Here is a 60,948-nt window from a genome sequence, read left to right as displayed (position 1 = left end):
ACCAACTTTGAAAGGAATTCTCTTTGTGACTGGATAGATGCCACCAATTGTGAGACACAAAGAAACTTTTCCAAATCTTTTCATAAAGTTCAGAATCTGTAGAAAAATATTTAATAATAGATAATTAAATAACAGAAAAAAAAATCTGAAAATATCAGATTCGTATACTTACTTTTAACTTTTTTTCCACAGGTAAATTGCACACAACAAATTGTCGAATGTCTTGAAATGCATTTTGCATCTGAAAAATAGGTAATAATTTAACACAGGTAAATATTATGTTAACATTTATTAAATCGTTCAAATTAGTAACTTACATTAAAAGCGAAACTGCATAGCAAACAGGCGGCAATGACAAAAGTAAAAGAGAAGAAGATAAGCGCTATTAGCATTCCGATCTTAAACAGATAATTTACGTCTAAATATAATAATGCATAATAGACGAAACTTGTAGTAAATGTTATAACGAAGTATATAATGAGTACTAAATAGCTGAATTTCGTATTTAACTGATGGACGAAATTCCACAATTCTTCGTGTCGAGTCATCAGATTATGTAATTGTATATAAAAATTGCGATCGTTTCTTCTTATGGAAGAAAACTCTTGCAAAAGTTGTTTGAATTCCATTTGAATAAATATTAATAATAATACTATTATAACGAGACCATTGCCGACTAAACCGAAAGTCAAAGTGCAATTTACACCAAATTCAACGGTGCAGAACAATGCTTCTCCTCGGAACTTTTCTGATTTTTCTACTGCTTTATAGAGGGAGAATGCATTTAAAATTTGAAAGCAAATTATTGCGAAAATAATGCCAAAAGAAACAAGAAGAGAAAAGTAATTGATTACAGCATTCGATTGATTTATTTTCTCCACGAGGTATTCGTTTCTTAATTTTATATTTATGTTAATTTTCTTATTTTTCAAAAACGTGAAAATAAAAGCACAAGAATAGTGCATGAACATTACCGTTAAGTTGAGCATGAAATTTTTATTTTCGATTACAGTATACCATCCAATGCATAATGCATATTCGTCCCAAATTTGCCAAACTTGAAGAGCAGCGTGATTCCAATAAATAAACTCGACTAATTTAATATAATTCCTGGTATTACGTAAGAGTATCAAACTATTGTTTTGGCAATTACAAACTTGGAAAGGTTCGAAACCGTAGATTAGAGCAGATGTCCATAATGGTCTTATCAAACAACTCAGACATATTTCTTTTCTTTCGTAATTGTCCATGGTTGTAATCTTGTTCTTGTCCTTTACTTCTATAATAAAAATTCTTATTCTGTGGTATCTAATGCGGTTTAAATTATATGTAGGCCTATAATGCGTACAACACGGTTTAATTGAAAATCCATAATATCCTCTGTGTGTCGTTCTAATCTAATGTTCATTAGATTTTAAATGAACGGTGTAAATAAAGCAGTAATTAAAGTGCATTAGATTTTAATGCATATAATACGTGGCATTTCATTACTGTTTTATGTACATTCATTAATTAAAATCCGGAGATAAATTTTTCTTAAAACATTTTAGAAATAAAATATTAATAAATTCTTTAAATTTACTGCAAATCAATAAATTATATTGAAAAATTAATCTAAGTTCTTAACATTACAAACATTTTTGTTCGTTAATATTCATCAATATCGGAAAAGCAGTAAATATCCCAAGTTATAACTCTTTTCATAAAGAGCCTCAAGTGGATTATTTATCAGTGAAGATAAATGCATTTAAACCTTATCAGGAAGAGGGTATATTTATTTCAGAAGGCTTTATTAACTTTAAAACATTGAAAAGATTTCAAGCTCATGCTGCATTTTATTGTAAATTTTAATAACACAGTAAACTCTTGCTAATCGGTCCATTCCTTTCACAAAGCAATGCCGGATTAGTGAGAAATAAAAGACGTCATTTTAATTCTTTATTAAATTTCATGTTACATGTTTACTGTCTGCTTAAAATGCGAACAAGAGCCACGTATTTGTACACAATAAAAGAAATTTGAAATGTAATATCTTGTACAGCGCAATTGATATGTTACATCTTTTATTCAGTGTAGTCACTTCGAAAAATGTCACGGATTTTTATTTGCTTTAATGAAGAAACTCGTCGATGACACGCGTTTTCGCGCAATTACTTTAAGAGCATTACATGGGTACTGCATGTGTCTGGTTGTCGCATTATATACTGCAAGAAATGCCTGCAGCTTCAGCGCCGTATGATATGAGAAATGTTTGTTCTCTGTTTCTTAGCTAGCTAAGGTCCTCTTCCTCATTACTTTTAATCACTTGCTTTCAATTTACATTGAATTTCTTATTTTGATCTTTATGACAGGCATTTAACATGCACGATATCGTGACAAAATCAAGTTTTCATAACACACATATGTGCGTGTTTTAACATTTCAGCTCTGGAACGTTCGAAGTTCGAGGTACCACCAATGTGTCTCGCTGGTATAATCTGCACCTCTTGGTATAATCTGTAATAATAGGATAACCGTATGCTACAAAATTCAATGCAACGTAGTCATTACTTTAGTTTCGTTTCATTAAATCGTATAGTTTTTATTATTAGAAAAACCATCAATTTAAGTAGCAATAATTTTTATTAATGTGCTCAAACAGTGTTTACAGTATATCTCAAAAAGCATTTAATAATTTCAGACTGATGCTGCATTTAATTATAAATTTACTTTAGGTTATTAAAAAGTACCATTAAGTCATGAATCAATGAATTAGCGATACATGACACGTAAGCTTTCAAAATTCTTAAATTATTACTTTCATGGGAGTAGTAATTGCGGTAGTAATTGCTTGTAGTAGTAATTGCTTGTTATCCATTAGATGGATAATGTAATGGATAACAAGCAATTACTTATTGTGACACGGTCGCAATGCCTGGCTGTAATTTTTAATATTATTAATTTATTTCATTTTAAATATATGCTCTCCACCTCAAATTACAATGCCACAATTCATTACTACTGTAGAAGATAATAGGTATAAAAACAAATTATTTATGTGACATTCTAAGGGGGGTAATTAGGTAATTAAATTAAATAGTTAAAACTAAAGAGAAGTGGAAAAACACCACTTCCTTTTTCTCACCCACACGCGATATTACGATAGATAAAATCGATCAAATGTCCCTCTAAATCAACGATTATTACGATTATTTGGACTGATGTTATAAACTTAGTCAAAACAGTCAAATATTAATGATTGGAACTGTCAATTCAATAAAATTATGAGGCAAGGAGAGTCGTAACACCGAGTAAAAGTATCAACAATCCCACCAAACTGTCCGATTCGCGACCTCCCCACTCGACTTACAGCCCTCCTAGCCGTCCAGTGACAAAGTAAGCGAGTTTTTTTTAACAACTTTGTGGTTGACACGAATTGCCTTATTGCACACATATTGAGTGTGATATTAGATAAGAATTGTTTGTTCATATATTAATTTCGTCCTGCAGACTAATGGAAATTGAGTTAATAGGCAAAGAACAATTCAGTAATGGAATTGCTTGATATATGGAAGAAGACGATACAGTGTTATTTATGTTAATGCTCTGTGTTCTAGGTAGTTCACATATTCATAATGAATGAAATATGCATGAGTTGCCTGTTGAGACCTCTTTGGAAAACTGCTCTAATTTACGGTTTGGAACCATTTGTAACTTGTAAATGCCAAAATAGTAATTTTTTCAATTTATATGATACGAAATTCAAACTTTATTATATTCAATTTATTGAATTTATTTATTGGAATCATATTGGCATTCTCTTATGGCAGATTATACCGCGATGGAATAACAACGCAATTTGCATAGGATGGTACAATATAGTTAAACATAACCGTTTGTTGATAAAACTGATAGTACTGTGCTTAGAGGCTTTGTGCGCTTTCATTTTCAGTTTCTTAAAACGTAGAAAAGTCAGTCTCGTAATCGTGTTAAGAAACGAAAACATTGTGAAGAAAATAGATGTAGCAAATGCTATAATCAATAACATTTGCCTTTTCGTTTCTTTCGGTACCATTTTCGCATTGGTTTGTTTTCAGATCATAAATTTAACACTTTACTATCAGGAGGTGAAAAATGAAGAACGATTTCAAGGAGAGGCGTTGTTTTGTACGGTAGAACATGGCTTAATTTCTGCTTTTAATTATAGTTTAATTGGTTACGGCTTAATTACGCTGGCTTTATTATTAATTCTGGTTGAAATGGAATTCAAACAATTCTCGCATGAATTTTCTGTAGTAAAAAGAAATGATCGAAATGTATATTTGAAGTTGCAAAGTTTTCAGATTCGTCACGAAGAACTCTACATAATCGTCGATCAATTTAATACCAGACTCAGTTACCTCGGTTTGAGTATTTATTTTGCCATCACTTTTGCAACGAGTTGTATTTACTATGCATTCTTATTCCTTCGCGTAAACGATACATTTCGTTTTGCATTGCTGGCAGCACTCGTCTTATTCGTCTTCATTTGCATCATTACTTCTTGCTTATTGTGCAGTTTTGCATTCAATGTAAATATTTATTGTTTATAAATGATTGACGTACGGGATTGTCGGCATTAAATTGTTTTATTTTACAGATGCAAAATGCCTTTCAGGATATCCGACAATTTGCTATTTCCAGTTTAGGTCTGAAAGAAAAATTGAAAGTAAGTATTTTATATTTTTGATTACAGAAGATTGAAGTACATAAATAAAGATCTGTGTTATTTTTTCCTGCAGATTTTAAATTTTATGAAAAGATTTGGAAAAGTTTCTTTGTGCCTGAAGATTGGAGGAATTTACCTTGTCACCAAGAGAATCCCTTTCAAAGTTTGTATATTTTAATACTGATTTATACATATTACTGAACGTGGAAAGTCTATATTACTGTAAAACCTAATTCTAAACTACGTGTTAATCTTGTGGTAATTATTTATCAGCAACACTTATTGCATATTTTGAATGCTTTTAAGAATTAATGTGGGTTGTTACTTTTATTCTGTGAAAATATTCTTACACTTTGATAGAGTTTTTATTTTAATTCTGTTTTCACAGGTTGCAAGTAGTTTACATTCGTACTTTTCGACATTGATGAAACTCAGAGGTATCTCGAAACTAGAAGTCAACTGTTCCAATCGAACAAAATGGCATTAATCTTGTAAAAGTTGGAACTTTCCACATGAAGATAGAGAAACAGTTAGTACTATAAAGTAGATGATTGTTTGATTCTCCTTTGTGCTCTTAAAATCTGATTATTAGTATGAAAATCGTTGCATGTCCTAGCCGTCAGCGAATTACTTTTCATCCATGGGGTGTTGCAGTAAGCAGAAGAAATGGCAGTCAGATGGTATAATGTCTGGGTTATACGGGGGTAGGGAAAACCTCCCACTACAGAACAACCTCTACAGGGTCAACGGCGACCGTTGTGGTGTTTTTTGTCACGAAGAAAGCGCATAAAGGTCGTCTGTCGTCGTTTAGTGTGCATAGCATTAGCCAAGCATTGCAGCTGAGTCCACAACCTGTTCCAAATTACAGTGATATTTTATGGAAGCACCGTTCAATGGACTGGTCCGCGGACATTCCACCGGTACACAGCATAACTTGCGCCGGTGCATTTCTGGTTTTGCTACACACAATACCTTTTCACTTATGATTGTTCACTTCAACATCCTACATTTACATGTTGCACTAAAAACTTCTAGATACCATCTGTCGAAAAATAATTTCGAATATTCTAGAGGTCTAGAAATTTCTAGAAAAACTTTTGTATCAACACAATACTTTTACACATACAACGGCGCGGTTTTATAATAAAGCTCACTAACATTCAGCCACTTTGCAAAGAGCTAAACCAAATTCCGCTGGATTCAATGAGATTCCAGGCCAAACGGTTAGTTGCTTTAAATGATAAACCGTCAGATTGTCATATTTAATTCCGATTCTTACCATTTGAGGTGCCTAGAGACATTCACCAATATGGCGTCGTCTAGTATTGGGTACTGTTTATGCAATATAAAAAAATGCATCGTATCATTGAGTCATTGAGAAATTACCTTATTTTGTAATGAACCTAAAATTAGTTTACGAAGTTTTCATATCGTTGATAGTATTTTTTTATCTATTGAAACTGAGGAGGAGATAGAAAACCTGCCAACAATGATAAAAAAGTTGTAACGCATGCAGAAAACATTCAACATATTTCACAACGGACATCGCACAGTTCTGATAATTTGATAAACGAATAAACCTTTTCTGGCAGAAAATAATGAAAAGCTATCATATCCTCTTAAAAGTGAGGAACGTAAATAGTCGTCCACGGCGATCGAGTGGCAGTGGTGAGGGACAACTATAGTCGTTAAAAAATTCTTATGAAATACCTGGACCATTTCGTGAAGACGTAGAATTTTCACGAGTAGTTGGGTTCTCCAACTTTGTTTTGGAATATCCTTTAGTTCTCGAGAAATTACAAAAGAGAGAAAATTAAAATAAATATGAAATTTTAGACGGCATCTATCGACATAAATCGAATTTAAATTTCCCGCCGTCATCTGATTGGTTAAAAAAATTAATATTCCTAATTGGCTCGCGTCAGAAAAAAGCAAGTGTGACTTCTGTAAATGACGCTATCGGGACAGTACCGATGCAACCCGAAAAAGTAAACAGCCTACGTCATTAGTCTAACAGTCCTTGTCTGACCTACTTTTCGTATTATCAACATTGGAGTAAGCTGTAGTAAAACATAGTAGTTTATAGTAAAACGGTCTTCTCTAATATTCATAGTAATTTGTAATGCTCGGATTTCAATTTAATAAGTATTATTTAGTTCAGAAACATTATAAATACATCATTAAGTAGGAGAATAACGAAAAACTTTATTTTTTAGTATAATACAATTTACAAAATCGAAAGTTCGTATATCGTAATATTATAAAAAACTACATCGAAACATACAAAGTCACCTAATTTACTTAAATTCAGTTCATTATACAACTGTAGATACTCTTGCCTTTTTCAGTTTCCTCAAACAATATTCGAAAACTTCAATTAACCCTATAAATATTTAAGCGCCATTACTATTCCAATGATATATTATTATATCAAGCTGAATTTTACATAATTTGTAACTGTAATTACAAATATAACTAAAAATATTTTCGACATAAACCCTAGGCCATAATTATCAAAACAAAATTCTTCAAGTATAAATTTTTCTGATCGAATAATACGTAATAATAGTTTTATCTATTAATCTTGCCAAATTCTACTTTCTACGTTCACATCAATTTAGTTTCATCTAATTACACTTTAAATGTAAAAAAAATCTACCAACAAATTAGTTTGCTAATAAAGGGACTACTTGCTAATTAAAGTTTGTATTCTTCTTTGACATAGTTCTACGTTTTAGCACTAAATTGGTAGACATGTCTAAATAACACTCTTATAAACACTAAAAACCATAAATGTCTCGAAATTAGAACTAGATAATTATATGCAGAAATAAATTAGTAAACCTATAATACATGCCTTCATTTACATCCAAATAGAGATCAGTTCTCGCAAATTGTCGAAAATAAATTATTTTCAACTTTTCTTTCTGTAAAGTGGCATATTCTGAAAAGCAAGTTCTATATTCAGAGTAAAATTTCCACCTTTTATCCGTCAAAAACAATGCAAAATGTATGGATCCACGTAATAAAAAATTATCGCAGTGAACTTTGAAAAAACGAGAAACACAGAAACATTAAACCGCACTCTTCAAAATTCTGCCGCGAACTGATTCATATAGTATTGCTCCTGTGAAAAATTTCATCACATGATGAAAAGTTTTTGAATAAAAGCTAAAAGTTTTAAAAAATTCTTTCATGAAATCCGACGAATTTAATTAATACACAATAACTAAATCTGCTTAATAAAGATTAATAATTTTCCATTATAATTATGCAAATTAGATATAAAAAAGATCATTGCGCAAATTCTCCCGCGAACTATAGATGACTCTTACGTCATCTGGATTGAAGGTTTCCTGCAAAATACTAAAAATTTTATATAATTATTTTACTAATCCAGTCAAATTTAAATAATATAAAATGTCTAGATCTGTTTAATAAAGATTAGTAATGTAGGCCTACTATGACTAATATGCAAATTAGATATGACAAAGATCAATGTGGGAAAATTCCCGCCAAGATAAAAATAGCTTTTGGTCACGTGATCACCAAGAAATACGAAGAAATATGTCTAAAATTTAATGTTTCTGTAAAAATTAGTAAATTGTAACAAACTTCATCAAAGACAACAGAATAATTTTCAGCTTATAAAAACTCTACAATAAATGACTATTTCTTCGAAAGACGTCGATATGCACGAATAAATAATAAATATGTAATAATGCTTTTATCCATTTAAAGTGGATATTGTAAAAATTAAGCTATTTAATTTGTTTGGCTTTTATAATTTAGTTTCCGAATATTTTACTGTGAAATTCCATTCAGTAAACAGAAACAAAGTTCAGCTATTAATTATAAACAGGACAATAAAATAATTTTTACGTAAATTGAGTGTAAATACAGAAAAAAACGAATTATATCAAAGATGGAGACAAACAAGCTTACATCCCCAGAACAGAGCTTATAATTCGTTGTCATTTTTAGCCTGTTCCTACTTCAATGTTTTATGTTGGTAAAAAGTTAATGTTTTAAGATGTTCTTAGTGAAGAAACATAAAAGTATCGAAATATAATATTCACACACACAAAAATATTCATGTATATTGACATTAAAAATTTGAATGAATTATAGAATGTCCTGGATATACATATCGTGTGATTGTCTGTTTCTTCTGTCTTATTTTGTTTTCCTACGTGAAAATAAGATATCTTTTATAACTATTGATAATATAAACAGTTTGTTTCTTTATATATTACCTTCAATTACAGCTGCAAACTTTAACACATGGAGCATGTGAGAAAGTATTATTGTATAGATTATAATGGAATTTCACAGTAAAATATTTGGCAACTCAATTATAAAAGCCAAACAAATTAAATAGCTTAATTTTTACAATATTTACTTAAAATGGATAAAAGCATTATTACATATTTATTATTTATTCGTGCATATCGACTTCTTTCGAAGAAATAATCATTTATTGTAGAGTTTTTATAAGCTGAAAATTATTCTGTTGTCTTTGATAAAATTTGTTACAATTTACTAATTTTTACAGAAACATTAAATTTAAGACATATTTCTTCGTATTTCTTGGTGATCACGTGACCGAAAGCTATTTTTATCTTGGCGGGAATTTTTCCACATATATCTTTGTCATATCTAATTTGCATATTAGTCATAGTAGGCCTACATTACTAATCTTTATTAAACAGATCTAGACATTTTATATTATTTAAATTTGACTGGATTAGTAAAATAATTATATAAAATTTTTAGTATTTTGCAGGAAACCTTCAATCCAGATGACGTAAGAGTCATCTATAGTTCGCGGGAGAATTTGCGCAATGATCTTTTTTATATCTAATTTGCATAATTATAATGGAAAATCATTAATCTTTATTAAGCAGATTTAGTTATTGTGTATTAATTAAATTCGTCGGATTTCATGAAAGAATTTTTTAAAACTTTTAGCTTTTATTCAAAAACTTTTCATCATGTGATGAAATTTTTCACAGGAGCAATACTATATGAATCAGTTCGCGGCAGAATTTTGAAGAGTGCGGTTTAATGTTTCTGTGTTTCTCGTTTTTTCAAAGTTCACTGCGATAATTTTTTATTACGTGGATCCATACATTTTGCGTTGTTTTTGACGGATAAAAGGTGGAAATTTTACTCTGAATATAGAACTTGCTTTTCAGAATATGCCACTTTACAGAAAGAAAAGTTGAAAATAATTTATTTTCGACAATTTGCGAGAACTGATCTCTATTTGGATGTAAATGAAGGCATGTATTATAGGTTTACTAATTTATTTCTGCATATAATTATCTAGTTCTAATTTCGAGACATTTATGGTTTTTAGTGTTTATAAGAGTGTTATTTAGACATGTCTACCAATTTAGTGCTAAAACGTAGAACTATGTCAAAGAAGAATACAAACTTTAATTAGCAAGTAGTCCCTTTATTAGCAAACTAATTTGTTGGTAGATTTTTTTTACATTTAAAGTGTAATTAGATGAAACTAAATTGATGTGAACGTAGAAAGTAGAATTTGGCAAGATTAATAGATAAAACTATTATTACGTATTATTCGATCAGAAAAATTTATACTTGAAGAATTTTGTTTTGATAATTATGGCCTAGGGTTTATGTCGAAAATTTTTTTAGTTATATTTGTAATTACAGTTACAAATTATGTAAAATTCAGCTTGATATAATAATATATCATTGGAATAGTAATGGCGCTTAAATATTTATAGGATTAATTGAAGTTTTCGAATATTGTTTGAGGAAACTGAAAAAGGCAAGAGTATCTACAGTTGTATAATGAACTGAATTTAAGTAAATTAGGTGACTTTGTATGTTTCGATGTAGTTTTTTATAATATTACGATATACGAACTTTCGATTTTGTAAATTGTATTATACTAAAAAATAAAGTTTTTCGTTATTTTCCTACTTAATGATGTATTTATAATGTTTCTGAACGAAGTAATACTTATTAAATTGAAATCCAAGCTTTACAAAGTACTATGATTATTAGAGAAGACCGTTTTACTATAAACTACTACGTCTTACTACAGCTTACTCTAATGTTGATTTCACAAAAAGTAGGTCAGACAAGGACCGTTAGACTAATGACGTAGGCTGTTTACTTTTTCGGGTTGCATCGGTGCTCTCCCGATAGCGTCATTTACAGAAGTCACACCTACTTTTTTCTGACGCGAGCCAATTAGGAATATTAATTTTTTTAACCAATCAGATGACGGCGGGAAATTTAAATTCGATTTATGTCGATAGATGGCCGTCTAAAATTTCATATTTATTTTAATTTTCTTTCTTTTATTGTAATTTCTCGAGAACTAAAGGATATTCCAAAACAAAGTTGGAGAACCCAACTACTCGTGAAAATTTTACGTCTTCACGAAATGGTCCAGGTATTTCATAAGAATTTTTTAACGACTATAGTCGTCCTTCACCACTGCCACTCGATTGCCGTGGACGACTATTTACGTTCCTCACTTTTAAGAGGATATGATAGCTTTTCATTATTTTCTGCCAGAAAAGGTTTATTCGTTTATCAAATTATCAGAACTGTGCGATGTCCGTTGTGAAATATGTTAAATGTTTTCTGCATGTGTTACAACTTTTTTATCATTGTTGGCAGGTTTTCTATCTCCTCCTCAGTTTCAATAGATAAAAAAATACTATCAACGATATGAAAACTTCGTAAACTAATTTTAGGTTTATTACAAAATAAGGTAATCTATCAATGACTCAATGATACGATGCATTTTTTTATATTGCAAAAACAGTACCCAATACTAGACGACGCCATATTGGTGAATGTCTCTTGGCACCTCAAATGGTAAGAATCGGAATTAAATATGACAATCTGACGGTTTATCATTTAAAGCAACTAACCGTTTGGCCTGGAATCTGATTAAATCCAGCGGAATTTGGTTTAGCTCTTTGCAAAGTGGCTGAATGTTAGTGAGCTTTATTATAAAACCGCGCCGTTGAATCTGTAAAAGTATTGTGTTGATACAAAAGTTTTTCTAGAAATTTCTAGACCTCTAGAATATTCGAAATTATTTTTCGACAGATGGTATCTAGAAGTTTTTAGTGCAACATGTAAATGTAGGATGTTGAAGTGAACAATCATAAGTGAAAAGGTATTGTGTGTAGCAAAACCAGAAATGCACCGGCGCAAGTTATGCTGTGTACCGGTGGAATGTCCGCGGACCAGTCCATTGAAAGGTGCTTCCATAAAATATCACTGTAATTTGGAACAAGTTGTGCACTCAGCTGCAATGCTTGGCTAATGCTATGCACACTAAACGACGACAGACGACCTTTATGCGCTTTCTTCGTGACAAAAAACACCACAACGGTCGCCCTTGACCCTGTAGAGGTTGTTCTGTAGTGGGAGGTTTTCCCTACCCCCGTATAACCCAGACATTATACCATCTGACTGCCATTTTTTCTGCTTACTGCAACACCCCATGGATGAAAAGTAATTCGCTGACGGTCATGACATGCAACGATTTTCATACTAATAATCAGATTTTAAGAGCACAAAGGAGAATCAAACAATCATCTACTTTATAGTACTAACTGTTTCTCTATCTTCATGTGGAAAGTTCCAACTTTTACAAGACTAATGCCATTTTGTTCGATTGGAACAGTTGACTTCTAGTTTCGAGATACCTCTGAGTTTCATCAATGTCGAAAAGTACGAATGTAAACTACTTGCAACCTGTGAAAACAGAATTAAAATAAAAACTCTATCAAAGTGTAAGAATATTTTCACAGAATAAAAGTAACAACCCACATTAATTCTTAAAAGCATTCAAAATATGCAATAAGTGTTGCTGATAAATAATTACCACAAGATCAACACGTAGTTTAGAATCAGGTTTTACAGTAATATAGACTTTCCACGTTCAGTAATATGTATAAATCAGTATTAAAATATACAAACTTTGAAAGGGATTCTCTTGGTGACAAGGTAAATTCCTCCAATCTTCAGGCACAAAGAAACTTTTCCAAATCTTTTCATAAAATTTAAAATCTGCAGGAAAAAATAACACAGATCTTTATTTATGTACTTCAATCTTCTGTAATCAAAAATATAAAATACTTACTTTCAATTTTTCTTTCAGACCTAAACTGGAAATAGCAAATTGTCGGATATCCTGAAAGGCATTTTGCATCTGTAAAATAAAACAATTTAATGCCGACAATCCCGTACGTCAATCATTTATAAACAATAAATATTTACATTGAATGCAAAACTGCACAATAAGCAAGAAGTAATGATGCAAATGAAGACGAATAAGACGAGTGCTGCCAGCAATGCAAAACGAAATGTATCGTTTACGCGAAGGAATAAGAATGCATAGTAAATACAACTCGTTGCAAAAGTGATGGCAAAATAAATACTCAAACCGAGGTAACTGAGTCTGGTATTAAATTGATCGACGATTATGTAGAGTTCTTCGTGACGAATCTGAAAACTTTGCAACTTCAAATATACATTTCGATCATTTCTTTTTACTACAGAAAATTCATGCGAGAGTTGTTTGAATTCCATTTCAACCAGAATTAATAATAAAGCCAGCGTAATTAAGCCGTAACCAATTAAACTATAATTAAAAGCAGAAATTAAGCCAAGTTCTACCGTACAAAACAACGCCTCTCCTTGAAATCGTTCTTCATTTTTCACCTCCTGATAGTAAAGTGTTAAATTTATGATCTGAAAACAAACCAATGCGAAAATGTTACCGAAAGAAACGAAAAGGCAAATGTTATTGATTATAGCATTTGCTACATCTATTTTCTTCACAATGTTTTCGTTTCTTAACACTGTTACGAGACTGACTTTTCTACGTTTTAAGAAACTGAAAATGAAAGCGCACAAAGCCTCTAAGCACAGTACTATCAGTTTTATCAACAAACGGTTATGTTTAACTATATTGTACCATCCTATGCAAATTGCGTTGTTATTCCATCGCGGTATAATCTGCCATAAGAGAATGCCAATATGATTCCAATAAATAAATTCAATAAATTGAATGTAATAAAGTTTGAATTTCGTATTATATAAATTGAAAAAATTACTATTTTGGCATTTACAAGTTAAAAATGGTTCCAAACCGTAAATTAGAGCAGTTTTCCAAAGAGGTCTCAACAGGCAACTCATGCATATTTCATTCATCACGAATATGTGAACTACCTAGAACATAGAGCACGAACATAAATAACACTGCATCGTTTTCTTCCATATATCAAGCAATTCCATTAATGAATTAATATTTGTCTCGCAACTTAATTATCATTAGACTCGTAGATCTAATGCTTTTATTATCGTATTTATGTATGATATTTTGTTTTGGCTTTTAATGGATCATTTATTCCTACATCAATGTATGAACAAACAACACTAATCGAATTTATCAGTAATTATTTGAAAATTCTGAGCATGGAAAGTTGAAGAAAATGTTTATAAAACTTCTATATCTTATAAAAAAAATAAATTTTAATAAATGTACTTTTGAATATATTCTGTCAGTTGATGTACGTAAGTAAATTAGAAGTAATTGTCGAACAAAAAAAGGAAAAAAAACTTATTAATAAACACATCGCAAAGGTAAGATTTCTTCTGAAAATTATTGGGGTATATCTCTCACATTAATACGGTAGTAATTTTAAGGGGAGAATTTTTTTAAAAATTAAACATATGATTAATAATTGCAGTCTGTTATTATGACGATGTCACAATAAGTGATTGCTCATTAAGCGTCATGATCTATTAGAGAGACTTTCGTGAAAGTAATAATTAAACAAGGTCGAAAGTACTTTCGTGTTATATAAAGCTAACTTATTAATACTTAGCTTAATGGTGCTTTCTAATAACGTAAAGTAAATATTGTAAGTTATATAAGCCAGAAAAAGTTAATCTTGGATAATAAGTGCATAATGCCATTAAGGTGTATAGTCAATCAACTGCTCTCGTTTTATTACCATTTTTCCGTGTAGATTAATTAATAATAAATAGCTAAAAAGCTGACACGTGTCATGCTCCACTTTCCTGGTGATCAAAAAGGAAGTTAATGGAACCAGGAATACTGAAGTCAGATAATTTTCAATTTTACCAGGTCCCGAGTCCAAAAATGTAAAATTCTGAGGGGGGGTAATTTTTTGAACGATTGCCATACTTTTCCTCTGTTATATATCAGTGTAACAGCCGGGAAAGTAAAGAGCAATAAACACAAGAAATTAATTGAAAAGAGTTGACTATCGATTTCTTATAATATGAAATAATCATTTTATAAAAAAAGTAATAAAAATATAAATATGAATGAATTTTAACAATATTGAATCGGATATACCTGTCCCAAAATGACAGAGCCACTTCAACATTTAAATAATAAGTGATTTTAGTTTTTATTAGTAAGCAAACAGGGTGGACTTAATGCTTAAGGCATTGGGTATCAATAAACTTGGAATGACACTGCGCTCTGTGTCTAATTTCGTGCTCATTTGGTTTTTGTTTGACAACATAACGTCTTCAATCCAGTCTTCTTTGTCATGCACCTTAACGCTATTACACTTCATAGCAATCGAATCAATGTAGAATAGCCATGTTCTGTGACTTCGATAGTTACTTCATTTACTTGTGTTCTACCATGTTCACTTCGGCAACAAACTTCAAAGTGCCCTTTTCATTTACACTTGATATAGATGTCTCGTACTTGACGAGTGCGGTCTTGTAATTTCTGCATGTTAGTATAGTCTTTGTTAACTCAGGGTCAGGTACTGCTAACAACTTTTCACAAACGTTATCGTCGTATATACCAAAAACAATTTTATCGCGAAGCGTGTGGCTTTCGATTAGACTATATTCTAGGCATTTCTTTATTAACATTGTGCTTACGTATGAAATTCGTCGAACGTTTCATGTTCTCTCTGGTGCAACTTATGAAACACGATCATGGCGACTAAAATTCGTTCTGTTTGGGGGAAAAACATAGCATTTATGATGTACAGATCTCTTTTCTCATCGTCATTGAGTTCAAACGAGTTACATACGACTGCAGCTTCCGGGGGCGTAGCCATCCTGGCTCGTTTAGTCAAACGAAAAATTATAGGTCAATAGGTTATAATAGTATTGTGCGGCAAGATAGAGTGTTTGAATAGTAGGGAACTGGCGGTTTAAGGTCTGGATGGTCTGTGGTGAGACTCGAAGATTACAGAATGTTCGAGATTCCGATTTAGCAGGAAAGTTCTAGTTCCTTCTGTTCCCTATCTAAAGATGCTTCACCTGTTAAAAAAAAAAAAAAATTATTAAAATATGGTAGTGGTTTGTCGCTAATGTGCCTCTATCCTACTTCTATTGAAAGGCAGAATGTGAAGTTGGCTATTCAAATATTTAACGATAATATAGTTTGAGACATATGGCACCAATGAACAGTATTGAAGAATGGGAATCAACTGCCATATTTATTTAAATAATATATCATTGGTGATGTGTGGTGAATGTGAAGACATTTCTCTAAGGCTGAGAAATCCATTACAAAAACCGGTAACTGCAAATTCAAAACATATAGGCCTACTTGAATTTGTTGTTTTTTCTTGTGGCTCAACAACTGGAATCTTTTAAATTAGATAGAGTTAAATGCCTAATAAGAGTTTTTATAAGCTGAAAATTATTCTGTTGTCTTTGATAAAATTTGTTACAATTTACTAATTTTTACAGAAACATTAAATTTAAGACATATTTCTTCGTATTTCTTGGTGATCACGTGACTGAAAGCTATTTTTATCTTGGCGGGAATTTTTCCACATCGATCTTTGTCATATCTAATTTGCATATTAGTCATAGTAGGCCTACATTACTAATCTTTATTAAACAGATCTAGACATTTTATATTATTTAAATTTGACTGGATTAGTAAAATAATTATATAAAATTTTTAGTATTTTGCAGGAAACCTTCAATCCAGATGACGTAAGAGTCATCTATAGTTCGCGGGAGAATTTGCGCAATGATCTTTTTTATATCTAATTTGCATAATTATAATGGAAAATCATTAATCTTTATTAAGCAGATTTAGTTATTGTGTATTAATTAAATTCGTCGGATTTCATGAAAGAATTTTTTAAAACTTTTAGCTTTTATTCAAAAACTTTTCATCATGTGATGAAATTTTTCACAGGAGCAATACTATATGAATCAGTTCGCGGCAGAATTTTGAAGAGTGCGGTTTAATGTTTCTGTGTTTCTCGTTTTTTCAAAGTTCACTGCGATAATTTTTTATTACGTGGATCCATACATTTTGCGTTGTTTTTGACGGATAAAAGGTGGAAATTTTACTCTGAATATAGAACTTGCTTTTCAGAATATGCCACTTTACAGAAAGAAAAGTTGAAAATAATTTATTTTCGACAATTTGCGAGAACTGATCTCTATTTGGATGTAAATGAAGGCATGTATTATAGGTTTACTAATTTATTTCTGCATATAATTATCTAGTTCTAATTTCGAGACATTTATGGTTTTTAGTGTTTATAAGAGTGTTATTTAGACATGTCTACCAATTTAGTGCTAAAACGTAGAACTATGTCAAAGAAGAATACAAACTTTAATTAGCAAGTAGTCCCTTTATTAGCAAACTAATTTGTTGGTAGATTTTTTTTACATTTAAAGTGTAATTAGATGAAACTAAATTGATGTGAACGTAGAAAGTAGAATTTGGCAAGATTAATAGATAAAACTATTATTACGTATTATTCGATCAGAAAAATTTATACTTGAAGAATTTTGTTTTGATAATTATGGCCTAGGGTTTATGTCGAAAATTTTTTTAGTTATATTTGTAATTACAGTTACAAATTATGTAAAATTCAGCTTGATATAATAATATATCATTGGAATAGTAATGGCGCTTAAATATTTATAGGATTAATTGAAGTTTTCGAATATTGTTTGAGGAAACTGAAAAAGGCAAGAGTATCTACAGTTGTATAATGAACTGAATTTAAGTAAATTAGGTGACTTTGTATGTTTCGATGTAGTTTTTTATAATATTACGATATACGAACTTTCGATTTTGTAAATTGTATTATACTAAAAAATAAAGTTTTTCGTTATTTTCCTACTTATGATGTATTTATAATGTTTCTGAACGAAGTAATACTTATTAAATTGAAATCCAAGCTTTACAAAGTACTATGATTATTAGAGAAGACCGTTTTACTATAAACTACTACGTCTTACTACAGCTTACTCTAATGTTGATTTCACAAAAAGTAGGTCAGACAAGGACCGTTAGACTAATGACGTAGGCTGTTTACTTTTTCGGGTTGCATCGGTGCTCTCCCGATAGCGTCATTTACAGAAGTCACACCTACTTTTTTCTGACGCGAGCCAATTAGGAATATTAATTTTTTTAACCAATCAGATGACGGCGGGAAATTTAAATTCGATTTATGTCGATAGATGGCCGTCTAAAATTTCATATTTATTTTAATTTTCTTTCTTTTATTGTAATTTCTCGAGAACTAAAGGATATTCCAAAACAAAGTTGGAGAACCCAACTACTCGTGAAAATTTTACGTCTTCACGAAATGGTCCAGGTATTTCATAAGAATTTTTTAACGACTATAGTCGTCCTTCACCACTGCCACTCGATTGCCGTGGACGACTATTTACGTTCCTCACTTTTAAGAGGATATGATAGCTTTTCATTATTTTCTGCCAGAAAAGGTTTATTCGTTTATCAAATTATCAGAACTGTGCGATGTCCGTTGTGAAATATGTTAAATGTTTTCTGCATGTGTTACAACTTTTTTATCATTGTTGGCAGGTTTTCTATCTCCTCCTCAGTTTCAATAGATAAAAAAATACTATCAACGATATGAAAACTTCGTAAACTAATTTTAGGTTTATTACAAAATAAGGTAATCTATCAATGACTCAATGATACGATGCATTTTTTTATATTGCAAAAACAGTACCCAATACTAGACGACGCCATATTGGTGAATGTCTCTTGGCACCTCAAATGGTAAGAATCGGAATTAAATATGACAATCTGACGGTTTATCATTTAAAGCAACTAACCGTTTGGCCTGGAATCTGATTAAATCCAGCGGAATTTGGTTTAGCTCTTTGCAAAGTGGCTGAATGTTAGTGAGCTTTATTATAAAACCGCGCCGTTGAATCTGTAAAAGTATTGTGTTGATACAAAAGTTTTTCTAGAAATTTCTAGACCTCTAGAATATTCGAAATTATTTTTCGACAGATGGTATCTAGAAGTTTTTAGTGCAACATGTAAATGTAGGATGTTGAAGTGAACAATCATAAGTGAAAAGGTATTGTGTGTAGCAAAACCAGAAATGCACCGGCGCAAGTTATGCTGTGTACCGGTGGAATGTCCGCGGACCAGTCCATTGAAAGGTGCTTCCATAAAATATCACTGTAATTTGGAACAAGTTGTGCACTCAGCTGCAATGCTTGGCTAATGCTATGCACACTAAACGACGACAGACGACCTTTATGCGCTTTCTTCGTGACAAAAAACACCACAACGGTCGCCCTTGACCCTGTAGAGGTTGTTCTGTAGTGGGAGGTTTTCCCTACCCCCGTATAACCCAGACATTATACCATCTGACTGCCATTTTTTCTGCTTACTGCAACACCCCATGGATGAAAAGTAATTCGCTGACGGTCATGACATGCAACGATTTTCATACTAATAATCAGATTTTAAGAGCACAAAGGAGAATCAAACAATCATCTACTTTATAGTACTAACTGTTTCTCTATCTTCATGTGGAAAGTTCCAACTTTTACAAGACTAATGCCATTTTGTTCGATTGGAACAGTTGACTTCTAGTTTCGAGATACCTCTGAGTTTCATCAATGTCGAAAAGTACGAATGTAAACTACTTGCAACCTGTGAAAACAGAATTAAAATAAAAACTCTATCAAAGTGTAAGAATATTTTCACAGAATAAAAGTAACAACCCACATTAATTCTTAAAAGCATTCAAAATATGCAATAAGTGTTGCTGATAAATAATTACCACAAGATCAACACGTAGTTTAGAATCAGGTTTTACAGTAATATAGACTTTCCACGTTCAGTAATATGTATAAATCAGTATTAAAATATACAAACTTTGAAAGGGATTCTCTTGGTGACAAGGTAAATTCCTCCAATCTTCAGGCACAAAGAAACTTTTCCAAATCTTTTCATAAAATTTAAAATCTGCAGGAAAAAATAACACAGATCTTTATTTATGTACTTCAATCTTCTGTAATCAAAAATATAAAATACTTACTTTCAATTTTTCTTTCAGACCTAAACTGGAAATAGCAAATTGTCGGATATCCTGAAAGGCATTTTGCATCTGTAAAATAAAACAATTTAATGCCGACAATCCCGTACGTCAATCATTTATAAACAATAAATATTTACATTGAATGCAAAACTGCACAATAAGCAAGAAGTAATGATGCAAATGAAGACGAATAAGACGAGTGCTGCCAGCAATGCAAAACGAAATGTATCGTTTACGCGAAGGAATAAGAATGCATAGTAAATACAACTCGTTGCAAAAGTGATGGCAAAATAAATACTCAAACCGAGGTAACTGAGTCTGGTATTAAATTGATCGACGATTATGTAGAGTTCTTCGTGACGAATCTGAAAACTTTGCAACTTCAAATATACATTTCGATCATTTCTTTTTACTACAGAAAATTCATGCGAGAGTTGTTTGAATTCCATTTCAACCAGAATTAATAATAAAGCCAGCGTAATTAAGCCGTAACCAATTAAACTATAATTAAAAGCAGAAATTAAGCCAAGTTCTACCGTACAAAACAACGCCTCTCCTTGAAATCGTTCTTCATTTTTCACCTCCTGATAGTAAAGTGTTAAATTTATGATCTGAAAACAAACCAATGCGAAAATGTTACCGAAAGAAACGAAAAGGCAAATGTTATTGATTATAGCATTTGCTACATCTATTTTCTTCACAATGTTTTCGTTTCTTAACACTGTTACGAGACTGACTTTTCTACGTTTTAAGAAACTGAAAATGAAAGCGCACAAAGCCTCTAAGCACAGTACTATCAGTTTTATCAACAAACGGTTATGTTTAACTATATTGTACCATCCTATGCAAATTGCGTTGTTATTCCATCGCGGTATAATCTGCCATAAGAGAATGCCAATATGATTCCAATAAATAAATTCAATAAATTGAATGTAATAAAGTTTGAATTTCGTATTATATAAATTGAAAAAATTACTATTTTGGCATTTACAAGTTAAAAATGGTTCCAAACCGTAAATTAGAGCAGTTTTCCAAAGAGGTCTCAACAGGCAACTCATGCATATTTCATTCATCACGAATATGTGAACTACCTAGAACATAGAGCACGAACATAAATAACACTGCATCGTTTTCTTCCATATATCAAGCAATTCCATTAATGAATTAATATTTGTCTCGCAACTTAATTATCATTAGACTCGTAGATCTAATGCTTTTATTATCGTATTTATGTATGATATTTTGTTTTGGCTTTTAATGGATCATTTATTCCTACATCAATGTATGAACAAACAACACTAATCGAATTTATCAGTAATTATTTGAAAATTCTGAGCATGGAAAGTTGAAGAAAATGTTTATAAAACTTCTATATCTTATAAAAAAAATAAATTTTAATAAATGTACTTTTGAATATATTCTGTCAGTTGATGTACGTAAGTAAATTAGAAGTAATTGTCGAACAAAAAAAGGAAAAAAAACTTATTAATAAACACATCGCAAAGGTAAGATTTCTTCTGAAAATTATTGGGGTATATCTCTCACATTAATACGGTAGTAATTTTAAGGGGAGAACTTTTTTAAAAATTAAACATATGATTAATAATTGCAGTCTGTTATTATGACGATGTCACAATAAGTGATTGCTCATTAAGCGTCATGATCTATTAGAGAGACTTTCGTGAAAGTAATAATTAAACAAGGTCGAAAGTACTTTCGTGTTATATAAAGCTAACTTATTAATACTTAGCTTAATGGTGCTTTCTAATAACGTAAAGTAAATATTGTAAGTTATATAAGCCAGAAAAAGTTAATCTTGGATAATAAGTGCATAATGCCATTAAGGTGTATAGTCAATCAACTGCTCTCGTTTTATTACCATTTTCCCGTGTAGATTAATTAATAATAAATAGCTAAAAAGCTGACACGTGTCATGCTCCACTTTCCTGGTGATCAAAAAGGAAGTTAATGGAACCAGGAATACTGAAGTCAGATAATTTTCAATTTTACCAGGTCCCGAGTCCAAAAATGTAAAATTCTGAGGGGGGGTAATTTTTTGAACGATTGCCATACTTTTCCTCTGTTATATATCAGTGTAACAGCCGGGAATGTAAAGAGCAATAAACACAAGAAATTAATTGAAAAGAATTGACTATCGATTTCTTATAATATGAAATAATCATTTTATAAAAAAAGTAATAAAAATATAAATATGAATGAATTTTAACAATATTGAATCGGATATACCTGTCCCAAAATGACAGAGCCACTTCAACATTTAAATAATAAGTGATTTTAGTTTTTATTAGTAAGCAAACAGGGTGGACTTAATGCTTAAGGCATTGGGTATCAATAAACTTGGAATGACACTGCGCTCTGTGTCTAATTTCGTGCTCATTTGGTTTTTGTTTGACAACATAACGTCTTCAATCCAGTCTTCTTTGTCATGCACCTTAACGCTATTACACTTCATAGCAATCGAATCAATGTAGAATAGCCATGTTCTGTGACTTCGATAGTTACTTCATTTACTTGTGTTCTACCATGTTCACTTCGGCAACAAACTTCAAAGTGCCCTTTTCATTTACACTTGATATAGATGTCTCGTACTTGACGAGTGCGGTCTTGTAATTTCTGCATGTTAGTATAGTCTTTGTTAACTCAGGGTCAGGTACTGCTAACAACTTTTCACAAACGTTATCGTCGTATATACCAAAAACAATTTTATCGCGAAGCGTGTGGCTTTCGATTAGACTATATTCTAGGCATTTCTTTATTAACATTGTGCTTACGTATGAAATTCGTCGAACGTTTCATGTTCTCTCTGGTGCAACTTATGAAACACGATCATGGCGACTAAAATTCGTTCTGTTTGGGGGAAAAACATAGCATTTATGATGTACAGATCTCTTTTCTCATCGTCATTGAGTTCAAACGAGTTACATACGACTGCAGCTTCCGGGGGCGTAGCCATCCTGGCTCATTTAGTCAAACGAAAAATTATAGGTCAATAGGTTATAATAGTATTGTGCGGCAAGATAGCGTGTTTGAATAGTAGGGAACTGGCGGTTTAAGGTCTGGATGGTCTGTGGTGAGACTCGAAGATTACAGAATGTTCGAGATTCCGATTTAGCAGGAAAGTTCTAGTTCCTTCTGTTCCCTATCTAAAGATTTTTTTAAACAGGCTTCACCTGTTAAAAAAAAAAAATTATTAAAATATGGTAGTGGTTTGTCGCTAAAGTGCCTCTATCCTACTTCTATTGAAAGGCAGAATGTGAAGTTGGCTATTCAAATATTTAACGATAATATAGTTTGAGACATATGGCACCAATGAACAGTATTGAAGAATGGGAATCAACTGCCATATTTATTTAAATAATATATCATTGGTGATGTGTGGTGAATGTGAAGACATTTCTCTAAGGCTGAGAAATCCATTACAAAAACCGGTAACTGCAAATTCAAAACATATAGGCCTACTTGAATTTGTTGTTTTTTCTTGTGGCTCAACAACTGGAATCTTTTAAATTAGATAGAGTTAAATGCCTAATAAGTAGGATTTAACAATTTGGAGGGCTTACAACACCAAGGCCGACAGAAAAAAGACCAGATCTTTTACAAAAAAAGTTAGTTTTTATTAATCACTTTCGAATTTAGGTAAGAATGCATTTCGGGTACAAGGACCCCTCATCAGCTTACAAACACATAGTACCAACATATAATTATAACACTAATAGTTAACCAATACAAAGGAATATTTGATATATACAGTGCACTGTATTTACAATTTTCAATACAACCCATATAACTAAAGAACTAAAACTGTCGCGCATAAAATTTTTAAATTTAATAATAATGTGATATATCACATTATTTGAGACCAGTAAACGTCTTATTTTCTCCCACATTTTTCAAAATCTGGTAGACGGTTCCACTATTAATAATAAAATATTGTTAAGTATATTAAAAACCAAAAGGAAGGGAAACTAACAATGAACTTACTATTATTAAAATAATTGGTTTCCAGACCTTAAACAAAACAAATCACCAAATCCATAAGACTGTGTGAAGCAACTGCCTTGTTACAATTCATTTAACAATGTGATGTGTCTTTACTTCCACATCTGTTCAGCATCTGTTACAAGGTTACAGTGGCGTACCGTGACATTTGATGATCGGGAAGCTGTGTTTCTGTAAGAAGCCGACTTCCAGGGGCAATCAGTTAATTGCGCGTCAGTGATGGTCTAGGGTCTATTCGTACGTGCGTGGTGGCGGAAGGACGTACCTGACAAAAACCGACAAAAAAGAAACATTAAAATAATTTGCTTTAGGACAATCAGCCGTTCGAACATCCTGGGCGTCGATGTGGTTCTTTGATGGTCGATCGAAGGTGGCCCCGGGATAGCGGCGTTGACAAGTCTGTAAGGCACGGGGGGACTTCCTCTGTTGGCGTTGGAGACACGGTCTAAGTTCGAAGTGGCACGGGTTACGGGTTGGCACAATAGACGAAAAACTTTTTTTTTTTTTTTTTGCGCGTTGACACATGGCGTTTTGGTTATTCGGAACGTTAACCGAGTGCCAGGTGTCCTCGATTGACGGAGATTATATCAATCTCCGTTCTTTCTTTCATCCATTTTGATTGGTCGTTCTCCCTCAATCACGCTTCCCGAGTGGTTGGTCCCTGGTTACTAAACGTAACGAGACTCTTACCTGGAGCGCGAGAAAAGTCAAAATCGAAGACGAATTCGATCTTCCACCGATCATAGGACGACTTCCTTCCGCGATTTATGGTTTCTGCCTGGCAGTTTGATATAAATAATGAGTGTCCGACTAAAAATGACTTTTATCTATGTTTTTTTTTAAACTAATAAATTTTTCTCTAAATTAACCGTTTTTTTGCGTCTTTCGTGACGGGTCAGACCTGTTCGGTACATGACATTTCCATAAAAGTTTTAAACAAATACGGTAATGCAAATGACAAAAATAAACAATTTATGTGTTTTAGTTCTAAAATACAAATAATACATACAAATTGATATGATACAAACAATGATAGAAAAACTTGTTTTTTTAATTTTTTATAAACTAAAGCTTAGTTCACACTGAACGCGATTCGCTGACGAGAGCAAAAAACAGAGCCAATAACACGTCAGACATGACGTCGTTTCCGGCGAATTTTACCATTTAGCGAATCGCTTCGAAGTTCGGAACCGTCGAGCTTTTTCGCTAGCGGAAAAATTTCGCTACCAATCGTATTCCCGCTAGTTGTCACGTGGTTCTTGTTTTCATGATGGCTATAGAAACTTCCTACGCAATAGAGTAAAAGTTGTAATTACGGATTTTTAATATTCCTCTTACCCAGCATCGTTTTCTTATTGACGTATCATTCATTCTCAATAAATAAACAAACGTGGTTAACGACGGAATATCGGAAGCGGCCATTTTGTTTTTCGAGATGATGTTTTCTCGTTTGCAAATGATTGGCTCCTTAAAATTCGCAATCGCTTTTCGCTTTTGGTTGTAGGGTCAATTTCGCTAAGCGAATAAAAATCGCTTTTCGCTTTCGCTATTCGCTCAGTGTGAACTAAGCTCGGCTCTGTTCGGCGATTTTTTCCGCAAAGTCGTTAATTACTTTATCATAAAAGTCGCTGGTCGTCGACTCCATCAACGTATTTAAAAGCTCTTTTTCTATCGAAAGCAACGCTAGCGACGACAATTTTTCCTGCGACCGAGTGTTTCTGGCCATTGTTTGAATTTGCTCCGTGGTCGAAAAACTGCGCTCGGCAGACCCACTGATAGATGGTACCGTAAATATTAACGATATTAAATCATATAATTCTTTTAGTACGTCTTTGTTCGGATAGGTATTAATTATAATATGTTTTACGTTTAAGAGTTATTTGTCAATATAGTCCGGACACGAATATAAATATTGCGATTCGCTACGTAATTTAGATAAATCAAAAAACTTTCCCATAAAATTTACTTAATTTATAGAATGAAAACACGCTTGGAAAAATTGTTTTTCATAATATTAAAATTATTAACATCTAAAAGTGATAAAAATTCTAAAGATTTTATGTCTGAAAATCTGTCAATATAATTACAGTATAATTAAAAGAAAATTATAATCAAATATAACTTCCCAAAAAAACGTACATAAAAATAATATTGAATACTCTTTACTTTTTAAATCTTAAACAATTCACCTAGTCAGATAGCTCCCTGCCAGTGGCTAAAGGATAGAATCGTTGGAAGCGTTACACGCGTGTAGCTTCCACCAGCTAAACCGGCTGAGGTTGGTGCTCTGTAAAGCGCATGCGCCAATGCCCTCTGGCTGCTTTACACCATTCAGTTATTCTCGCCGTGTAAGCTGTCTCGGAAGCGCTTCCATTCCGCCACTGACATTCGAATATACAATAGCAATCTTATCGTTTTTTTCACTTGTAGTATAGAAATTTGTAATAAGATACATAATGCAGTTATAATAAAACATTAATTTTAATTAATTCAAAGTACGTTAAAATATGAAAATTTATATTTTAGAAACTACAAGGGAAGATCATTGGAAGGTGGAAGCGGCGCTTCCACCGCTTCCAATGACGGCACGCCACTGGTATTCTTCAAGATAAAGCCAGGTTGATTATAGGAATAAGTTTGAGTGGTAATGCTATCAGCTACGAAGATTCAAACGTTTTTATTCAGCTTGAAACAGTTCATTTACAAAATTCGGAATTTACAATTTTCCGTACAGAAAAAGAACTTTACGTTTATTATTTTTAAAACATTTTTACATGATTTTTGGTTTATTACACAGAATTTGATCATTCTACGAGGGTAATCCCAAAAGTAAGGTCTCCTAATTTTTTAAATACAAGGAAACGTTTATACAAAAATAAAGTTCATATCATTTTAAAGCTTGAACATTTATCTATTTTTCTACATAATCCCCATTTCGGTCGATGCATTTTTGTATGCACTGTGGCAATTTTTGTATGCCCATATCATACCAGCTCGTTGCGATGTCGTGTTAAACCGATTGAAATTCATTGCCAATTGGCGAGTCGTGCATACATGTCAAAAACATCTGAAAGTGGTATACGGAGTTTGCACTGAAATTCACGACGAAGAAAGAAGCGGGAGATCGTAAATTTCCGACGACACAATCGTGAAGGCTGAGCAAACCATGCGTGAAGATCGGCGAATCATCTGGATAATCTCTGCATCTTGGTTATTGGGCTTTCCCTAAACACGATTCATAGAATTTTAACGGAAAAGTTGCAATATCGAAAAGTGTGCGCAAGATGGGACCCGCGGCGTGGCGGCGAGCAGGTATGACATGGGCATACAAAAACTGCTACAGCACCTAAAAAATGCATCGATCAAAATGGTGATTATGTAGAAAAATAGATAATTGTTCAAGCTTTAAACTGATATGAACTTTATTTTCGTATAAACGATTTTTGTATTTAAAAAATTAGGACACCTTGCGTTTGGGATTACCCTCGTAGTTTACTATGTTTTACTATGAATATGTGGTTCCTTATGATGAGAACTTAATACCCGAGCTCGTTTTGTGTATTTCCCACTATATAAATGCGTGTATTCTTTTAAAATTATAATTTCAGTACCTATGTAAACGATTGTTATTACTTTTAATTTTTCTTCTACACGTAAATTGCATACAGCAAATTCTCGGATGTCCTGAAAGGCATTCTGCATCTACAAAATCAAGTAATTTATTAATAAAAAATATTAAAATATTACGCTAATATATTACAAAAAAATAATTCTTACCGTGAAGGCAAAACAGCACAATAAACATGCACCAATAATGCATATGAAAGTAAACAAGATAAGCAATATTAGAAATGAAAAACGAACTATGTCGGCTGCATCCGTGTATAAGAACATGTAAAAGAGAAAACTCGTAGTCGAAGTGACAGCAAAATAAGCAATCATAACAAGATAACTGAAGTTCGTATTGAACTGATCGACGAACTTCCAGAGATTTTCGTGACGAATCATCACATCTTTCAATTTTGAATAGAATTGCCATCATTTCTTCTTACAAGAGCCAATTCTTTAGAGAGGTGCTTGAATTCCATTTCGATGAGAATTAACAGTATAACTGCCATTATTAAACTGTAACCAATTAAGCCACAAATAAAAGTGCAAAATAATTCAAGCTGGATGGTACAGAATAATGCTTCTCCTGCAAATTTTGCCGATTTCTCTACTTCTGGATATAAGATTATAATATTCTGAGCATTCTGGTTGATGATTGCGAAAATAATTACGAAAGAGACAAATAGACAAAACTCGTTCGTTGTGTAGTTTATTAATTCTATGTTTCGAAGAAGATATTCGTTTTTTAATTTTAATGCCAAAATCAGTTTGTTGTATTTGCAAAAACTGAAAATGAAAGAGCATGAACCTTGCAAGCATATAACTATACATTTAGCGAGCGTCGCATCTCCTTCAATTATATTGTACCATCCAAGACAGACTGCATTTTTATTCCAATTGGGAATAATTTGCCACAATAAGATAATAGAATAATTCCAAAGTATAAATTCAATAAATTGAATATAAGCATTTTTAAATTTGTTATTATGGATAATTAGAACGTTATTGTTTGTATGGTTACAAGTCTTGAAAGGTTCGAAACCGTAGATTAGAGCATTTGCACAGTATGGTCTTAGGAAGTAGCCCAGGCAAATTTCGTTGATTTTGAATGGGTTCATGATTATGATGTTGTTGATTAGTTGAAGAGAGTTAAAGTAATGGACAGTGCTTCTTCCTGAGTAGCATTAAACTTACTTTTAAAATGACTTTAATGGACGTTTATTACATGACATAGTATTGTAGTTGATTGGATGATAATTAATGGCATCACTCAATTAGATGAAGATTTCATTGGTTGGTTATTGAATAATAGTTTATAAACGAGCTTAATTTTTTAAAATCAATATTAATGTTTCCATTAATAGATTTTATTTTCAGGAATCATTAGTCAATATTTAACTTTTTCACGTTGATGGACGCAATGGATGTTAATGAACGCAAATTTTTAATATACATGAACATCCATTAGAATATGAATAGTAAAAATACAAAACATTTCAACACGTTAGCTGAGCCTTTTTTTTGGCAAGTGTATCTTATCTGAAATATTAAGAAAATGATATTTGAGGAGACCCGAACTTTCGCTATGACCCAAGACAGTCACAAATCCGATTGGAAATCTGATAACGTTTTCGTTATCAGATTTGCTATTGAAAGAGTGGAGCATAGAATTAGAAATTTTCACGACAGTGGTAGTACACATGCAATATCATTGCAATTATTCAAATTCTACATCATAGTGTAGAGTTTAGTGAAGAATGTTGATTATTTCCATACAAGATATCTCATAATCAGGAATTTGTTTCTTGTTATAATGGTAAGCGGAAAACATGACAGTTGATGAGCATGGTCCATATGATGAAGTTGATGTAAAGCGATGAGATTCATCTTTTGAAAAGCGCGAGAACACTCACAATTGCCGTACCTAATCTGCCGGAAATGTATGCAAAATTTGAAGAAAAATAGCATTTTGTTGAATTTTTTTGTTGTAATTTCAGGTATGATCACGAATATAAGACGGTTGTATATTACTAGGAAACAATAATCTCTAATTATGCTTGAATATGACGTTTGTATAAGCAAAACGATCATATACATCATGCACTGTAGCTTTCCATTTACAACTAGTAATATATGTTCTGCTTATTACTTTAATATCTTAATAATATCTATAGTAAATACGACACCGTAAAAATGAAAAATATCTAACAATGCACAGTAAAGCAGTAAAAACTAAATTTTCTGTCAATCTTTTCATTGCCAATTTTCGTTAGCAGAGTTTTTACGGTACTCAAATTTTCTAATGTTTTACTTTTTTTTTTAATATAAACATTTAATAATTTTATATTGCATGAATTATTATAAAAGGTAAAGGGTGTAAAAAATTTACTATTGTTTTCAAATTATAATCTAGCAGATATGCCCGATACTGCCCGGGCAAAAAGTAAAAACAACTCAATTAATTGAAAACCATATTAATTGTTCGGTTATTTTAGCCTATTATTACAGAAAGTATTAAATAAATTATAATAAAAAAACGAATGTAACAAAACAGAATAAAAATAACAAAATCACTTTAAATAAGAAAAAAATCGAACTTACTTAAATTCATTTAACGAAAATAAAAACAAATTCAAGGCAAACAGACCAAAGATTCGAGCTGGACACCATGGAAAACCCTCGAGCACATCTTTTGTGTTTACTACGAATATGTCACTTCGATGGTACGGAATGGCACAATTTCATTGTCGGGTAGACAGGAATTGATGTTCTTCAGTAGAAAATAGTGGTTGACTTCTGCCAAATGAATAGAAGAACAAACTAACAAACTTTCTTCTTTATATAAACACTCACAACAATAGTTAAGATTAACTAAGAAATCGATTCATTAGAAAAAAAATTCGTTCGGGAATAAACTTTATCAAAAAGTAACCTTTTGTTTCCTGCCCACAACACCACATTACATGTTTAAGAAAAGCAACAGCTTCACTGTTGTCACAAAATCTTATCCGTAGTCATTTTAGAAACATTCAGGTTTTCTTTGAAATCTTCGGTTTCTAAATAACAGTAACTATTTTTTCAATTTTACTGCAAGTTGGTTTCACGTATTTCCTGATAATTATTCTCACAGTTAATGACACGAATCAATGCTTGAAGTGAATAATTTCCATTTCCAGTATTTTCTGGGACAATCAGATGGATGGACAGTCCAATATTTAATTTGAGATTTCACTTTTTTCTAGGACTTCTTACATTAACTTTAAGACTTGCAGTACGTGAGAGTAAGATAAATACCTTCCTATTAAAGTCTGCTTGCATTATTCAATGACTTTGAGGACCCCGTGGGGTTAGTCACGGTCCCGATATCGTACTTGGCAATGCGATCGACAATCTCTCAAAGACAGGATTGCGAGAGGAATGAGAGATAGTGGGTGGAATGGGCACGAGGCAAGACTTCGTTTACATAGGAAACCGTTTAATTGTAATAAAGGATTGCAATAATTCCATAGATTTTTTCTTCTAGGAACTGATTTAGTTCCAGGAATCAGTCTTTAATATAATGGAGAATTTTTAAATCGATTTTAATTTACTACGAACCCTCTTTGTGTGATTTGATAATGTTGTTTTTTTTACTGTTTCATTGCTGCGGCGCAACACTAACAGCAATAGTTACATACTTATTGTTTGAAAAATTATGCAAGTATCGTGATTATGAGCTAACATTACACAGGAAGAATTCTTGCAAAGTATGAATGGACCACAATGATACTATTAGATACTATTACAAACATGAAAAAATAACAATGACATTAGTAAAGAACGGATTGATTTATTTGTTTCTTATATATTCGATTTTCTATCCCAAACAACAAGGAAATAATAATGCTTAAATTTTGGACGAGTTAATAAATACTAACTTCACAATATAGTAAAACGCTACAGGAATTGAAATTGCTGATTGAATTCAATGCGGATTTACAGTGAGTCGAAAAAAGCAAGTGATATTAAATTTATATTCTATTCATTGCGTCATTAAATGTGATACAATTTTGTGAATAATGTGAAATGTTACATAAAAATTCACAAAATGTTTAGAAGTATTGTTAGTGTGGGAATACCGGGAGGTAGACGGGAGTTGTTACCTCCTTTGATTCGGCTTACAGGTCGGTAAGACCTGCCCACTGTCAAGGATGGCAATTTCCGGTCTGGAGTTTAATTGTCTCGAGATGTCGGGCTTAATTGTTTGCTAGGTCGAGTGGAGGAGGAGAATGGGCTCGTCGATAACACAGAGGCGATATTCGAATAAATGACACCAGTTAAACAACAAACAAAATTTATTAACAAACAAAATGGAACAGTTACAAATGCTAACATCGATAGGGATATATGTATATATATATATATAGAGCCTACGTACTAACACGGGAGTTTTGCTAACCCGAGAGAGAGTTTACATAATATTGGTCGTCATACCTCTTTGAAGTGATCGTCAGTGGGTCCCTGGAGTGGGTGGCTGACAGCGTCAAGGACAGGCTTGTCGGCGGATGCGGGACGTCTTTAGGATGCGGAGGACTTCGGGCTCGGCGTAAGGCTGGAACAACGAACGACGAACGACCCCTCTGTCCTCTCACCCCCTCTTTTTATTTCATCTTGTCACGTTACTTTTCTCGCCAATTAGCGAGTTTTGTCCTTAGTTCCCCCCTGACTCAGATTCGAGTTCCGCGGGAAGAGGAAACGAACTTTGGGAAAGGAAAGGAAACCAGTCATCCTCCGGTGGAAAAATTTCGACTTTTTGTTTCCGATGTCGAAATTTGTATAGAGAACAAAGAAACTAATAAAATAATAGGCCATAGTAACAATTTAAAATTATTTTTTTGTTTTATCGATGAATTCGGATTCTCACATTAGGTTCCTGAGGTGTAAAAGGACAAATTGTGGCAGTTTTAATAAATTGTTTCTTCTAATATTTTTGTGAATTTTACAATAATACTTATCTTCCTAACAATATTATTATTATGATATATCATTTTTAAATAAATATTGAAAACACATCCTTGAGAATTTAATTCCATTTTGTGTTATTACAGTTGACATCCCATTTCGATATTCCTTTAAGTTTTATGAAAGCCGAAAAGAAAGAATGCAAAGTACTTGCAATCTGCAAGAAAACGTTTTATATTAATTATAATAATCGATATAACTATATGTTTAATAGAAAATAATTAATTTACATTTGACAAATGCGGATATGTATACGTTTCACGAAGAGTTGTAAAACACAAGATACAAGAATGTGAAGATACAAGAATGCGAATCGAAAACGTTGCAATAGCTCAATGGTACCCAATGGGTATGCTGTAACTCCATTCTTAGAGTAAAATTAAAGCAAAATATTGAAATTTATAAAAAATAAAATATGCTTCTATGTGTTATCAATTATATTTCCGGAGTTTGTACCGATAAACTATCATAAAAACAATATGACACGGAATTATTTCAAATACACACGAGGTTACTATTACTGATTTCTGTTCACTGTGCCATTTATCCTACTGGGCACGCTTAATATGCATGCGACATATGAGGCTATCAAAGATCAGCCTTACGTTTTTAGACGTATGCCAGCTATTGGTCGGAAAAGTATTAAAACACGATTTGCTTACGATTTGTTTTGTTTTGTTTATTCATATACGCGTCATTTGGGCTATCGGCCGTGTGGAGTAGCCGCCAGGAATGACCGTTCATGGAAAACTGGCCCCTAGATAGGTTAACGTGAAAAAAACTCGGTAAACTCTATGTGACCAGCCCATTGATGAGGCCAGAAACCACGACCCACTTCCAATTTTCAGTGATTTTATCCACTCGGCCAGTGGTTGGCGTTTAGACTCCCGAAAGAGAAAAAAAAGCCCGGAAAAGGGGTTGAAAACTGATCTAAATCTAAAATACAAAATTGTCATGAAAATCAATGTAAATTGACAGCAATCGGAAACTCGGTTGACACGAAGCATGCGACCAGCTTACAATCGGCCCATAGACTTTACATGGTAAACATTGACCTCGAATATATCAACCAATAGATTGGAAATTTCAAAATTTCGACTTCGTCAGAACATCGGCCTTGGCGAGTTGCAAAAAATCGTGTGGTAAATTCAAAATTCGATTACAGACAGAACATTTTCTGACTTATGTAAAGCTCCGCTCAATAATTATTCTTTAAAATAGATGTTTTTAACGATGAGAAGATTCGTAAGTTCTGCTAATTGTTTATTAAAGAACTTGTAAAACGAAGATAAAATAAAAATATGATAAAATAATCAAACAAGTCAGAAACTTAACAATAATTAACGACAATTTCAAATTAACAATTTGCAATTGTCTTTTAATTGCTAATTTGCAATATGTACTTTTACTAAGTGAACATCGAAACATTCAGTGATTGTTTTGTGTATCACGTTTCAATATATAAATTAAAATATTTTATTAACACCTATGCAACGTGTAGATAAACATTGAATCGGGCTAGCTACTGCTACGTAATAACTACCGTATTTTACGGACTATAAGACGCACTCTTTTCTTCGAAAAATTGCTTCCAAAATTCAGGCGCGTCTTAGGCCGCGACTCCACTAGCCGTAAAAGGGCCGTAAAACCCCTCACCGTAAAAGCTTTTAATCACGTGAACATGATATTTTACGCCTGAGCAGGTCGTAAAACCAACGTAAAAGCGAGTTGAACACTGCTCAACTCGCTTTTACGTTGGTTTTACGACCTGCTCGGGCGTAAAAGCTTTTACGGTGAGGGGTTTTACGGCCCTTTTACGGCTAGTGGAGTCGCGGCCTTATAGTCCGTAAAATACGGTAAATGCAATAGCATCGAAGTGCAGATAATCGGCACTAGCCTATTTGTTGGTATAGGTGCCATTCGTTGGCATCTAAACTAACGAATACCCTGTCAATCCCCATTTGCACGAAAGCAATTACTGCCTAGTCTGCTATGAAATATAAAAGCACAGTTTAAATTAAAAAGTCGTAATTATTACGTAGCAGAAGAGAGTTACAGCTTGAACCAACGTTCCTGTCTGTGCCCTGTATATTACCTAGCTATAATACTAACTTTTAAAGGGATTCTCTTCGTAACAATAAAAATTCCACCGATGCTGAGACACAGGGAAACTTTCCCGAATCTTTTCATAAAATTCAGAATCTGAAAATACGTTTCATAATAAATCATTACTGAAAATTATCATATTTATAAATGAATTTGACATCTACCTTTAACTTTTCTTGAAGACGTAAATTATATCCAGCAAAACGTCGAATGTCTTGAAAGGCATTCCGCATCTGTAAAATGAAATAATTTAATACTTACAAATATTACGTTAATATTGCTTCGAATATTAATTGTTACCGTAAATGCTAAAGAGCACAGTAAACAAGCAGCGATGATGCAAACGAAAGTGAATAAGATAAGCAATCCAAGCAACCCAAATTTAAATAGTTCATTAACATCAAAGTATAGAAGGGCATAGAATAGAAAGCTTGTTCCAGCAGTTACAGTAAAATATGTAATCATACTTGGGATACTAAATTTGGTATTGAACTGATCGACGAAATTCCAGATTTCTTCGTGACGAAACATCAAACGTTGCAATTTGATGTAAACGTCTCCATCGTTTTTTATTACAGAAAATTCTTGTAAAAGTTGTATGAACTCCATTTCAATGACAATTAATAATAACGCTGCCATAATTAAACCGTAGCCAATGAAGCCAACCATTAAAACGTTAGTTAATCCGAATTCAACGGTGCAGAACAATGCTTCTCCCTGAAACTTTTCTACCTTTTTCACCGCTGAATAGAAGAAAAGTATATTCATGATTTGGAAACAAATCGAAGTAAATGTAATACCTAAAGATACAATAAGACAAAGCTTATTCATTACAATATTTATTGTGTTTATGTTCTTCACTAGATATTCGCTTCTTAATTTTGTTGCAATACATATTTTCCGCTTTTTCGTAAATCCGAAGACAAAAGCATAAGAGAAATAAAAGCAGGAAATCATCAATTTTATCAGCATTCTATTATTTTTAACTACATCGTACCATCCTATACACACTGCATTACTATTCTCCAACGGTATAATTTGCCATAACATAATAATCAAATGAATATAAGAAATGATCTCGACTATTTGAATATATTTCGTTTTATAATTCCTATTACGAAAAATTACGGAATCAATATTATGGCAGTTGCAAGTTTCATAAGGATCAAAACCGTAGATGATTGCTGTTGTCCACCATGGCTTCAGGAGGCAACTCATGCAGATTTCTTCCATTACAAAGGAATTCATGGCTATACCCTGGCTGAATAGAAGAAGAATAACTGAAATATTACCTTTATAAGTTGTGTAACAGAGCATTGCGCAACGTCATCTTTCGTAAGTTGAATTTATATAATACAGCTCCATTGTTCCAGTTGTATAATATCTAATACTTCAGTTTGATTGGCTTATATAATATCTATATTATGCCGTTTCAAGTATTTACACAGCAAATATGATCAAATAAATCATAAAAGAATAACACCGAAGAAAATTTATGGAATCACATTGTTGTTGTTTCCATGGAATGTTACTAAACTATATACATTACTGCAATAAGATATATTGAATTTAGTGTTGCAACGATTTAGTATTCGGCTTATTCGGCCTATTTTTCGTTATTCGGCCGAATACCGAATACCTAAAAACAGGAGTAAAAAATAACAAAAACACAGTAAATTAATAATTTTGGTAACTTTTATTAATGCTGAACATACATTTCACGTTCGAGAAAGCGCAATTTTTTGTTTATTTATCTAAAAGATCAAAGGAAAAGTACAATTACGTGACTCATAGCCTGGTGATAACGAAGAAAAGAGACAGATAGGACGTCGGTAAAGTCACAGTTATGATTTCACAGATTCAAGACAGCTTGGTAGCCCGAACGGCCCCAGGCTTTCGCCCGTGCACGCTAAGTGACTTCCATTACAAACATTTAGCTTTCCGAAGTGTACGAGAACAATTATTTGGCATTGACGACCGCGAATTTCGTGCCAATAAGCTGCCTCGACTTGTTGGATTATGTTATAGACTCAATTTCATATTTATTTTTACATTTTCACTTCGCGGTCCTTCTCTGTTTTTTTTCCGTTATTTACACGTGTAGGTCATTTCATTGTTATCCACATTTGATATAATCACTTATCACATGTTGCCATGACGCTCGTGTCTGTCCGCTACAACTGTCAAGAATTAACGCGATTGGCGAAGCGTGGTGACAGCGGCCAATAGAAAGCATGGTCCTTGCCGTAATGCGATTTGCGCGCCAATTTTCGTACGTGCGTAAATCAAGCCGAATACTTCGACCGAATATACTGTTCGTTTCAACATTAATTAAATTTCAATAAATCTGTAATACGATGTTGAATTACAGAATTTTGATAATGTAAAATGTAAATTAAGATTTTAATAATGTTAATTGAATATATTCAATTTTAAATTAGATTGCTTAAGTACAGATATATATTAACCTACCAAATCATATTAAATTTTAATAGTTGTTTATGGATATTTGCAATTAAATAATCCAATTAACATTATCATTTATTAAATAATGATGTATCATAACTCTTTCGGTAGAATGCTCACAGTGGCCATTTTGTTACTGCGTAAACGCTGTAAGAGCATCTCTTGAATTACTGTTTCCGTGCATTTTTCGCTTTATTTTTGATGTTTGTGGTTATATACTGTGTATACCTGTACTTATTAAGCATGGCATGCTAAAAAGGTGTGGATGGAACGAAGGTTAAGAGGAAGATTGTAGTATCCATGATTGAAGTGAAAAAGGAACTTATAGCGAAGCATGAAAGCGGTACAAGCGTGGCTGATCCGGCTGCCATGTTAAGGTTTCGAAGTAGATTTTGTGCACAATTCTTAAGAATAAGGAGTGAATAAATGCAGAAATGTAATACGGTTGTGACTAGGGACATCCTGATTTGACAGTGATACCGTATCGATGCTTTCCTTTGACAACGAGTACTTTTGCTCCAATACCGGTGTCGATATCGATACTTTTTTTGGGTATCCGATCCGGTATCCCTACATTTTACACAGACAATGTCTGACCGAAACCGAATTTTACAGCTAAATCAGATGCTGAAACCGAATCTTAAACTATTTCGGCTAAGTTAAACTTTTACAGTGTATCCAATATAACCTCCTAAGCCTTTTAAGTTTCTGGTACCCAAGACGAAAAATTAACAACAAACTAACGTTTTCGATTCTCCTTCGAGATCTTCGTCAGGTTCTTTGACGGTTTTGAAATAGAATGCAATGAAAATAGAATGCTTTTGAAATTCAAATGATAGAACATCTCCCGCGTGCAATAATTGAGAACGATCCAACATGCATCTAATATACATGATACTATCATAAAAATGACGCTGTCCATCCGTACAGGAATACTACACTGCTACCATTGCGGGTGCACCTCGGAGATATATCGCCACGCATACGATAAAACGTTGCCATCTTTGAAATTAATACACTTCCCCGATTTTGACGCCTTGTAAATCTCAAGGGTCTCCAAGGCCCTGATGCGGTCCGTATCGAATGACCTTTTAATGAGGCTGGTTTTATCAAAATCTGCCTTTACATCGGGTTCCGTAGCGTACGTCGACAGGGCGGTGGTGTGTCTTTTTTTGGCAACGTCATACTTGTGTTCCGAGATCCTTCTTTGAACGGACCTCTTGGTAGATCCGTTTTTTTACAGTGTATATTAATGACCAAAAATAAATAAATGTATTACGTCAAATTTCATTTCCAGAATGTGTGTCTGCATAGAATTCTGATTACTATTTATAAATAAATATTTAGGTAAGCATTCTTCATTGCTTTTATTACTCGAATTGGACTCTCCGTGATGTTTAAAATGAGATACAATTTGTGCATATAGCAAAAAAAAAAAAAAAAAAAAAAAAAAATAAATGTACCTTCTCGGCAGTAAAAACAACTGGAACGTGATGTGACAGATTGAACGGCGACATTCCATTTCGATACCCGATGCCGATACTGGCTGGTATCGATACTTTTGTGATATAGGGACATCCATAGCTATGACAACATTGACCTTCAGATGATCGCATATTATTGAGAAAATGGAAGAATTTCTCCTAATGTTTATAAATTAGAAGCAATTGACTGATGATATCGACTCCTAGAAAAAGCGAAGCAAGCGGCATAGTGGCCATAAGAAATGATCACAGCGAGAAGAAAGGTATGAACGCCTTATTTGTGTTTTGTGTAATTATACTGCGATCTTTAGTTTTAATTATGTATTTTCAATTACAGAAAATGTTCATTGAATGTAAAAATTCATTGAACGTAGTTTATAAATATTAGTTCATATATCTGGTTGTTAAACGTTCAGTGCCACTGTGTTGCCAGAATTAAGGAGTGGGATACTACTGGGTGGTTATAATTAAAGTTGTCCTACTCAGACCTGTCTAGAGCCCGTTCTCTTAAACGTATTTTGATGAAACTTAGTATATATGTTATATGGACCATGGGGAAAAGGAAAATGCAAAAAAAATATTTAGTTTGAATTTTTACCACTAGGTGAAAAAATAGTGTATGAAGAACAAGAAACACAAAATGGAAACACGCGAAAGGTTTTTATTCACAACATTTGTTCAATGTGCAACCCATTTGCATCAATTACATGTTCAAAACGCCTCACAATGCAATTCATTTTCATCACACTTTCAAAACGTCTTACAGCATTGTAAGGCGTTTTGAACATGTGATTGATGCAAATGGATTGCGAATTGAACAAATGTGAATAAAAATCTTTTGTTTCCATTTTGTTTTTCTTGTTCTTCATGCGCCATTTTTCACCTAGTGGTAAAAATTCGAACTAAATACTTTTTTGCATTTTCCTTTTTCCCATGGTCCATATAACATATATACCAAGTTTCATCAAAATACGTTTAAGAGAACGGCTCTAGAGAGGTTTGAGTAGGACAACTTTAATTATAACCACCCTGTATATTAATTGTTGAAGAAGTAGCAGATCCAACGGAACGATGTAAAAAAAATGAATGAAAATATAATGAATAAATAAACATAATTTTTAAACATTTTAAAGAAATTGTTGAATTTAATATGTCATTCCATCTAAGTCAGTGATTCCCAAAGCAGGTGCTACCTCCACCTTGAGGGTGGTAGAAGATTGAAGCGCACAGGAAGGGAATGGGAAATAGAGATGTCGGAAGAAAAGGGAATAAAAAATCATTCTAAAATACACAAAAAAATATATTATAAAAAATATATGTACTGAAAAAGATAGTAGTCCAAAAAATTTGTGAAACACTGGTCTAAATCAAACACTGGAGAAAATCGTATTAAAATTCACACGGGAGAGAAAACGTACCAATGTGGATTATCTCCAGCGAAATACATTACAAAAAATAACTTAAAAAGACATTGCTATATTCATCGTACTTAGAAGTAATTTTACTTCGAGATTTATAAATAAACATTTGCAGAATTATATATGTTTCAAGCGCAAATGGTTTTAAAATAAAAGTTATTTGTTAATTTCTTTGAATTTTCTGAAAGTATCTAATTATAGTTTTTGTTTTGCATATATTTAATATCTTCGGTTTACCAGTGACAAACTCAAGGTTTAATCTTGAGAATACAAGTTACACGAATAAAAATTTTAATACAAATCAATAAAATTTCCCGATGTGTGATGTCTAATATATAAGTAGCAATCAAACAAACATTGCCCAATATATACAATATAGAACCCAATATTACAACATAAATTAATACATATTAAAATCCAGTAATAAAGGACATTATTTCTAATATATAAATATCTCCCAATGCTTTTATCGGAAACAGAGTAAAAATCGATTTTTAATAAATTTATGAAAGTTTTACAATAATTAAAAACAAACAAATAAATTGAGGTAGAAATATCTAGAATATATTTAATGCATATCCATTAAAATTCTAGAGATATTTGGTATGAAAATGTTTGGCTTTTCCATAAAATTATTAAATTTACTAAAAATTTAAAGTGAATTGCAACATTATCATTTGATTTACTCTAAAACCTAATGGATGTTTGTGTACAGTAGAAATTGAGTCCATTAAAGTGAAAGAAGTTAAATACACACTCATGATTCACAAAGATAATATCTATTGATTAAAAGATTAATATTAATTCGAAAGAAAAATTACGCTCATCTTCTTAATTAGTATTCGATAATCGATCACTAATTGAAATCCATTATCTAATTAAATGATGTCACTACTTATACACCTAATTAACTATAAAACTATCTCGTGTAATATATATCCATTAACTTACAGTCATTTTAAGAGAAAGTTTAATGCTACTCAGAAAGAAGCACTGTCCATTATTTTAACTCTCTTCAACTACTCAACAATGTCACCATTATGAACCCATTCAAAACCAACGAAATTTGCCTGGGCTGCTTCCTAAGACCATATTGTGCACATGCTCTAATCTACGGTTTCGAACCTTTCAAGACTTGTAACCATACAAACAATAACGTTCTAATTATCCATAATAACAAATTTAAAAATGCTTATATTCAATTTATTGAATTTATACTTTGGAATCATTCTATTATCTTATTGTGGCAAATCATTCCCAATTGGAATAAAAATGCAGTCTGTCTTGGATGGTACAATATAATTGAAGGAGATGCGACGCTCGCTAAATGTATAGTTATATGCTTGCAAGGTTCATGCTCTTTCATTTTCAGTTTTTGCAAATACAACAAACTGATTTTGGCATTAAAATTAAAAAACGAATATTTTCTTCGAAACATAGAATTAATAAACTACGCAACGAACGAGTTTTGTCTATTTGTCTCTTTCGTAATTATTTTCGCAATCATCAACCAGAATGCTCAGAATCTTTTAATCCTATATCCAGAAGTAGAGAAATCGGCAAAATTTGCAGGAGAAGCATTATTCTGTACCATCCAGCTTGAATTATTTTGCACTTTTCTTTTTGGCTTAATTGGTTACGGTTTAATAATGACAGTTATACTGTTAATTCTCATCGAAATGGAATTCAAGCAACTCTCCGAAGAATTGGCTTTTGTAAGAAGAAATGATGGCAATTCCTATTCAAAATTGAAAGATGTGATGATTCGTCACGAAAATCTATGGAAGTTCGTCGATCAGCTCAATACGAAATTCAGTTATCTTGTTATGATTGTTTATTTTGCTATCACTTCGACTACGAGTTTTCTCTTTTACATGTTCTTATTCACGGATGCAGCCGACATAGTTCGTTTTTCATTTCTAATAATGCTTATCTTGTTTACTTTCATATGCATTATTGCTGCATGTTTATTGTGCAGTTTTGCCTTCACGGTAAGAATTATTTTTATGTACTATATTAGCGTAATATTTTAATATTTTCTATTAATAAATTACTTGATTTTGCAGATGCAGAATGCCTTTCAGGACATCCGAGAATTTGCTGTATGCGGTTTACGTGTAGAAGAAAAATTAAAAGTAATAACAATCGTTTACATATGTACTGAAATTATAATTTTAAAAGAATACACACATTTATATAGTAGGAAATACACAAAACGAGCTCGGGTATTAAGTTCTCATCATCAAGAACCATATATTCATAGTAGAACATAGTAAACTAGAATGATCAAATTCTGTGTAATAAACCAAACATCACGTAAAAATGTTTTAAAAATGATAAACATAAAGTTTTTTTTCTGTACGGAAAATTGTAAATTCCGAGTTTTGTAAAGGAACTGTTTCAAGCTGAATAAAAACATTTGAATCTTCGTAGTTGATAGCATTACGATTCAAACTTATTCCTATAATGAAACTGGCTTTATCTTGAAGAATACTGTTCTATTATAGCTACATCAGCAAATTCAAATTTGTTTCGTTCCGAAATTACTAAATTGTATTTTGAATATGTGATTGTGGATGATGAATAATTAATACTCGAAAGCGCTCGAGCCGTTGCAGTGTGCTTCCTACTCCATTAAATCACTTTTTATTTACAGTTTTAATTTTTATGTGGTAATAATCTTAAATATTAGTAACAATAAAATAAATTTTTACGAATTTTTATTTTTGCAGATTCTAAATTTTATGAAAAGATTTGGGAAAATCTCCTTATGTCTCACCATTGGTGGTATCTATCCTGTTACAAAGCGAATTCCTTTCAAAGTTTGTAATTACTTCATAGCATAAAGAATTTTTAAATGTTGTTAAACATAAAAGTTGTACTTTAAAATGTTAGCATACAAAATTATATAAACTTTACATCAAGTCTATAACCCTTTTCAATAAAAGCTATTCTTTATATTGCTAATTCATAATTTATACAATACAGTAGAGCATCGATTATCCGACCCCCGATCAACCGTCACATCGGTTAACCGACCGCGTTCTAGTCGGCAAATTCAAATGCCCGCTAGTGATGCGGCGCTACAATATTTGGCTATGTCTTGGCTACTTTAATATTATTTTTGTTAAATTTTTGCGTGTTTTAGCTGGCAACACTGGCTCGACCATGAAAGAGAGGCCAGTATTTAAACCAGGCTTAATTTTCAATTTTTCCTTTATTTCTGTATTTATTTTGTGCAAAATAAAGAAATAATTTAACGATGATTATTATTTTTTAAAAATTTTGTTCGGCTTAACATCGATGAAAATTCAACGCGAAGTAGGCTAATAGCGATATACTAATATGCTTATTACATGGGATATACTAATATACTAATACACTATACTAATAATGTATTTTTTCATACTTTTCGGTTATCCGTTTTTTCAGTTATCCGACCAACCCCAGTCCCCAATTGAGTCGGATAATCGATGCTCTACTGTAATTAGAATGCGACAGATATATTATTTTATTCCTTTTAAGTGTAATTGAAAATTTCCATTATGCAGGAATATTGAAGAGAGAATTTTATTTGTCTTTAAATATATTAATTATTTAAAATGTTATTGATAGGTTTTTTAACAATTTATATTGAAAATTAACATCAATATTGACCAAATACGTTTTTCTTTCTATTTTTAACCATTATCTGGATAATTTATTTCATATTCTTGCAGGTTGCAAAAACATTGCATTCCTTCTTTTCGACTTTCAAGAAACTTAAAGATATATCGAAAGAAAAAAGCAGCTGTAATAACTTAACTTTGTAATTGAATTAATTCTTCAGAAAATAATTCCTTTGGACATTCGTATTTAATACAATTCATAATATGCCCATAATTTAAATAAATTATGTTTAAAATGCAATATGACCGTTGCAATACATGGCAGAAGGGAAATCTCTTGTTTCTATGAAGGATGAATATAGCTTGCTTAATTCGTTAATACTTAATAGTTGTTCTGTAAATCTAAACCGATTTATTACGATAAATAATTGTCGAATAAAGACCCTTTGATAGCGATAATAATAATTCTCAATTTCATGTAATTAGTAATAAATATTATTTCAATTTTTCTAATAATTAGTTGGGATGTGAAGAAATGTCTAACTGGAAAACTAAATTAAACTAATTTTAATTGTTTCCTTGAATATATAGTAGAACTGGTTGTTCTTCGATATGCAATGATTCTGGAAAACAATAAATACTTTTTAGTTTTCTTTTGCCAGGAATATTTCAGAATAGAAATACATTTGTTTATTATTGCAGAAACGTTTCTTTTGTGGTATCTTTTTAATAGAAATTGGCATACAACGATATCCATAAGACTTATTTCTCGTCTAACGGTGAAAGTGTTCTTTACAGTAAGATGCAAAAATATATAAGGGCCAGTCATCCAGCACTCTCTCAGAGACCCGAAAACCTATTGTGCCAGAGTGGACAGGAAGTTAAGAGGAAACCATTCTAACTGGTTCACCTGAAGATTCATGAACACTTATCAACATCATCCTGTGGTCGCTAGAAAATGCAGAATACTGACGAGACAGTTATTTTATCCTTAGTTCTAGCGCCGAAGACCGCCAGAACGCGTGGAAAGTGAGGCATTCGTAAGCCCAGACTCGATTCCCTGGGTTCGCATAATAAAATTTTAGGCTTTGTTGCAGAATATATTATAGAAAACTAGAATTCGTAAAATTGTTTTTTTTCACCAATATCCATAAAGAAATCAAAGCGTTTGTTATTTTTTAATCATTGCTAGTAATGTACTTGTAGATAAATCGGTTTGTAAATCAATCCACACACAATAATTTATGTAAAATTCAAATTACAATAATGAAAAATTATTATTAGAATTTAGATTATTGAAGTATTTGCGATACACTTAGTTACGCGTATACTAAAAACGGTCTCACGAAATTCAAGAATCACCTAGCTTGAGTGAGGTATTAAAAACAATTCAGAGATGTTAATAACCAGTATTTATTCAATAAAAACTATTAGTAAAATCAAAATTATAATGTACTTTGGTCTCCTTTTCTCATCTCTAATTACGTCAAATTTGAAACTTTTTTGAATAAAATCCTAAATTTCCTTTTTAGAAATGAATTCTTGGGTGTAATGTCGCATTAAAACACCGTTTATACACTCTATTTTTATTTAAATAAGTAAACGTTCAAATGTCTTATGTTTATCTTAGATATTGTATTTTCAGGTAATGAAAAAAAACTTGAAATTATTTCTATTTAAAAAAACATGAAGACGTGAATCATATAACTCTTTAACTTATTGATCAGAACCATCTTCATTGAAATATTTGATAAACTGTTGACTCGTTTTAATAAAAACGCGACAAGAATTTTATTCATATATGTTATTATATTCTTTATATTATTTGTATTCATATATAACTTCGCGTATGTATGTATTCGTATACGAGCTGACGCTGTTTACAAATATATACATAAACATTAACTTACACACACTGCTGTTTTACATATAAAAAGACCAATATTAAAACATAGTAAATACGAATATCTATATTTTAAAATAATTTATCATTTTTCAGTATTGACAAATGTACTCGTATTGATAGTAGTACAATAAAATTTTATTTATACAAATAGTTCGAAACATACATTTTATTCGAAACATCTACAAACAGTATTAACTTTTTATCTTTTCCTTCTTTTTCTATATATAAATGAGGATTATTTGTTTGTACGCTATACACTCCTAGGCCGTTTGATGAATCGCAATGAAGCTCGGTAGTTACGTTTAAATATTTCTAACTTAGCTTATGTTGTACATTCCACCCCATAATATTTTCCATTTGCTGATTTACACGAGCGATTCCTACGTTTTATTTTCTTTTTTAATTTTAAATTGAATGTAAATCAGCAAATTGACTATTATATATATATATTTTCTTAAATACTACTTTTCTACTATAAAGTACTGTACCTGTAAAAGTTTAGTAAAAGTTATTTATTCTGGGTTTTATTAATACTTTAAATTTGTGCTTATAGTATAGTATATGTCTTAATTTCATTTGTACTGTACATCAAATGTATGTTTATCTTGTTATATATTTTTATAATAATTTTATCATTAAAATCGAAAATTTATTTGTACCTTATTTTGTACAGTTTAATATGTACCAACTAAAGAGGGACGATATGAGCCCGAAATGTATTTTGTTAAAGCTACTTAAAACGAATAAAAAAAAGAGTTATAAGCCGTTGTAATAAGTTTACATACAAGACTATAAGAAACGTGATATGCGACTTTAGGCTCAAAGAATAAAGCAAGCTCAATCACGATGTTTAGCCTTCAACACTTGGCAGTGGAATATAAGTGCTTTTCACTGTAATCCACAGTACAGTTTAGCGTCTGACGATGTTTTTACTATTGGACCAATGTCTAAAATATGTGCTAAGTGTAGTGCTAAGGAGTGGGCTAAAGAATCACCTGAAATGTGTTGTAACAATGGAAAAGTGCAGTTACTCGTACTTTCAGAACGTCCTGAACCTTTGAAAACATTACTTACAGGCAATACATCTGAATCAAAAGATTTCTTATAAAGTATTCAAACGTAAAATTCTGCATTTCAGATGACTTCCTTCGCAGCTAATATCATTAGTAAACGAGGTTTTATGCTTGCATTTAAAGTTTGAGGTCAGGTATTTCACAAAATAAGTTCACGACAGCAATTGCCACATGAAGAACCAAGATACCTTCAATTGTTATTTGTTTCTGATTACCACCATGAAGCGCGAAATAGACACTATAAAATTTCTACAAGATTCGAACTAATTCTTCAACTTCATGATATGCTTCATTCTTCAAATAATTACATTCAAAGTTTTAAATATGCCCTAGAAAATGCACCTACTATAGAATACAAAATAATTATTGATGCCGACAACAGACCTCCTCCTAAACATAGTTAAAAATTTAATCTCCCAGAATGATCATTGCTGCGCAAGAACATGGCAAAAGAGACATTGTGCTTAAAACGCGAGACAATACTCCGCAATTCATCAGTAAAATTCATAGATCGTATGATTTTTTTGCAATATCCTTTTCTATTTCCTTTGGAGAAGTTGCATAACACTTTGAAATACTTCAAACAGGTGTACATTATAACAAAACAGTTCGCTGCATGGACTGCTATGTTTATAGATTTATGGTTCGTAGTAATTCATTAAATTATCTTGTTTGATAGAAATCTCTTTCATTAATTTACTGTTGATATGTATGCAAAAATAGAAGCAGTAAAATTATGTTATATTAGAACGTATCAGAAAGAATTAAAATGTGATTCATATATACATATAGAGGATAGAATCAATAATGATGTAGCCGGAAAAGGGCTTGGTAAAATTGGCATTTTTCCATTAAATATTGTAAGCATCCCACGTTACATGCATGAAAAAGCTCAAGATGCAATGATATATGTTCGCACTAATGGTCGACCTGATTTTTTCATTACATTCACATGCAATGCCAAATGGAAAAAAATTCAGGCCGAGTTATGACGTGGACAAACATACATTGACCACATAGCCAGGTTTTTCACTTAAAATTACTAAAATTGATAAACATAATCACAAAATGTAACATTTTCGGCCTTATACGATGCCATATGTACAGTACACACTACTGAATGGCTGCCACATGTTAATATTTGCATTTGGCTGATCAACAAAATTCAAGCTGATCAAATTGATTCGGTTATGGTAAAATTCCAGACTTTAATGCGGACGAAGTACTCTTTCAAATAGTTCAAACTCAAACGGTGCATGGCCCATGTAGTTTTTCATACAAGGTGAATTGAAATTTTGAAGACAATATATGAACTTTACCCAACACAATTTATATAAGACATTCAGACAAGAGAAAATGGTTATTCTTTATATCGCAGAAGAAACCTGGTGATGGAGGTTTTAAAACGAGAATCGGATTTGATGAAATCGGTAATAGTTGGATATGGAATTAATTTCGAAATTTATTGGTATATTATTTATTGCGGATTTCTCCTCGTCTCAGTAAATAAAATAAAATCACATAAGAGATGGCGCTACACACAGTATAACCTTTATTGCTGGGAAAGTTACTCAACTTATTTCCTGAATATATTTAATATCCTTTTTCTTGTATTACTAAATTAACGAAAAATTATTTGGTTGTGATACTTACCAGAATTATTATACAGAAAAAGCAAATAAAAAACTGTTTACAGAAGAAAAATGTTGCTTTGATTGTTCTATGGTAGTTTATTTATTCATTCTTAAATAAAGTTTAAATCTAAACATTTCATTAAGAAATTTCTTTTCTTCTAACCTACATCTAATATTTCAAAGTAAGCCGTATTAATTTTCCATTTCCAATCTGTTAACACACTTTCGATCTTTACGAAAATATTTATTTGGTGACATCTATGACAGCTGTAGTGTTTAATCTCGAAAGATAGCGCGAGTATTATATTTCTGACAGTGCACAACTTTTCTTACAGCGTTCAGTTAAATATATTACGAGAAGAATCTTCTCTTTTCTCAATTATCAATTATGGTAAGTTGTTTCACTCTTTTATATATTAATATCAAGTATATATCTATTAAACTTAGAACATCTAATTACACATAGATTTTTTATTAACTTTGATATTTAGCATTTTATAAATATGTTTAGAATTGTACAAAATATTCAAGAAATGATATTTGTTTATTTACATAGTAAATAAACTCTACTTTCTTTATACTATAATGGTAATTTTTCAGTTATCGGATTTTCAATTTTATTAGATTAAGTAGGTTATTGAAGATAGCCATGTAATGCTGTTGAACTGTTTTGAGTGAAAATAATATGACATGACAAAATAGTGAAAAAAAAATCACCATCAACGTCTTTCTCCAGTTGACGTCCTCTTGTTCTTTGTACTAAATACTGTACATAGCCATGCCTTGCTAATTAGGGATAACTGACATTTTACTATAGTTACTGTAATGACGCAATATTTCACTATTCTGTGATCAATGATTTCGTAATCACAGCGAAGAATACACCAAAACAATCTCAATCGTAGTTACAAAAATCAGCGGAATATTGAAATATTAGGTCACTGGCACCATCAATGTTTTAGTAACCAGGTTTCAACAACCTGTACTAAAATATGGCTGCCCATTATAGACCTGAACCGCGATGGTCTTATTAGAAAGACATTCTTTGTAGCCGTACATGTGAGCACAAAGAATATAAAAATATGACGTATTTTGTGATGCGATACTGAAAGTTATGAATTCATACGTGTATGATTACAACGATAAACACTGATTTTAATGCTGGATTGGGATAGCCGGCACATATGTTATGGAAGTATAAAGTTAGCGCAAAAATTTATAACATGAAACAGACAGAGGGCACGTTTCATTTATTAAAAAATGATCGAAGCGTTACCAGTTGAAGGATTATGAAGAAACTTACACATTTTAGTTATATTTTTTAATTATATTTGCACATAATGTAACTATTTCTGTATTTAACTTTTGGGGTTCCTGATGAAGAAATTTCCGCCGAGCGCCTGGTGGGGTCCCACAGACTCCAAAATAAAACAATACATTATATGGCTTGTAAAGATAATTTCAATGTTATGTTAATAATATATACAGTAAGTTTATTAAGACATATTTAGAATAAAACAATCATTGATTTACATGAAATATTTATTCACACGACTACATAATAAAAAACATCAACTTTTTTTGTTGTAACAAAAATATTAACTTTGTTTCTCTAGAAGTCATGATGTAATCTCAATATAATTTAAGTATTTTGGGTTCGTTTTAATGGCACTTAATATAATTATCTGTTAAAGCATAAAAATTAAGCTTCTTCACTTAAAATTTGAAATTGAGAATTCAGGCATTTTTCTCATAGGAATTTCGAATGTCCCATGCAAATAAATCTGGATCAGTTTTTACAGACGCTCAGTAGCTGCTTAAACGTTTATCTACTGACAACGTAAACGTGTTATAAATCAAGCAAACACGAAAAATACGAATTTTACACAAAAATATTACTTACACTTTTGCAACGCGAAGCGCCTGGTGGGTCTGTGAGGCCCGGCACTTATTTGACCACGTCTTGTTCGCAGAATATCGCGCGATAAAACTAAAAATTTTGTGAGGATCGCAAGCGCATGAAAAGCACTGAAAATACTAATAACCTTAAGTCGCTAACGCAAATATTAAAATAGTTATGAACTTTTAAAAATGAGTCGAGCCTCTCAGACCCCACCAGGCACCCCGAGGGTTAAGTATCAGACATACGCTAAGAGCAGAAGTCACTGGCACAAAATCGGCTAGAAATTGGTAAACATTCAGGAATTAAAATGGAACAGGTTAGAGGGAAGACGGAGTAGTAAGGAAGAAAGAAAATACAAGTCATGAAACCCTCTTGATAGAACTCTGATAGAATTCACATTACCCTATTTTTCAAAAAAACCTTGACATTTAGATATTCTTTTTACGTGAATAATGCCGTTATCTGACCCATTTGTTAAAATGTTTAAAACATAAATCAAATATAATATATATATATTTTTTCTTTTATTATAGAGCAGTTCCCTGACAACGATCCTCGCATCAATTTACCAAACAGACGTAATATATTACTTATTTGGTTCATGTTTAATTTGTTTCTTCATTTCAAATGCGAAGACGTATTTACAAAAATGCGATTGGTCGAAACTGCCAAAGTATAATCAAAGCAACATTTTTTTTCTATGTAAAGTTTTTTTACTTTCTCTCTATGATCATTTTGGTAAGTAATTTAATTAAATAATCTTTCGTTGATTTATTAATGACAGAACAAAGAAATTTCAGAAATGAGTTGTATAGCTTTCCCGGCAATAAAAGTAGAATTCTTTGTGGCGCTACCCGCTATGAAATTTTATTTTATAAACTTTTTATATTATAAATTATTACAAAAAGGCAAAAAAAAGTTAATTTTGAGATCAGAGAAGAATTCTGTTCAGAAAATTATAAAAGCTAGCAACGAGTAAAATTTTGATTAAATATGACCCCACTCGAGATATGACAATTGATTTCCCCTCTATCCTCCTACTCCTTTGATGTTAAACCAACAAAATTTAATAGTATGAATACACAATACACAAACTTTCATGCAAATTTTCAGAAATTTTTGACAAAAGGCACAGGAGGTATTAAGCTTGAAAAGGACTGAAGAAGATCCTGTCCCCAGTAGTTGAGTTTCTACACATAGTATGATCTTGACCAGAACTGTGCAAATAGTTTAAATCATATTATCAATTATATCATGTGTTTTAGGCTATTAATTAACATGATTTTGTAACTGTGCCATAATCCTGGCATTTTTAACGTTTTTCATACTGAAGCGCATTAGTAGTGTCTAATAAATGGCCGGTTCTGCTACAGAGACTTGTTTTCTTGAGGTGTTTTAAAATTGACGAAATGTGAATACATTCATTGTTTCTTCTAATATGGTGAATACCTTTTATGTAGTGAATGAGAACCATGTTTGAATGTCCTTGTTTTATAGAATCATTTGTTACGATTATAATTTATACGAAACCCTATGTTCACATTTGTATTGTTATAGAAATTTCAGTTTCACGGAAAACTGAGTGGTGTTCAGAAACCTAAAATTCAATGTGTGATCTTTCTAGCACGCTCCACTATAACAGTGGTGTCGATGTTAAGACATTTGCGTGTCTTTCAGACGTGTTCCGTTCAATCTGTAAATTTTCGTTTACGGTCACTGTAAGCTATAGTAAAAACAACCCGGTTTCTCTGAAATCTATAAACCACATCCCTTACTGTATATTCAGTGAAAATTTCTGTGCCTATTGTCGAAAATTAATATTCGATTCACTTTTGTGGAGCGTGCTATCAGATTGGCTTGACCAACCGTATTTCATCTAACAGTATAAAAATATATTATATTTAATTTTTATATAATAAGCAAGTAAACATCTGAACTATATTTTATTTCAGATGCCACAATGTTAACACCTGTAATTGAGAAAAATAATGAAATTGGTTTTATTCATCTTAACATTTTCTGTATGAAGAGCATACTTATATTCGATGCGGATCATACAAAGGTAAAGAAATTCAATATAGAAATCATTAATAAATTTAGACAACTTTATTAGTATTATTTATTACTTATATTACTGTATAATACGTATACGCATGAACGCAACAAGTTCATTGCTATGGAATTTTCTTATTTCAAAACATTGGTGCTCTTCTTAATTATTCTCACTACATTCACTTTAGATTATGCTCAACAGTACTAATCAAATTCGATATGAACATCGTAGCCTAAGCCCATTACTTCCTGAATGGATAAAAACCATTGAACACTGATAGTTGCTCGAGGGTTTCGGCTAGCCGTGTGGGATTTTCTGGGTTTTTTCACGTATCTAACACCTATATAGATACGAGGTTATAGTTTATATATGTTTCCAGAAAAGTTTTCCGAGAGGCTTCTATCTTCCTATTGGCACATCGCTCTTCTGCGCTGCCTAATTCCATGAAATCAATAAATCCTCGTAGCGTATAGCTTGTTCACATGTAACATTTACAAATCAACTGGTTTCTTTCTTAACTACCAAAAAATTGTTTCTACTCCTATCAATTATTTTTACTGTTTTTTTTGTAATATAAACGGTGCTACATCCGAATCTGGCAACAGAATTGGACTAAAACCAACCCCTTTTTAAAGAATTGCAGCTATTCAAGGAAAATATTTTCTGTTCAAAACGTTTTATTTATCGGCATCACACGTCACTAATTGACTAATCTTTGTATATATATATAATCAAGATGGGTTGATGATGATGATGATAAATGCAGAGCCCAAACGGTTAAGAGTTGAAGGTTGAAATTTGGTACACAGTTAGGGTGCGTCATGAGAACGTACACTAAGAAGGGATTTTTCGAAATTCTCCTCCCCCCGCGGGGGAGAGGGACAGGATTAAGGCTTACCGTGAAGAACTCGTCTTCTATTATACTATTTTAGATCCGTTTTTTTGCGTTTTTGATTGCGTTTTAATAGTGTACGTCACGAGAATGTACATTAAACGGGATTTTTCGAAATCCCCCCCGCGGGATAGAGGTTGTTAACACTTCAGTGGGAATCTGAAGAGGAAGGAGACAATATTAAAGTAATATTCCAATCTGATTCTAACCTCTACCTCCCCGGAAAATGGATGACAAAGCAAAAAACCCAAACCTACACATCCTATTTCTCGAGATTTCTTGATAGATAAAACAGATCAAATATCGACAATAAGGTCGCAAGACATATCCTGACCTTAGTCACCACCAGCCATTAATTCAGTTTGTTTGACAGCTGTTATGAGGTAGAATGAGTAACAATACCGGATAGAAGGAGGTAATAAATTAGACGAAACGTTCGACTTCTGACAACTAACATAAACAAACTCTAGACACAGATCAAACTTGGAACGAGTAACATCATACTTAGCATTAGTCAGCTCCCCCGGAAACGGATATAAAAAGGGGTTTGACACAATTCTCAGGGCGGACATCAACGACGGACATCGCCATATTCCTAGGCCCGTATAAACGACGACATATATTTCCGGCCCGAAGCCGCTCTATCCGCCGGCTCTCCGACGTCTACCGATTCTCAGGTGAATGTCTTCAGGACAACTCCTGAGAATCGGTAATCCAGGATTCATGAACAGCGATCATGAGGTATTAACTTAAACCGGTTTTGAGCATTGAACACAAGACCGTATTATTTATTAAACACCTGGCTTTTCCACCTTTATTAGTTGACTAATAAAGGTGGAAAAAGCCAGGTGTTTGATAAATAACACGGTCTTGTTTTCAATGCTCAATATACAGTAAAAACACGGTTTCAAGAACATTTAAACTATTAGACCGGTTTTGTAAACTCTCTCTCCGTGACCGACATTTTGACTAGAGTATCCGAGCCCTCGCCTCGCGAGGTGCATAGGAAATCTGTTTTTCGGGATATATCTTTGTATCTTTAATTGCGTATAATCGCCATATCTAGCCATAACTTTGTAATCTTATGTATGTTTGTTTAGAGATATTAAATTGTTGTTGTGTTATGTTGAACCTGTCCATTACTGAGAAACGGCCAGCACCTATCGACTTACTCGCGACCTTCCCACTTCACTACTTGCCCTCCAAAAGTCATCTCCTGACAAGGCAGCCGATAAGTGGGGTCGAGCTCGCAGCTTAACACCCTCGGTTCTCACACTTTTTCCCACGGGGGAATTGTTAACAATTGAAATGTTAACAATGGAAGTGCTAAGAGAAATCGACATGCAATATTTAAAGGCGCAGATGCGGTCTTTTGCGGAAAATCGAACATATTTTTAGACCCATCTAAAAAACTCTCTAATTAGACTGGAAACAGAGGGACCTAATTCTTGCATTCTGTGAAACTGGTAAGATTGGCTGTAATAATTTTAACCTTACTTTTTGCCTAAGCAACGCCGGGCATATCTGCTAGTTACATATAAATAAATTTATGTTAATTACTTTTCTCATATCTCCGTACATTTAAAAAATAAAGCACTTAGTGACATGTTTTTTTTTTTAATTTACTTGTTTTGAAGTCTCTAGTTGTAGAGTCCAGCCGTAATCCGCTAATGTGTTTGTGTTTCACGTTCTGCTGTACCACTTTTCTATTTGAGAAGGAGACTGATGAAATCTTCTTCCATCTTCATCACATATCGCTCCTACGAGGGCGGGGAAAAAATCTAAATGAAAATGTAGGAAATGCATCTTGTGTAATATATTGCAATCCACAGTTTGGTAGGACTTCTGTCATGTTTTCTGATAGTTCAGTAGTGAGGAACTAATGGCACATCTGTCCAAAGTGACACGTAACGTATCATACAATTGCAACTTATCATTTGTCTTTTTCAATCACACTTTTTGTTTATCACCTGATCATCTTTTTTCAATAAACCTTTTTCATATATTTTAATTAAAACATCCGCCTAATTTTTTTAAATATCATTATTCGAAATCTAAATCTTTGACACGCATAAACATCTTTAGTGCTAAGAATTCTTATATTATAACACGCGGGTTCAGAAAGGTACCCCATTCCTCAGCTCGTACTTACATTCCCTAAAAAATTTCGAATACGTCTCATACTGTTCTTTGCTTTGGATTATGTTTTTCCCGGAAACTAGGATCCTTCAAATACTATCTTGCTTGTGGACCAAAAAAATTTCCTCCTTTCCTTTCGCATCACTCAAATAAAAAAAATTTTGCTTCAGTTAATTAAGCAACTTTGTCTCCTCTGTCCATACCTTTCACAAGGTTTTTAATGAAACTGAGTTTGATAAGAAGAATTTAGTTTTCTCCACCAGAGCAGAAAAAGCAGTATTTTTATGATCTTGCATGTTTGTTGCGCGGTCGGGCTACTTTTTTTTCCATGTAGTGATTTGTTCTTGCTTGACTAGTCCAATTCACACAAGAAAGCACCGTTTGCTGCAATTTTTGATAACTTGTTTGCGTTGTAATAACTTTGAGGTCAGCACACACATTCCACTCATGCTCAATGTATCTTTATATTGTCTTAAGTTTCATGTAAACAGCACGAGCGACCGAAACAGTACGATGTTTGTCGCAGAAAAATGCCCATGATGCATATTGTATCATGCATTTTGTTTTTGCTATAAAGCCTTTAACGTCAATCATGCAAAAGTAACAATCAACGACGTGATTTTGCGGTTCCTGCTACACCAGAGGGACAGCTAAAGGCATTGATTTGTGTGTGCCCTTCAACCATCCAGCTTTTTCCGGTAGATGCGTCAGTGATTTTTATTGCGCTTTCATAGCCAGTTATCCAGAAATAGTCTCGTTGGATTTTACACACATATGACATGTGAAATCCGAGAGATCTAGCATTGAGTTCCTTGCATCTCTCTGTATCTTATAAATCTGACACATCACGACTTCACATATGACAGGTGAATAAACCGAACCATCTTGCACCAGACAGCTGACACCTGCAGTCTACTAAGATGTAGCACCTGATCTTGGAGGGTAATTTTAAAATAATTTCAGACATTAAGCAAATACGCTTTCTCAGGTTTTATAATTTACTGAAACAACAGTAACAAGAAGATTGTCTTCTAAGAGACATCTTTTGCAAAAAAATAATATTTACAAAATTGTGGGTAATAGAAGGTTTTGGACTTTTTATTCATATTCAGCACTCTAAAATATGTTATAAAATCAATTTTCTTCCACGGAAAGATTATGATGCAGAACAGTATATAATCAGTAAGAATTTTTAAATTATGATTTTTTACTGTCACCGAACTGTAATTCTAGTTATGTGATTTTTTGTGAGTCTATTTTTGTTGTTGCATTGATAAGACAATTTATCATAACTAGAGTTGAATAAAGTAAATTTAGGTTTTGTTCGATTATGGGTGAGCCAGGGAGGAATGCCTGCCGGGAGGTCTTTTATGGGAAACTTGCTTCTATTTAGATATTACTAACGTGAAGAAAACTCGAGAAACCCGTGGCCAGGCCGGCGTGAACACTCAGGCTCTGGTGAGCATAAAATAAAAATTTATTTAGTTTTTACGTTTCGGAGTTAAAAATTGAAAATCCAACATCCACATCACGTTCATAAATATTCCACAGGTTGGAATGCTTTAGACAATTTGCTTCCAAGAAAAAATATACGTAACCTCGTATTGATTGAATGCAGCAATTCTGCCTTGTGTGTAGGGGACATTGCTATAACTGGCCAAAACATATAAACTTTATTTGGATACCGCTTCTTTAAAGATACGACTAGTCTCTTCTTGATACACTCCATATTTTTTTTTTTTTTTTTTTTTTTTCGTGTAAATGCAAAGTTTAATAGTACGATGAAGGCCCGAGACAACTTTTGAAGGCTTATTGCTTCTAACACCAAAGCACTTTTCGAGCATTTTGATTCTCGTTTGAAATTTCCTTCTACACTCATGTTTGTGAAAATTGCAACACCATGAAAGATTTGTGCAAATTGAACCAAACTTACAGGGAATGTAAAGTGAGGTAAGACATGCAAATGATTAGAGTTACAAAGCGATTGCGCTTGTGTGGAACGAGAACCGGCTTCTTATCTGCCCCTTGTTCCAGGTACATAAAGGACTGTAAAAATGCGTTGAAATCCGTTTATCTTCCTCTGTCTGCGGTAAACGTTTCATTGGTGGTCAGTGTGCCTCGTCAAAAGCGGAGGAAGCCATACCAACAACTAACGGAGTTCGTAGGAGGCCGCATCGTCGGTATGCGATAGGGTGGATTTTCATATCGAGAAACCGCAGCCCACACGCAGTGTAATGCCACAACAGTGATGCCTGTTTGGAAGATTGGACAGAAGAGAACCAAATAAGGCGAAAACCTGTCACTGGGGCCAGCAATTGCACAACGGCACGGGACGACAGACATCTCATCCGCATGGCTGTGATAGATCGTACAGCGTCCTCTCGTGTGTTAGCACAACGTTGGAGCATGGCTACAGATGTTTTGTTGTCTAACTCTAGGGTTCGTCGCCGTCTGCTGCAGCACGAACTGCGTGCAAGGGTTCCTCTACGCAGGATTTCCCTCTCGCTGATTCACAGATGCCTTCGACTTCAATGGGCTCAGCAACACAGCGCGTGGCATGCCCAGTGGCAACAAGTTGTTTTTTCCGATGAATCTCGCTACAATCTGCTCTACAATGATGGAAGAGTACGCGTCACACGTTACAGTGGGGAACGACTGCTCCCACAGTGTGTTATCCAGCGTTATACCGCACAAACGCCTGGCATCATGGCGTGGGGAGCTATTGGGTATAATTGTCGATCCCATCTAGTGCACATTGCGGGCAACCTCAACAGTGATCGCTACATACGGGAAATTGTGGAGCCAGAAGTCCTTCCCCTTCTTTGACGCATTCCGGGTGCTGTATTTCAGCAGGATAATGCCCGTGCACATGTTTCTCAGACTTCACAAGCCTTCTTCAGTGCACAACGGGTTTTGCTTATTTCATGGCCTGCTTATTCCCCGGATATGTCGCCCATCGAACATATCTGGGATTTCATTGGTCAGCGACTCGCTCATACAACTGGTGGGGCACACAATAAGACTGAACGTTGGCATCAAGTCGAAGCCATCTGGAATGCCATTCCCCAGGATTACATTCAGAACCTCTATGATTCAATGCCACGACGTGTACAGGCTCTCATCGCTCAGTGTGGCGGACACACAAAGTACTGATTTCTGACGTTCTTTTTGATTTTTTTGTCTTGTAAATTTGATCGTTTATTGTACACTATCAGTAATATATGTGTGGTGTCTGTGGATGGCTGGGCTGAGCGTTATGAGGCGTATGTAGAACTCAGTTTAAGAAAACACGAAGAACTTATAACATATAAGGACATACACTTTAATATAATACAGAGAACATTACAAAACAACGAACACTAACAAATCGTCTTGAGGTGGACACGTCGTAGCTTCTTCCTTTCCTACTCTTACCGTCATCTTCTTTTCGCCTCGGGGGAGAAGAATGCGCTTAAGCTTCATCTTCTGTTTCCTGCGTGCGCCAGAACGGATGCGCACGACATTCGGCTTGACCATATCGCTAGCGCGGGGGACGGGCACCACACGTGGAATAAATTTCATTAATTTCTGACAATTCCTTCGTGGTGTTGCAATTTTCACAAACATGAGTGTAGTAAGTTCTTTCATTATTTACAGTAAAAACCTTTATTATCTGTACATCCAGATTTATTTAATGTAAAATAAGACTCGTCCATAACAATATCAGCTTGTTTTGAAACTGCAAATGTCTTATACACTGAACAATGCAGATCTGTGGTCAGTAAAAATGGTCCAAGTAACCCTGTTTGATTTTCTAACTGCTTCACAATATACTTCAGTGCAGAAATTCTTTTTCGAATATCAATATTCCTTTCCATTAATATCCCTTGCATGTATGTGAGATATTCTGAACTTTCGATTCATCTTAGAGAGAAACTCGCCTGCCTTAATCATCATCCGGCATCGGTTAACTATTTACCCTTAACTTTAGCCATTTTAACCAGTTTTATTCCACTTCCTTCAGATGTAAATAGCGTTTCCTTCTTCTCCATTCTCTTAATTATATCATATATTGTTCACATAGAGAATCCTATAGATTTAAAATGTTCCATACTAAAAAATATATCGTTCATCAAATTTCTAATTGAAACATTTCCAATAATCTATTGCCCAGTAGAAAACGATTGAATAAAACTACTGTATATGGTAGTTGGTCGTGGATATGTGTCCGAAAAACTTCCCGTATTTAATATATAAATTGTGACCAATTTCCTAAAGAAATTTCACCTAGGAGGCCTCCCTTTTTTCATATTGCCCAAATCTGCGTTGCCTTATTCCATTTAATCATATTGTATTATAATTTGTAAACTTTTAAATTTAACTTGAGAAACGACTTTCTTTTTTTATAATTAAATATAAGGATGTAAACTTAATGAATCCATCATTAATTTAATAATTATCTAAATAGCCATTTGGTAGAGATGAGAAGCTACGAACTGGCTATTGAGATAATTATTAAATTAATTTTCTAGAGGAACAGAAAGCTTACAACTATACGAATCCATATTTTCATATACAGTAGTGATTGATATTTTGATATGACTAATGAAATGTTTTTGAATTTCTTTAGTTAATTTTGAATAATCCTAAAATCGTGGATAGATCACCAATCGTATATGGCCTAGAAGGAATTTTAAGTAAATCTATTACGTTCAGGTTTGTTGAGTTTATTTTTATATATAGCCTATAGATACAAATAAATTGCATAATTGTTTTTAACCAGTCACACTGATTAGCAACTTATATGAGACATTTTAAAGTAAATGAAAATTATATTACAACTATTAATAAAGAAAAATCTTTTTGGCTTTTATTTATACAAAATCAAAATGATATAACATTAACACGGGTAAAATATTTTTTGTATTAAACTTATTGAAATGTGATTAATTATTGATAAAAATTGCCAGGACAAATATGACATATACAAAATATATATATATATATATATATATATATATATTTTCTATTTGACTATACATACACAAATGAGTCTTCATCTTTGTCCCTTCACACGTTGTACCAGGCAACAACAATTCCATCGGCGAAGTCGACTTTTCTTTGTAAGCTACCATTTGCTGCAAAATGTAAAATAGTTACAAAATTCGCAAAATGTAAAATAGTTAGAAAATTCGCAAAATGTAAAATAGTTAGAAAATTCGCAAAATGTAAAATAGTTACAAAATTCGCAAAATGTAAAATAGTTAGAAAATTCGCAAAATGTAAAATAGTTAGAAAATTCGCAAAATGTAAAATAGTTAGAAAATTCGCAAAATGTAAAATAGTTACAAAATTCGCAAAATGTAAAATAGTTACAAAATTCGCAAAATGTAAAATAGTTAGAAAATTCGCAAAATGTAAAATAGTTACAAAATTCGCAAAATGTAAAATAGTTAGAAAATTCGCAAAATGTAAAATAGTTAGAAAATTCGCAAAATGTAAAATAGTTACAAAATTCGCAAAATGTAAAATAGTTAGAAAATTCGCAAAATGTAAAATAGTTAGAAAATTCGCAAAATGTAAAATAGTTAGAAAATTCGCAAAATGTAAAATAGTTAGA

General features: G+C 32.6%; 4 long non-coding RNA genes across 7 annotated transcripts; 2 read left to right on the top strand and 2 right to left on the bottom strand.

Annotated features, from left to right (window-relative positions):
• Nucleotides 1-4,396: 4,396 nt before the first annotated feature.
• LOC136981853 (uncharacterized) lies at nucleotides 4,397-5,170 on the top strand. Of its 2 annotated transcripts, XR_010881787.1 has the most exons (4): nucleotides 4,397-4,550; nucleotides 4,619-4,687; nucleotides 4,761-4,850; nucleotides 5,076-5,170. It is a non-coding gene; the product is annotated as an uncharacterized lncRNA (long non-coding RNA). The 2 variants fall into 2 exon arrangements; XR_010881786.1 differs by having other exon boundaries at nucleotides 4,397-4,687.
• Nucleotides 5,171-12,312: 7,142 nt separating this feature from the next.
• LOC136981852 (uncharacterized) lies at nucleotides 12,313-13,156 on the bottom strand. 2 transcript variants are annotated; one of them, XR_010881785.1, is made up of 4 exons: nucleotides 12,971-13,156; nucleotides 12,834-12,902; nucleotides 12,671-12,760; nucleotides 12,313-12,445 (listed from the first exon to the last, which is right to left on the bottom strand). It is a non-coding gene; the product is annotated as an uncharacterized lncRNA (long non-coding RNA). The 2 variants fall into 2 exon arrangements; XR_010881784.1 differs by having other exon boundaries at nucleotides 12,834-13,156.
• A 6,360-nt stretch (nucleotides 13,157-19,516) lies between these two features.
• On the bottom strand, nucleotides 19,517-20,373 carry LOC136981851 (uncharacterized). 2 transcript variants are annotated; one of them, XR_010881783.1, is made up of 4 exons: nucleotides 20,175-20,373; nucleotides 20,038-20,106; nucleotides 19,875-19,964; nucleotides 19,517-19,649 (listed from the first exon to the last, which is right to left on the bottom strand). It is a non-coding gene; the product is annotated as an uncharacterized lncRNA (long non-coding RNA). The 2 variants fall into 2 exon arrangements; XR_010881782.1 differs by having other exon boundaries at nucleotides 20,038-20,373.
• A 28,354-nt stretch (nucleotides 20,374-48,727) lies between these two features.
• LOC136981850 (uncharacterized) lies at nucleotides 48,728-52,321 on the top strand. Its single transcript, XR_010881781.1, has 3 exons — nucleotides 48,728-48,753; nucleotides 50,799-51,003; nucleotides 52,218-52,321. It is a non-coding gene; the product is annotated as an uncharacterized lncRNA (long non-coding RNA).
• Nucleotides 52,322-60,948: the final 8,627 nt, after the last annotated feature.

Source organism: Centruroides vittatus, unplaced genomic scaffold (genome assembly GCF_030686945.1).
Source record: "Centruroides vittatus isolate TY-2023 unplaced genomic scaffold, ASM3068694v2 contig_799, whole genome shotgun sequence".
Classification (NCBI taxonomy): domain Eukaryota; kingdom Metazoa; phylum Arthropoda; class Arachnida; order Scorpiones; family Buthidae; genus Centruroides; species Centruroides vittatus.
Note: the sequence above shows the minus strand (reverse complement) of the source record. Positions and strands in the feature narration are given on the sequence as shown.